Source organism: Pseudoliparis swirei, chromosome 5, assembly GCF_029220125.1.
Source record: "Pseudoliparis swirei isolate HS2019 ecotype Mariana Trench chromosome 5, NWPU_hadal_v1, whole genome shotgun sequence".
Taxonomy (NCBI): domain Eukaryota; kingdom Metazoa; phylum Chordata; class Actinopteri; order Perciformes; family Liparidae; genus Pseudoliparis; species Pseudoliparis swirei.
Window position 1 is genome coordinate 10783192 of NC_079392.1, and position 72089 is coordinate 10855280.

Genomic DNA, 72089 nt, shown 5'->3' on the forward strand with positions numbered 1-72089 from the left:
TGCCTGTGTGTGTGTGTACGTATGTGAGTGTCTTTGTGTTTCTGTTTGTGTGTGTGTGTGTGTGTGTGTGTTTGTATCTGCTTGCATGCATATCAGTGGAAGTTGAAGGGTAAATCATGTTTTATTAACAATTCCCAAATTATTTCCCCGATTTTTCCAGATACCTGCTCTTTTGTTTGATGAGAAGTAAACACGCCTGTAAATAACCCCATGAAGGGTTTATTGTTTTGAGTTGTTTGACTGTTCAGCATTTTCCTTATTGATTTTGATGTATGCCTTTTATATTGTATTGTTTGAATAAATATAGACGTTTTATACTACTTCCGCTTAACAGACAAATCGGACTTTTATTTTGAAAGGTAACAAGGAAGCGCACTTTTTTTTAGGTTAAAATGCGAACTTTATGGTATAGATTACGGACAGATAAGCATTTTATAACAAGTTTAATAGTTGATTTGACCCGTATGGGACTGACTCTGTTAAGGTGGTGATGATGTGGTGATAGTTTACGAGTTTTAATTAATGTATTGTCACCTAAAAAAAGAAAATAAAGGAGAGTCACCACCAGCAAGTCTTCACGCCAATTCATATGATCCGACAAAGCTTATTGCTGTCAGAATACGCAGGCGAAACAACATATATAACATAATAATAAATAAGACTAGAGGACGCTTTTTACAATTCATAACAGCATTGTAGAAAAGAGAGATAACAAACGGCAAAGATACGTTGATCAGAGACGTATTTGTTATTATAATACGTCAAATACAAACGTAATCTGGAGAGAAATACGTTTCAGTCAAACGTAATTTGGAGAGAAATACGTTTCAGTCAAACGTAACTGCAAATTGCATTTTAGGTCTGGGGGAACGTAATTTTTGTGATACAGGGTTGCTCCAAGTGCTTCCTGATCTTTGTTTCTTGCTTTAATTCGTCATGCTCTAACATCTCCTTCTGCTTTATTTGGTCATGTTCCACCTGCAACAGAAGCATCTCTTTCTGCTGCTCAAATGTTAAGCAATCGGTTGCCACGTAAGGCAAATCCCCCATATTTCACAGTGTCTTTTAGCCGTTTATCAGAAATCATAACTGCATTGTGATCCGCTATCTTTATTAGTTTTTTCTTTGTGCATTTATGTAAAAGCTCATCTGATGGAGTTTTAACAAAAGCATCTAGTTCAGCCATTATAAAATAAAATTAGCAAATCCAATTCTCCCTGTACCATGGGTCAAAACAACTGTCAGGCAGGTGCTTATAACGTCCCAACGAGAGCACATTTAATATCAGAAAATTACTGTGGTGTTTGGGGCATAACTAGGCTCAGCTGTGGAGGTGTGCATGTGGAGGGAGTGGTTCATTAAACAGGTGAAGGTGATCAGCTGATGAGTGTCTCTATACCAGATACGAGGTGGGATAGGGATGGAGCACCGAGAGAGGAGAGCAGAGGCACAGTCTGGAATCTAAATATAGGATATTACGAATATATCACTGAGTGTGCTTGTCCTTTGGCGCTGGGGGGGGGGGGGGGGGTTCCCGACAGCCAATAACCTGTTACACTGGAGCCCAACATGTGGCCCCATTAAAAAAAAATAAAGCACACATGCAGAGCATTGAAACGCACCCACATCTGCCGATCCAGCAAGTTGTTGCGCTGGGGAGGATGCTGGGTGGGATTGCAGCTATGCAGAGGGCCAAGGTAGACGCAAACCGGCAGATCCTGGGGGCGTCCTGGCCCAGGCAGAGATGTCGACTCACGCCCTCGACGAGTTTGCGGCCCGGGCAGCAGCGGCTCCGCCGAACCCTTCCCCCTTAGCGGGGTCGGCATTCCGTTTTTGGCCCAAGGATTGCCCCCGGCACAATTACGCAGACGTGTTTCAAGGCGGTCATGGATCGGCTGGGTCTGACATCAGAGGATTACCGGCTGAGGTTCAGGTAGACCACGCTGGGGCCAGACGACCGACCTTTCGCATACACGCAACGGCTGAGGGACGATAAGGTGGCTGCAGCCCGGGAGCACAGAAGAGTAATCTTGGAGCTGTTCATGCGGGGATTGCTGGCCGGAACGTCGACATGGGTCTGCTCTCACCACCGTACGTCGCTGGAGGCCACCATCACTCTGGCGGAGGACCACCTGGCAGTTTATCACTACGTTAAGGGGACAGCGGCGGCACGCTGGCTCCGACCTGGCCAACACCAGCCCCACGGAGGGGGCTCCGACCACAGCTCCTGGCGCGTCTGAATATGCATGTTCACGAATATGCATATGCTGCCGCCTACTCGGATGATGTGATCATACACAGCACCACCTGGGCAGAGCATGTGCAGCGGGTGGGCGCTGTGCTGGATTCCCTGAGGCAGGTGGGGCTCACGGCCAACCCAGGGAAGTGTGCAGTTAGACGGAGGGAGGTACGGTATCTGGGTTACCACTTGGGCGTCAGGTAGGCGTGCCCGTACATAGACAAAACCTGGGGGCCGTGTTTTGTCCCAGCAGGTGGAGGCGGTTGACCGTCCTGTGCTGTACATCAGCCGGAAGCTGTCGAAGAGAGAGGGCAGCTACAGCACGCTGGAGAAGGAGTGCTCTCACACAAACACTTTGGCTCCGATCGACACTCCCCTGGAACCACCATTTACATCGCACTCCCTTTCCGTGTGTCCCCTAATATTGCGCAGAGTACTGCAACCTTCACGGCTTACAATCATCACACAACACAAGAACGCATCTCCGCATCAAACTCAACGACGTCATCCTATTCATCATGTTCACGATTCCGTACGACGGTAACTTTTACTCTTACTAGATTCCAATGGAAGAGCCCCCACTTGTCACGGCCCGGCTCTCAGGTGGTGACACAAACGGGAGACACACAGGGTTTGGAACACGGAACAACAATTTATTAATTACACACAGCGCATCACAGTATAAACACAACGGGGTGCCAACAGAGGTCCAGTTCCTCTAGCGCTGGAGCGGACAAGCCTCAAATACCCTCCGGGGACTCTGGCCAAGTGATCCTAGTGATTAGCTCCGCCCTACAATACTTGCAAGACACACACACACACACACCAGTCCCTGCCTAAAGCCAGAGGGCCGTCACTGTTGATATCCCAGCTCCTTTGCGCTTTGTTTGACTCAGCAAATCAGGCCGCACCTTCATATTACTGCCCTGCTAATTTGGTTATGTAACAACTTCCGGGCCGTTACCCGTGGGTTTCCCCCACCAGCACCAAGGATACTCAGACCACAAAGACGTTCCGTTGGAAGACATGTTTAATTGTCGGCACACAACACTCAGCAGACCGCAAACCTGCGCCTCTGCTCACTCTTTCTACCTCCAGCTCTGCTGCCCTTTTTATATGAGCAGCATCGGCTGCTGACTGATTGCCAATCAGTCAGAGCAGCTGACTGATTGTCAACCAGCCAGCAGCCGAAGCCAGATTGGGGACAGCTGCCACAGGTTACATGTATGTTCTTTCTGTTATCAGTTCTGTCGTGAACTGATAACATGTGAAAGCCCCTCCTCCTGCAGTAAGACAATTACTCCCATCACACAGTAACAGCTGTGACATCAGGAATTATGTAATTATATTAAGTATAAGGTAACTTAATGGACATTTCATTTACATCAAACTGTTTTTAAAGCTGATTTTCACTTTAGTACAATTCTGGTCTTCCTACCTCCATTACCTTTATAAATTACAGGGTGAGCCAATTTAAATAATTGCATTTGAACAGAAATAGCATTATTAAGTCTAATGTTTGATGACCATCAATTAAGTGTTATTGTAATCGAGCGTCATAGCACTGCATGCCCTCAGTTATCCAGAGAAGAAATCGTGGTCATTTCAGGCTCTCTTGACACACAGACAGAGTCAGACATTGACTCTGGAGCAGCATATTTGTAAAAGTGTGACACAAATCCAAATAATTCATAAATGACCTTGTCTAACACTGTTGCCTCAGTCCTCTGATGACTACATGTCACAGCAAAGGATTGTCTCATAAGTGAATTGGAAAGCTTGGCCAGAGGATCCCTAAAGCAATTTTTTTGTAATTGATGTTGCAGCATAAAATGTCTCTCAGTGGGGCCAGGCTGATTAGGTGTTTTATTTGTGTTTCTTTCTCGCCACTTGCCTCTCACCAACAGTCATTTACCAGGTGGAATGACACTTTCTCATCCAATTATCCCATTAAGCCCGGCTGCATTCTTGCGTGTCTTGTTATTTGTCTTTCATCTCATCTCTAAATGTGTTTACAGAACAGAACAGTCTGTGTATTAATACCAAAGTCTGACTATTGACCATCACTGGCTTTGATGCACAGCCGTGCAAACAAACACAGACAAGCTGCTGGAGTGATTCCGGCGTATTGGATGCAATCAATATTTTCATCAGGATAAAAATAACAGAAAAACACTCCCTTTTACTCTCCCTCTACCTCTCCTTATTTTATTGTCTGCAGTCACAGCCATATGGACTCTCAGGACACGATGCACATGTCCTGGAGTTCCACTTACTCCTTGATCCAACGGGGTTCATCAAATCTAACCAGATATGAGCTCTGCTGATTCCCCTTCCTTGCTACAGATGCAGAGAAAACAACATAAATATATTGTTTTGTGTATGCAACCTCATCATTTCTCTTCAGTGCATGAGCTTTTCATGCATTTCAAGCCCAATAGTAGCGCTATGCAGTATTACACATCATGATAAATAACGCCCGCATCTCACCATTTTAAATACATTTGCCATGCAGCTTCCCATTACTGTTAAGCCCACTGACCCTTGCATGCGGCACTGCGTGTAGCATGTTAGGTGTTGTAATCATTAATGATAATGTCATAAAATAAGTACAACATGTGGGATGTTTGAAAGAATATTTCAAGAATGAAAGTGTAAGCAGAGTCTCGCCACTCTCTCATCCTCCATGTTGTTTCCTCCACCCTGTGTGCTTGACTTAAGAGGGCACTCTATTCTTGTGTTTAGAGTTCTTAACTTGTGAAAGGGTGCGTGATTGCTGTTCAACAATACTTGAATAATAATATATACGGTTTTTTCAAATTGGTTTTGGTCTGGTGGTTTGTGCTGATCCACCATGTTTCCTATATTCATATGCAAGTTTATATCGTAAAATAAGTTTAATTAGCTTCAACGCAACCAGCTGAAACACTGAAATACTGCAGTGATCCAAAACTATTTGATACTTAATACTAATAGTTTAAATGAGGATGTTTTTTGTGCTTTTTCTCTTAGAAGATATACAAATTAATACAGAAAAAAAACCATTATTATTTCAAACAATCTCTCTCTATCTCTCTCTCTCTCTCTCTCCCTCCCTCCCTATACCTCTCTAAATGGCTGCACATCCACAGTCGATGCAGCCGTACTTCCTAATGGAGGGCATTCATTGGCACCCTCAGTAATGTCATTTTCCAATGCATCGTAGTGGCTAATAAACTCAGGATTGATTTGTGCTTATACAAAAACACATCAGGCGGAAACCATCACATCAATAATAAATTGATGCTGATCTGATCGTGGGATCGGAGCAGCCAAATGCCAGGAAAATTATATTTACTTCCATTTTTTTGTGAGCAGTCTCCTCTGTGCTGCAATCAATCTTAGTGCACAGCCTTTTTTTTCTGAAGTAATAAAGCAGCCTATTGATTTATTGGCAGGCGACAGTTACATTTTGCCTCCTCGTCCTCCTCCTGTTCTCTGTCGGGTCCCCAGGGAAGAAAAGTTTGGTCTGTCTAGAAACTGCAGCCTTACACTTTGCTACCGTACTGACAGTGACATTCGAAAAATACAATGCAAAAGGTATATCTAGAAAAAGTAAAATGTTTTTTTTCTTCAATCAGTGTTACTTATATCCACATTCTTGGCTTCTGATTGTAAAATGACCAAACAGGCTTTGTCGTTATATTCACTCAGGGATTAATGATCTTTTGTAATTGTGAGCATCCGTAATTGTGCAAATGTGAGTAGGCGTGTCACCCACTGACAGTCCAACCTTTTGTTTTTACATACACTGTAATTATAAAGGGGAAGTTCACTGAAATTACAGCTCAGCTTCTTCATTTTTCTAAGATGCCATTCAGAATATTCCATCAAATTTCTGTATTCTGTGTCACCAAAGTAGTTAATTTCCCTGATTCAAATACACCATGAAGAATAACTGTGATGTTAAATGGAGCCCTGGAGTTTCAATGAAAGTGCATTGACCAAATAATCGATGGAATGTGCTTTAAATGTTGAGAATCAGCTTTATTGGCCATGTATGTGTGCACATGCATGTAATTTGACTTTGGTTACACGTACACACTCGTCGTACATGCATGTAATTTACAAATAGCAGGATAAATAGAAAAAAAGACATTGAAGACAACAGAGTAGCAACATGTTTGTACAATATAAAAACAACAACAAACAACAGTTGCAATGAATTGGGGATGTTAGTGCAGAAAGAAAGTGGTGATAAGTAGTGCAGATGGATGTGTCTGATTAAGTGTTCATCAGAGTGATCGCCAGTCGAAAGAAGCTGATCATGTGTCTGATGGTTTTGGTTTATACAGTTTCCAAGGACCCCTGACAATGTGTTGACCAACTCAATGCATGGATGTACTAACATGTCTTCAAGAAAATGTGTCTGTATGAAGTATTGAAACTATTTAAAGAAAATTAGCGGTACGGTATTTACATGTCATTTATACATAGAGACATGGCTGCCGAAAGATGAAACTTCAACACAATGTTCTTGCACGTAATAAAGACTTAATGACAAATGTGTTCAGAAATCATGCACTCTGTTGGCCCCTTCAAATCTCTTTATTTAGCAAGGTATTATGTGAAGGATCCTTTTGAAGATTTCTTTAGTGACAAATACAAAAATGTGAAATTGAGTATTCTTAAGTATACATACTTGATGTATTTCTATTGCTTTTTTTAAATTTGCGCTTCTAGCAACCGTGGCATGATAACATGTTATATGATTGTGTGAAGGCACTCCTATGACTTGGTAAAGGTGAAAGAAAGACATCAGGAATGGTTAAATGCTTCTGAGTAAATTTGCTCTTTGTTAAAATGAATGATGAATTTAATATACAGGACTGTCTCAGAAAATTAGAATATTGTGATAAAGTTCTTTATTTTCTGTAATGCAATTAAAAAAACAAAAATGTCATGCATTCTGGATTCATTACAAATCAACTGAAATATTGCAAGCCTTTTATTCTTTTAATATTGCTGATTAATGACAAATGACTTTACGTCTCATGGGGTCATCGGACCCTATGAGACGGTATAGATCCTATCTGCCTGATGGATCGTCTGGGTCGTGGAATTCCTGCTCATGACTACGCCACTGTCCTGTTGAGACTCCGCCCACTCCTCCTCCCCACCGCCATCTGCCTGATGGATCGTGGAGGTCTCCATCGTGGAATATGCCTACTATGAACTATTCATACACTCTGTCATATTCATTGAATGTATTTTAACTCTAAATCTGTCCTTCTGTACACATTACATCTATTGCATCTGTCCATCCTAGGAGAGGGATCCTCCTCTGTTGCTCTCCTGCAGGTTTCTTCCCTTTTTTTCCCCCCTGAATGGTTATTTGGGAGTTTTTCCTGGTCCGATGTGAGGTTTTGGGGCAGGGATGTCTATGTGTACAGATTGTAAAGCACTCCGAGACAAATTTGTAATTTGTGAAATTGGGCTATACAAATAAACTGAATTGAATTGAATTGATTATGGCTTACAGCTTAAGAAAACTCAAATATCCTATCTCTAAATATTAGAATATCATGAAAAAGTATACTAGTAGGGTATTAAACAAATCACTTGAATCGTCTAATTAACTCGAAACACCTGGAAACACATTTTCAAATGTTTGATTTTGTTTTGCTGTTATAAATCTTTTTTTTTACTTGGTCTGAGGAAATATTAAAATTTTATGAGATAGGATTTTAGAGTTTTCTTAAGCTGTAAGCCATAATCAGCAATATTAAAAGAATAAAAGGCTTGCAATATTTCAGTTGATTTGTAATGAATCCAGAATGCATGACATTTTTGTTTTTTTAATTGCATTACAGAAAATAAAGAACTTTATCACAATATTCTAATTTTCTGAGACAGTCCTGTATAACAAGATTAAGACAAGTTCATGCCCAAACAAGTCATTGAAAAGCTAATGCAATCCTTGGAGATTGGCTCTGGATTCCAGTCTGTCAAGGAATATATTTTTAATATTAATGTAGCTGTTTTTCAAATAACTAAACTACATCTCAGATCTTCTGCAGGAATATGAACTCAGCAGACCTCTGAGGTCAAAGGGCACTGGTCCCTCGGAGCTACAGTGCAAAACAGATCTTGGCCAGAAAATCCAGGTTGTTTAATTCTATCGCAATATATTTGCAATTGCTTCTGATTCTAGCTTATTTTCTTCACTTTTTATTTTAGCCAGTTGTATAAAATGTTCAACAATTCTGGCCTTGTCCATTTTTCATCTTTGTCCAATTATCAGTATACAGATTCTGCCTTACGGTTAACTTTTCCCTTCAGACTCACTCACTGAATGAAAAAACAGCAACAACCAAGTAACAGAAATCTAAAAAGAGATAATTAATCAAACAGAATTACAGTGATAGGGATGGGTTTTTGTTTCGCCTCTGATACCTTCGACTGATGGACTACTTAAGGTCAGAGTTTCTCTAATCAGAGCTCGCCTCTCGCAACCGTCACAAGGGAGGCTGCATTGAAACACAGGTGGAATGAAACAGTTAGCTATTTAACAGCTCACAGTAATGCATTATGGCGAGTCTGGTAATTGGTGAGCAGAGTGCTGTTAAACATTCTTATCATGAGTATGCTACCTTTGATTGATCGGATCATTTTGATTGTGCTGGAGGATGAACATGTAAGGGAAGACTTGTTTTTTCAGTCTTTCATTTTTTTTCTTTCTCTTTGAAGAACACCTTCAAATGCTAAGAATGCTTATTATTTCATGTGAAGATGAATAAAATATATTAGTGTTTCACCCCTGCAGTTTCCCGTTTTGTGATATGTTCTCCTTTTATGCACCACGTTTTTAAAGGTTTTGCTAGCCAGCCTTTAGAGACCGATTTTGTACATTGAGTGACCTCAAAGTTTAACCAAAGTCACCAAAGACTCACAAAAAACATGTTGCCTATTCTTTCTGACCTCCTCTCTTCATGCTTTAGTGACGCATTTATTTCTTCCCTTATAACTGACACGGCTGTAACCAGGAAAAGACGTGCTGACATGTGCTAAATACATTCCAGCTCTCACACATCTCATCAAACACTACTCATCCATGTACATCCTATCGTTGGCAGAGCTTTGGACAGGAGTTGGCATTGATGGGAGGGACAAACACATTGAGGTGATGACTGTTAACCTTCACAAATGTTTGATTTCTCTTTGGTCTGCAGTGTCAGGAAGACATGTGCATGATACCAGATCAGAGGTTTCATCGTATATCTGAAATTAAACATGCAGACATACTTTGACCTTCAGTACAGACACTCTCAGTATTTGATCAGTGACTGATCAAAATGAAATCCATGTCTGTATCTCTTTGACATCAATAACATATTAATAATCTGGGGACCTTAGAAACAGCATGGGCCTGTCCATGAGTGAAACTGAACCTACACGGCTGAGTTGGCCTGACTGTTAAACCGGTACCCAATTTACTGACACATTCTCACTCTCAGCTCATCCAACTAATGCACTCTGGGTACCTTCTCTGGCATTGGACGTGTCAGGGGCAGAGTGTCAGTTTCCACTTGTTCCATGCATAGTTCCATTTTATTATAAAGTGAGGTTCAGGCAACACAATGACTCATTAAGTTTTGAGAAAAGAGCATGGTTGACGTTAACTTGACTGCCCAACGATAAGTGAAATGAGTATGAGCCAAATGAAAAAACAACTGAAAAGATAAAAGGTCAACGTACACTTTTCGTAACTCACGGGACGCAAACACGTCGGCGCTTTGGATACAAGTGTTTACACTTTTTAAAGTTCATTGCCAACATTTAGTAGCAGGATGTCAGTACAATAGTTTTATTTTATCTTGTTTATTTAGTCATCCAAGCCTCCCAAAGGGATTCAAGGGTATAGCTTCCAACTGCACCATTTACAGACTTACGAAGCCATAAAACCAAACTGAAAGTCTGGGATAGCTTGTTATATTACATGTACACGACATTTAATTTGTAAAAAGGGCTCTTCTGATACCAATAGTGGTGTCTTTCCAAACACATCTTCATCTTCATCTTCACAGCAGTTCAGGAGTGTAACCATTGTGTCTCATCACTTAACACTGGTATTGTTTAACGCCATTCATTTTAATTTGACAGGAGTGAGTGATGACGTGTTAGTGCACCGAAATGAGGGTGATTTCAAGCTTATGATGCTTATTATCAACCTGTCATAGTGCACCTCCGCCACTGATTAATCCCAAAATATTGGTGCATGGCAACTAGACTAAAGTTATGATTACATTTTTACTTCCACTTCAGGCAAAGATTTTTTTCATGGCAAATAAACTGATATTCTGGAAGATAGTCAGTGTGTTATTGAGGGTATTGGGGAGCATATTGTGATCATGTTTAATTATTAGAAAAAAACACAAACTGTTGGTACAAAATGGCCTCTGATGTTAAAAGTAAGGCTCTTGCTGGCGTCTTAACAGAGTGCCTCACACAAACCGATACAACCACACACACTGTCTTACAGGGACAGTTGAACAACAGTGTATTGAGCTGCTCTGCACTTTGGTTGGATAGAAAATGCTGTGTGCTGCCCGGACTTAATTGGTATTTAGTCCCATTACTGTGTCTGTAGCAGCACGTCAACAGCACAATAGAACAGCGGCTGTTCTCTTTCAGTCTACTCTGGACCTGTTCAGCCCAACTACTGCTGTGCACTCAAGATAGGTTTGACAGAGCTCACAGCCCAATGCAAAATAATAAAAGGATATCTTATGAGTTGTAAAAAAGATTTGGGTTGCGGTTACATACTGTGAGACAAGCAGCAGCCGCACCAGGGCTAATGTACAACTCATATGCTTTTGCCCCGGACCCGCTTACAAGCTGCAGTTGTGCACCAGTGTAATGGATTTAGCAGACAAAGAACTTGATGGCTTTACAAAATCGGGATGTGAAACTTTAAACAACACACAACACCTTCTTACAACTCAAAGTGAGTGGATAGTTTGAACTGAACACTATTCTGCCTCATTGGATTTCACTTTTTGTTTTCTCTTCAAAAGAGAGAAATAGAAACCTTAGTGTCCATAGGAAGTGTCGTCTTAAAGTGCTCAATATAAAATTGAGACGAACACAGAGGGTGAGTTTCTTAATTATCTCCTCAGGTAGATATATCACCATTGTATCTTTACAATGCAAATAGTTTTTGTGCTATATTAAAGCTTTGAACCCTTATTTGTAGTTTATACTAATTTAAAACCATGTATTCATAGATGTTTGATGTTTGCTCTTGGAGCAGTTTTCCCTTGGTGAATTTCTGTTCAGCAAAGCGAAGAGAAAATGGATTGACACATTGAAGAAATTGCTGAAATAAATTATCCAAAGACGACTGCATTGACGTAACAATCATTTCATCCAATTAATTTACCCCGATTCCAATTTGTCTTAAGTGAATTTAAGAATGAGAAGAACGCTAGTGAAAAAAGTATCTTGAAAAAAAACATTCCAACAGCTGTAATCTGTTATAACATGATGTTTTAATATCAATTTATCTACGAAATGTTGACTTGACACCACTGTATTCTGGTCTTCATTGAAAGTGCACGGTCACTGAAGCAAAGGAACATATAAAAGTTACAAACAAACATACTTAACCATTTTTACCATAAAATGTCCATTGATTTGGCATTGGTACTTACAGTATAAATGAGCAGAGTCATATTGAAACAGGATGGTTCAACTTTAACGTATTTTAATTTGTACTGTAGGATTCTTCATCGAATAGTTTGTTCTTGTGAATCAGTTGTGCGTTTTCTCGCTGGTCCACCTCATTCTTTATGAACTAGCGCTGAAGTTAGTTGCCACAAAACAGAAACCAAAACAGCCAGATGAGTACATTCTTCAGCGGTCCACAGCTGGTTCTCTCCTGTTTTACCATACAATTTGGTAATCCAGAGAGACAGAGCACAGCTGTAAGCGTCTGCACCACAATGGGCACCATTCTGATGTGAGTTCAGTACAGGACAGTCCAGATCTCTCTTCAAGCAACTGTTAACTGCACAACTTGGTGGTCTCGTAATCCAACGAATTGGGCAGACGTGAGTTGAAGGCCTGTAAGGAGGTGTGAATGCGAACCACCTCGCTGGCAGTAAGTTTGAGACGGTGTCGCAGAAGACAAGCAAACAGATCCAACCTCTGTTGCCCCGCAGGGGACAGCCGGTTCACCCGGTCTCGTATTTCCAAGAGCTGAAGCATGGCAGTGTCCTGGGACCCTTGGGTGTACGGGTAGTCCAGCTGCAGAATCAAGTCGCGAATCGCCTCTGGGTCAAAGTGCATGCCGTAGCCAAACACCTGGATGCTGTTGATCTTCATGTAGCCCAGGTTCCGAGCCGGATCCATTACTTCTAAAGGCTCGTAATACATGCTGTCATTCACTCCCTGTTGAGTCTTTATCCTGCTCCGAAGGTAGATGTGGATGGTTTCAAAGAAGGTCTTCCACTTGTTGCCCAGCGTCAGAGTCCAGTTATAGCACTCGAAGGGCAGGTCCAGCTTGGTGGACTGCCACTCTGGAAACGTGTTCTCATTCACAGGGATAAGCCAGCTCTCTGAGTGGCTCCCTCCAAAGGGGTTGATGTAGAGAGTGAGGACAGGCTCCAGTGTGCTGTTCTTGGTATGGCAGATCTGGAGGGATACTCCCAGCAACATGTGGACCATGTTGGACTTGTACTTGTTGCTCTTCAGCGTCAGCAGCATCCTCTTTCTCCACGAGGGGTCAAACCAGCTGTTGAGTCGCATGTCATTGCTGATGAAGATTGCGTGGACCTATCGGACACAGAGATTAAAACAGTATAGATGGAGTACATACATGCAGTTCAAAAAAATACTGTATTAACCTAAAATGCAAGCTCACAATCAGTTGGTTTGAGTTATAATTATTGGTAAAGGAATAGATAACATGCTACTAAGATAACTTCCTCAAGTTGAAACAGTCCACATTGGAGTTATGAGGGACAGGATATATCTACGGATAAGTGTTGATGACTTTGGTGGTAGGGGGTAATTACTGCTGCTAGCTACTTTCATTGGAAACAATTTCGCAACACTATGGTTGTGTTTACTGCCGGACACTTGAGCACTTCGACTTGACTTTCACTTTCAGGTGGGCGCCACTGACAAAACCAGCAGAATTCAGTGCAAAAGTACCCGGATGGCGCATGGCAAACGCCAAAACATGCAGTGTAAAGCGATGGACACTCACTTAAACGCTTTCCCGCCCGCCATCTTAGAAAAAGAGGAGAAGGAGCCAGCCGCTTTTCATTTTATTTCTAAAACAATGGCGGACGAGATATGGCTGGTAGCACAAGCGGTGAACCACGGAGTCCTCCCGCGTGTGAAAATGTATCGCAGTTTCCACATGGGTGGAGAAATTTAAGTTTCGTGGGGTATCGCAGATTTGATGCATCACTCCTGGGCTTTAATTTTGGTGCCCGGAACAGATGAACAGTCCGTCACTTCCGCCAAGTGGTTAAGTGTTCCATTTGATACAGCACTTATCAGCGACGCAGTGCACACTATGTTTTTAGTTTGGATGAGTTTCAAAATGTAGCAAACTCTTGCTTCTTAATCCTATCTTCAAGGGAAACAAGTAAGGCTCGACTTATTTTTTCTGCATCCTCCTCATTACTAAACTTGATCAACACAGAATCCATCTCTGTTCTTTTTTTCAAAACATTCCAACACATCCAGTGGCCTTCCGGGTGGTTGTTCAGAGAAACTCCATCTAGTAAGTAGACGTCTTTTCCGAGGTCAAGGCAGACCCTTCCAGCTGCCCGACGTATGTTGCTTATGTTGAGGTAAAAATAGGTTGCATCTGTTTTAATTGTATGAAACAGTGCTGGACCGTGTGTTGTCAAACGATGCCTGTGTAATATTAAAATGAAAACAAATTTTAATGTTGACATTAGCTGCCTCCTCATATATCAATGCCTAAGGATCAAATCACCACTAAATCTGAATTGCTTTTGCTCATTGTAATCAATGTACCCCACGTTCTCTTGTATGAACACAACATCCAACACCTGTTTCAACAAATGCAAAGAAAAGGGTAGGGGAAATTATGAAGTTGCATCGTATCAAAAAGGGCAAGACTTTGTAATTCTGAATGTCTCAGTATCATCCCAAAGATACTGATTTGAATGACAGCTAAACACTCAGTCATACATTAAACACAAGATTAAAGGAGAAAAACATACCTCTAGCCGGCGGTCACTTCTCTGTAGTAGGTAGCCCAGCTCCAAATCCTGGAGGTCCATCTCGAATCCCAGGTAGTTCTCCGTAGTGTCCGCCACCATGGACCTGCAGGCCCCCTGCGTCAGGGCAAAGCCCGGGTTGCAGCTCCCGCAGCGGGTGTGGTTTTCTGGTGCACATGCCTCGCATGCAGAGCCCTCCCCAATGAAGCAGGGCGGCGGCAGCTGACAAGGGCTGTGGTCGTATCGGCAGCTGCAGCTGTGGAGCTCCTCGGAGAAAGCACCAAGCTGGTTGTTCTCCGAGCAATACAGGAGAGACTGCAAGTGACTCAGCCAGTAGGACTGAGGCCTGCACCACAGGGGGCAGAAAGGCAGAAAAGGGACGAGGATGAAAGAGAGGGAGAGAGAGAGAGAGGTTATTGCATGGCTTAAACTATGAGCAGGTTTAATATGGAGCTGCTTTATTAGGACTGGGACACCTGCTTGGGTGTGCATACAGCTTACTCGTTAAAAAATGAGTGGTGAGCAGGGGGGCCTTCAATCGGAGGACCGACGGTTCGATCCACGGCTCCGCTAGCCCATGTCGATGTTTCCTTGGGCAAGACACTTAACCCCAAAAGTGCTGCCGTAGCTGTGCCTACGGTGTGTGCATGTTAGTTAGTCCTAATGGGCAGGTGGAACCTGAGCTCTTCCCATCAGAGTATGAATGGGTGTGAATCGGTGAATGATGACATGTAGTGTTTAAGTGCTTTGAGTGGTCGGAAGACGGGAAAAGCTCTGTACAAGTGCAGGTCCATTTACCATTTACCATAATCAGCATGATATTAGGTGTGCAGACCGGCCTGAGAGGATTCAAGTAAGCATGGTTGAGGTGAGGTCACCCAGATTCTTTCCCAGATATCGAATTTACATAAAGCATTATTTCAGTAGCTTTTCAATTATTACATTCATTATTTTGCATTGAAAGATTTGCACTTCATTCTGATACCATCGATGTCAAGTAACAGTTTTCAATGAAAATACTTCACCTCTCCAATCCTTCTAGGATTCATGAGCATTAAAAAAGGTTTGAGAGTTTTATTCCATACACTATTGCTCGTCAAACAAACACGCAGTCTACACTTTTCCAGTTGGATATTGCCAGCAGGATAATGATCTCAAGATTTTACGGAAGTGTTTGCAGAATGATGTACATTTTTTGAGTCAGGCTGTGTACATTTCTTTTTGGGATCATAAAGTGCCCATTGGGTTTAGGTTTCATATACAAAGACACATTGGTGTTTTGAAAAGGAAGAGCCAGCCAGAGACAGTAGAGAGAGAAAGTTATCTTTGATCAGTTTGGGACATAAATATTAGAAGTGTGCTGCAGCCTTAAGGTAACTTGACTCTCAGACATACATATAATTCCCCCATGTGGACCCGAGTTTGATTCCCATCTGTAGCACTTTCTTGACTGTGATCCCTTTATGCCTCTCATCCTCTCTGCTCGTTTAAGAGAAGGGATGCACGCTACATACCGCCGGCTTTCCTTCCAGGAAAAAAAAGAAGCCTTTTTCTTTGATGGGGGAGTATTGTGGTAAACTTTATGCAAATCTGAAAATGTTTTACGGATTATTACATTCAGGGTTTACTTCCTCTGTATCCCAATCTCATTGTGTGTGTGTGTGTGTGTGTGCGTGTGTTTGGCAGTTGGAAGGAAGGCTCAGTTCATAAAATCCCAGATTTGAATATCAAAACCCCCTACTGGGAAAAAGCGCTCGTGCGAAGTGAGCTGAAAGGGCTCTTCCTTTCTATCAAGCGCTACCTGTGGGCGAGGCGTTTCATCTCCGACAGAGTAAAGCAGTCTCCACGACAACACTGCAGCTGTACGGTTAGTTCCCTGGTGTTATTAGGACTGGGACACCTGCTAACTTCTGCGCCGCTTTGAAAAAAACGCAGGCATACATTTGGCCATGTAAAGTATGAACAAGCCGGGCTGCATCTTAACTTACTGTTGTAAATAGTATATTGTAATTTACCTTTCTTTCTTTATCTTCTTTTATGAAATTGTTTTACATTCGTTTGCTTTTTCCTGGCATTCCTTCTGCCATTGTTATGTGTGTTGTGCATTAGATGGTGAAAATAACAATGAATGAATTGTATTAAAAAAAAAAATATGACTCCAATCAGCATCATCAACATCATCGTGTGATGCATTACACTGTTTGTACTACTCATCATTTTCTTGTCAGAGGTACTGTAACAGAAATGTGCCCAACCAGTACATTTGTAAATTAACACGTATCAATGTGGACAATGTAAATTAAGAAAAGGCCAATGTCATCATTTCGAATGCGTACTGGACATTTCTCCTCTCAGTGAATGCATGTATTGTAATTGAAACGGTCTGAGGCTGCACAGATTAAATTGGTCTGATCTACTGAATCCTGTAACAAGTTAATTAAAAATCTGTTCAACATTTCTCAACTCAAATCTTAATTGTACTCTCTTAGTAGTCAAACAAAAAGATGAGAGGACTTGCCATATAAAAAAAAAGCAAAAGGTTGAAGCTTATGGACAAGAAAGGATTTTTTTCTGCAGATTAAAGCAGAAGAACTGAAACAATCACTTGAATGACAATGTGCACCCTGATGCCTAATGGCAAAAGTTTGAGCAAGTGTGCTGTGCAATCTTATCATTACGCGCCTAATAAAAGCCAACCAGACTGCAGCTTTAACTGGCTTATTTGCTCATAATCGTCAGCGCAGAGAAAGAGTAGGCCCCAGGACGCAAAATCAATCACATATATCTCTCATCTATCTCAAGTGTCTCAAACAGGATGTTAAAGGCAGAATGAGCTTTTCATTTTTCGGCGCTTTCGTTTTCTCTCCTCGGCAAAACTGACACAGATCCCATTCTCAATCTCCGTCCACTGAGTGTGGAGATGTCTGTGAGGAGAGAAAAGAAAGGGAAGGCTTCATGGTTGATGCAGCGTTAATAACATAGATAAACACCGCCTGGATGAGGGACGATGACGCTCCCACTCCTTTTGCCGGCAATTGAGTGGGAATATCAGCTGCTCAGATCAGTGATAAATGTGTCTGTTGACAATGTTGTGGAGAGGACGACACAGATTAGTGCTGAGACAGAGAAGAGAAAGAAGATGAAAAGAAATGAAGCAAGCGAGAGAGAGCGAGAGGGAGAGAGACTGGACATTGAACAGGACAGAGTGCACTGTATAGATTAATCTGCCGGTTGATTCATGTGTTGTCCTCTCGGGCATCGCCGCCATTACTGTGGAAGCTCAGTCCATCTGAGAGCAGCGTGACTGACAGTAATGGTTGTATTCATCACCTTCGACGATCAGCCCCTCTGACGGAGGTTGCTGGCCCGAGTGGGTCTTAAAACACTGACTTGAAATTCGGAAACTGTCCTCGCCAGCATTGGTCAAACACTTACAATGACCTATGTATGTGTGTGTTTTTCACACCTCATGCTGGAGTGTGAGAAATGACTGTCCTCTCTCAGCAGCTAAGGCTGAGGAAAGAGGAATTTTATACTTTTGTGGCCATGAAACCAGAGCAGGTGTCTGAGGGAATTCACGGGTTTGAAGTCCAATGAAAGGAAGTGAAGATTTCATGATTTCCTGAAGATTTCATGAAGTCCCAATGCATAGTTGATGGAACAGAGACTTGTGGATTTTTAAAAGTTGAAGTTTTCTGTTAGAGTACCCGATGGAAGCAAAGTAAGACAGGTATAAGTGCTCTTATGTTGAGCTGCAAAAATAAAACAAATGTGCGCGTCTAAAAACTGGGTTATCTCTTGCAATATATGTCTGGCTTTATTCGTATTTCACTGCATTTTAGTACAATGTTATACAAACGAGAGGCATTGCATGTCATTGGATACATTTGTAGAGATAACTGCAGGCTGTGACTCCATGTTCAGTAGCTTTAGGCAATACAAACCACAGAACTTTATCGAGGTTTACATCAAACTCAAATGGAAGGCTGAAGAAATAACGTCATTACAAAAAGGCACATTTTTTAGGATGTTTTTCTTATTCGGCCTTAGGGTTACACAAGACTTAACATACACATGTACTCACCGTTCTCTCGGTAGTCGCACATGCGGCTGTCGATGACATCTTTTACTGAGACTGAAGAGCTTGAAGATGACTCTGTGGGCTCGGCTGGCGAGGACCCGCATGCTGTTCTCCAGCTGCTCATAGCGCCAGTGGAACGAGTTGTCCATTGACCACAAGTGTTGGATGCCGGACACATTCAGGAAATAGTTCTGGGGGAGACTCGCACGGAACGCCTTGAATTCATCTGAAACCACGGACAAGAGGCGGGAACTTCTTAACGTTTAATCATCAAAACAGCATTGCCATGTTTATTTCCAAGTGTATTGTTAGCATCTACTCCTGTTTATTTCAGGTTTTTTTCAAAGACTGGGTCCGGACAGACGGGTGGGTCGCGGGAGATTTCATTAGGTTTGCCAAATAAATGTGCAGAATTTCCTTCATAGTCTTTTGTGAAACATTTATGTCTGCAGTACAACTCTGCTTAACATAAAGGAGCCCGGATGTTGGTATTCTTCTGATGATTGTAAGATTGAATCTAATATGTAAATATAGCATAACTTCTGTTCGTTCAACTGATGAGTGGTCAGGGAGACCACCTGAGGGCAACTCAGACACTGAACTCTTTTAAGACTGGCCTAAAAACCTTTTTATTCAGGAAGGCATTTTTTACCTTGAGTTAATTTATTGTCAGCTATTACATTCTTATTTTTATTTTTTTTATGGGTTGCTTTAACTATGTTTTAATCGGTTTTATTTGTTTTCACTATATGTGTGGCACTCTGAGATTCTTTGAAGGAAGAGTGCGATAAAAATGAAATGCATTATTATTATTATTATTTTTAAAGTACTTAACATGACAATATGTTTTCACAAATGCATGTATACAACTATTTATAATCAAATGTAGAGATCTCTTCGAATGGGCTTATTCATGATATATAGTTATGGAGAAATGGCAATACACTGTCAGAAATATTCATAAATGAACAAATTAAGGCCGATTGAAAATTTGGTTAGACAGTGGTCTATACTGAATGCAACATTAAGTATGATCATGCCAAATGTTGCTACCTTGATGCCAGACAATACAGTATGAGGTATGACATGTTCGTTCTGTATATGGGCAACTGGCAAATGGTGGACCATGTTACCAGTAAATATATCTGCGTGGCCTTAATTAGATTTTTCTGTCCTATGTTTATAACATGACTTGGAACACATTTACAAGCCATGCTAAGCCTCAATTATGAATGTGTTTCATACTACATATGAAGCTAATGACATAAAAGCTCACACATTTTACAACAACTTGTTTCCTCCTGTTTGAGTCGGAAGATGGCTGCATTTTCCAGTGGCTTTGTAAGGTGCCTTTGAAATTGGACATACGTTGGCAGCTTGTTCTATTTGGGCCAAAAATACGGAGTTGGATAGAGCATCTGGCATGTGGTGCTTTGAAATTAAGCTCACACAAGCTTTTTAATCTTGTTCAGTAAAGCAAAAAATAACAAATCCAGACTGACACTAAAGATAATAAAATACACTGTAGGGCCACTTTGAAGCAGAGAGCAAGGTGTTTAATTGGATATTTGTTTTAATGATACAGAGTAAAATTTGCAAATGTATCATAATCAATTCAACGATAACATATTATTGCTTAACATGCTAAATACAACCTCCCTCCGCTGTATTACTACTGCAACAGTAGTAATACTGCTCGTAAAAGTATCACCATCGTAACCATTGCTATTTATCGCCTTTTACATTGCACCATTACGTTTTGTATTTTGTATCTGAGTCTGAAAACATTAAAATATGTTGATTGATGTGCTTTTGTCACATTGCTCATCTTCACGTCATCGTATTCTCCTAAATGACATAAAATAAGTGAATTAGTGTGAAATCCACATATTGTAACGGGTACCTATAGTAAGTCCTACCTAAACAAGAGATACTTTCTGATTCTGTCATGTTCTGTTTTGGCATCATTTGTTTGAAGGTCAACAATAGCATTGGTATTAGAGAGGAGACCTAATTTTATTTTATAGTTCCACCGTTTCCTGCCATCTCCCCGTAAAGATAAAGCAGCCCGTTAGAAATGTGTGATAGCCCTCGCTGAAGGACACATTTATGACACTTGCAGGTTTCTGTATTCAAGGCACGCTCCTGCCCATACTTCACACCCAGCTATTAAAACATAAACTTTAAAAGTAATTGCACTTAGAGATATTCCAGCCAAATCTGAGCAGTGGAGAAATAAAAAAAAATAAAACATCCATTTTGATTTCACCTCAGTTATAATTACCAAGACAGGGTGACCCAGCAACGAAATAATAAGCAAACATTATGCCAAGAGCTTTCGCTGAAATCTCTTTCCCCCAGTGATATGAGGAGGCTGGTCTGGCAATAAATGGCTTGCATAGCTGATTCATCTGCTCTAGACATTGTAAACTATCAAACTCTGATGATTAAAAAAAAAAAAACTGGTCTGGTTGCACTGTTAATTTTTTGTATGCAGATAGTGTTCCAGCAGAGGATTCACAACCAGCTATTATAGACCGCCTATAAATCATAGAATAGGGAGGGACATATATAAAGGAACCTCACTCAGATTTAACGGTGCAAATGAAGCCATGACATTGAATTCATCTCTCTCATGAATTAATGAATTTAATGATTAATATTCAAAAAGTTTGATTTCCCTGCATTTAGTACGAGACATGCTACATACCGGATTCCTCAAACTCTTTATAGAGCATCCCCCATGTCTCTGTGATCCTCTCCAAGCTCTTCTCCATGGCTTGGATGTCCATATAGGGGCAGTTGCACTCTGGGAACTTGGGGTCACAATGGCACCAGCAGTCGTTGTCCTTGCAGACAAATTCCCCCTCTCCATTGCAGGCGATGTAGCTCAGAGCAGCCTGCACAAAGCTTTCCCTCAAGTATTGTGGGAGGATCACCTGCAAGCCTGTTAACCCACAAGGAAAGTGTAGTAGTCATTTATTAGGAATATATACATCTGATGTTCATCCCATGAGCATATACCATTCGGTTAGATTTTAAACGTCATACAAATCACAAATACAAGTGGTACAAATGAGACAAACCTTGCAGTTGGACTTTATTTTCAGGGCTCTGAACCAGCACAGAGCTGACAGAGTCAAGGTTGTCATAGTTACTGCATCCAAGAGGACCTGTGCGGGTCTCTGTCACCTGGGCAACAACAAATGAAGAGATGATTTATATAATCTCGTTAGTTGGAGGGTGGCTAAAGTGTGCCTCGTGTAACATAATTGGTGTCCTCTGTTACGTTTAAATGAAGTACTTCATACAGAATGGTTTGAACTTGTGAATGAGACGGAAATGAAAAACAAAACTGGGGTAAGCTCATTTAGATTCCTCTAAATTGGTGTTGTAGTGCTTCCATGAACTCATTAATCTGCCAGAATGCCTCACGTTTCCTTTTTCATCACCACACTGATTGAAGACATTTGGGTTGACCTTTGCCACAACGCAGCTCCAACAAAGCATCCTCCTCCACTTCATTTGCAAGAGGAGATGCTCTCCCTTTTTTCTTCGCTGCGACACTCCGGCGAGCATCTAACCGATTCTCATTTTTCTCTCTTTGTGGTTCTGGGACACCATATTTTGTTCAGCGATTTGTCCTGGTCAGGCTTGTCAGGGGACAGTTGGTGCAAAGTGACAGATGGATGAGGCGAGACACTGAGGGCCAGTCGATCAGTAACACAATCAGAAGGCGGAAGGGCTTGGGAACTCATACGGTGCTGCAGGGAAGAGAAAACTCAGTATGGGTTTTTTTAATCAGAAGCCTAATCCAGAAGAAAGAATAAATATCCTCTCTGAATGAGAAAAGGAAAATAAAGATAATTTGAGTGCAATCCCTTGTTACGATCTCAGACACTTAGGAAGTAGGACCCAATTGCACGACCCGGGAGACAGAGATAAAGTATTTGTAAGTACTTTATTTTTCGGTTCTGCAGTGAACAAAATGAAAGCGCTCACGTAGTGAGGGATCAAAAACTTTTCAAGAGCCCAACATAACCCGACCTGATCATGGCAAAAGACCAGACGAACTGACAAGGAACACTGGGAGACAGGGGAATTTAAGCACATGGTAACAAGACACAGGTGGGACCAATCAGGGGCGGGGCTGACACTGATGAGCATAGGAGACAGGTGTGATGACAGGTGAAAACAATCAGGAAGCCTGGAATGAGAGAAAGCGAACATAAATGACCTGAACCTCTTTAGCATATCTGTCGGTGCACAACATCCCTTGACAATGATATTCATATCAAATTATAAATCCCTTGTTTCCCTTATGAGGGATTTTAATGCCGATATGAATGTGAGGAAATGAGACACAGCCCTGGGTTTCAGACCACGTGAATGGTGAATATTGTTGAGGAATTATTTCATATGCCACATGATATGAAATACGGCAAAACATTGACTGATGAGCAGAGCATTCAATTTCCGCTTTGCATAGCAGCTGCGATTCACTATACATTCTGGTATATCACTAATACGTAAAAGGACATTATTGGCCACCTATATCTTGGAACATGGCTGTGTAAGGGAATGAAGCAAAAGTCTGTTTTCATTCATATTTCATTATGTGGGCTTCTAGTCCGGGAGCTGCAGTTAAGAGTATGTCGATGATTCGTTCCAGCAGCAGAGTGGGAGCAAGAGAAGCAGAGGAAGAAGAACATTTTGATCATTGCCATGCACAGCAGATGAATCATTTTAAAGGCTGGAACATTCTGAATTACCATGAACCTTTACCACATCCTGAAAAACAACAACAAAAAACGTTCAGAGGGAGTTGAGTTGAGCTCCGACTTCATGCAGTCCATCAAATGGTGTAGTTCCACTAGAGGGCAGTCGACAGACATATATTCAACAAACTCAGGACTTTGAATAATAAGAAAATAGATAGATAGATAGATAGATAGATATATACTTTATTAATCCCCAAGGGGAAATTTGTCGAGTCAGTAGCAGCAACACAGCAACACAAAAACAAAAAAAAAAACACAAAATATAAGAAGGTTAGGGGTGGTGGATATGAAGTGTTGTAGAGCTAGCCTAGCGCTGTGCAGGAATGTCTCCTCTGTTCTCCTCTCTCCTTGTGAGGAGGCGGAGGGAGAAAGTACTCCTCTGTCCCCTGTGTAGGTGGTGGTGAGGGGGTTGTGTTCGGGTTGTCCAATACATCTTCAACTTCACCCTCTCTCCCACCTCTCCTCCCTGTTGCTCCAGCCAGCCGCCGATGATGGAGCCAGCCTTCCAGTTTAGTGTTAAAGTTGCTGGTGTCACGCTGGTGCTCCGGCTCGCTGCTGCTCCCCCAGCACAGTGGCACAAACAGCACACTGGCGACAACCAACCACTCCAATATCTCCGCTGCACATCACCTGCACGACAATCAGGAGGAAAAAGAGAAACTCAAAAATTCTTGTACACAGCGTTGATGTTGGCTGATCAGTTTCAGTTCGTTTCAGAAACTGTCGCAGGGTACTCCTCGCTCTCACCCACACTCCCACCAGTCCACTCACTCAGGTGTCAGAGGTAAGGAGTTCCCTGGCTGAAGTCCATGGTCTTCCACACTCTCTCTGGTCTTGGCCACGTTCCAGCCAGGTGGTTCTCATCGGCCCACTTCCTCACCACCCTCTGTACCCCCTCCCTCCCCCCCCCATCCATCCCGACCACTGCAGAATCTGCAGAGTACTTCTGCAGATTGCAGAGATCCGTGTTCTACTGTTGTGGTGTACAGGGTGAAGGAAGAGGAGAGAAGGAAGGGAGACAGAAAGTCATGACCACAACCACCGTTCACACAAACACACTCTGAACAAACACAACCATCTGCCTGTGTGGTATGGTGTCCAGAGGGAGTGGGTGATCCAGCGTCCACCGACGCTCATCCACCTCCACAGCAGGCAGTGGAGCATGTCACTGAGCGTGGAAGTGACTCACAGAAAAGTGAGAAGTCAGAGACATCGGTTCCATCCAGGTGCGACTGAGCTCGTTGCAGCTGGTAGATGATGGCAGCATCACCATGTAGAGCATGGTGTCAAACATGATTTCATGAGCGCATTAGGCCTGCGACCTACGGCCGTCACCCACCCAACACTCTCCAGACCTTCATTCTCAGCAGGGCTCGAGGAGGCCGGTCCAGGTTGAGGCCAGATGGTGCTGAGCTGCGGACTTCCACGGCATCTTCACAGACCAGCCCTACAGCACAGCTTCCAGCTCAGGGCTGCCCCAGAAGGCTGGGGGGGCTGCAGACACACAGTGGCGCTGGGTGCATGGGTCTTGGGGACCCTGGGGCTGACCTTCTCAGGACCGCTGGACCTTGGGCTCCAGCCTTCTTCTCTCTGCACTCTTCACAGGTCAGAGAGAGGGGAGGGTGGAGGGACCATTGAGAGCCTCGGTGGAGGGAGGAGGGAGGGGATTGGGGGAGAGGGAGGGTGTGGAGGAGCAGTGTGGGGAGGTGGAGGGGAGGGAGGACTGGTGTGTGAACCTATTGAAAAAAACTTCTCCAGGTTCCCTGGCCTTGAAGGAACCCTGTGCTCTCCCTCAGACCAGCCACCTCCCTGTTGTTCCAGAGCAGTTCACACAGTTTTTTTTGTTCAGCTGGACCACACCTCCCAGAGTGTTCCTGCCTTGCTTTTGCTCTCAGCTTCACCTCCTGTAAGAGCCTCCTGTCAGCTCCTTTCACCTCCCCATCTCTGCTTTTCTCAGCTCAGTCTTCATGTTATCCAGCTTTCAGCAGCTTCACAGATGCAAGGCTTGTTGGGAGATCTGAGGGATTGATGGCTGTGTGATGGTGATGCAGTCATTGATGATGTGTGTTCCTGAGGAGGTCATGTCACATTGATGTCCCCCCGTCGACAGTCAGTCATCCATAGTGTCGTCCCTCCTCTGGTCCACTCCTGCAGTCCTCCTCCGGTCTCCTCCTCCTTCCAGTCCTGTCGGTCAGCTCTAGCCTCAGGACCAGGTCTCACGGACCAGTGGAAAGGTCAAGCAGCGGACCAGAGATGTGACGTTATGCTATAGCATCACATGACGTTATGGCATAATGTCACATTGTATTATTTTAAGCCAGACCATTATGTTTTTATAGCCTACAAAGAAGTTAAGCTAACTGCCACTGTGGTAAATGTACTGTATAATGATAATTTGTGGTTTTTTTTACATTTAGCATTGAAGTCTCCCGGGTAATACAACAGGTGTGAAGTAGACAATTATTTTTGCTCCAAAATGTACCCAGAATCTTAAAGGACATGTAATTATTGCTCGCGGCCCACTGGTAGTTTTGGCTAACTTCGCATGTGGTCAAGAGTGTTTGTGTGGTGAACGAAAATGGAGCTCCGATAACACGATTCACGATGGCAACAGCTAAATAAAAGACACAGGCTCTATTTTAATTCAGTAAATCTAGAGAAATTAATGTATTTAAACTACGTATGGACTGAGCAGATTCATTAAAAAAAGAAAGTCTATAACGGAGCGGAGAAAAAGTTAACATGGTTTTATCCAGTGTTGTCCATTAATCAATCTTTTATCAGCTTTACATTTCCTAAATGTATGACGACATTACATTTCAAATGTATTGATTCAGCTTTAAATGTGTTGGGGAGCAAACACAGAGTCCGGCAACGGAAGATGAAACACATAGTTGAAGATTCATATAAATATGTTAGAGACAGCGACGTGATTGCAAGCTCACTGGTCCAGTAATATTGTTTTTGCTGATTTGCACCTAAACAGGTGTTGAGGTTACATACAGCAGATCTACTTGTATAATATATTAACATAATTTGGTGGTTTTATTTCATCTTGGTGGTTTTATTTCATCTTGTTTAACTAATGGATTTAATTTTACACTGTTAATCAAAACATGTTCAGATCATCATGCAGCCTATTAAAAACTACATTTGGCAGCTGCTTCACGATGCTGCTCACTCAGAAATATAAACCTAGAAACTCCAATAATATAGGACTTATTTTTCATCAGTGGCAGTGCACATCAAATGCTTGCACAGAGGGACAGCAATATTTATATATATATATATATATATGAAAAACTTCCACTCGCAGAAAAAGGACAGGCATTTTTATTTTAAGCTGAGGGGGACTTTAATATTTGAATGTGAGAGCAAAAATATGCTGTTCAAAGAAGTGACTAAAAACACATGAAGGCCTTAACTTTAAAGTAAGAAAACTAATATCCAAGCAGGATTTCTATTTTAAAATAGTGTAAACCTCCATTACTTTAATGCGCCTGGATACGTGTATCGCTGAGTCAGTCAACCTAAAGTTTGGTTTTAGTCTGATCTACTCATTGATAGTCCAGACATCAATTGATCGAGTCACTTCGAAGAAACTCAAGACTGTATTTCTCTACCATAATGAGAACACAATACAATCATCGCTGTGTGCAGACGGATAGGCAAATATGGCCAGCGTCTGGTGGGCACATCGCCATCGAATCAGTCGATGAAATTCTCAAATCGTATCAAAAATGATCCCTGACGCTCTCGGAAAACTGCAGTCATTACTCATTGTACAAACGAGCCGCCCTAATCACAGTTTGCTCTGGGCCGTTTGCTTCGTATAACAGCCCACGTTTCCGCAGCCAATCCTTAGCGCACCACAAGAGTAACAGGCTTTTTCTCCAAAATGAGCTTAAATTTCCCCCTTTTGCATGGAGACAGCAGGGGGGGTCTTTGCCTCGCCAGCCCTCTCTCATTCATTCCTCGACTTGTTTGATTTAGAATTCATGCAGAGGGACGCCGAGTTGTACCTGCTCCGAGACGCCGTGTGGGTCAACGCCCTGTGGAGGAATGTATCGCTCCTTTGATTCACTCGCTGGTGGTGATGGAGGTGAATCAGACTTCTTTCTACCTCCTACCCGTCAGTCACGCCGGATGACTGCCTTTAAAGCATGAAAGCACACCCTCTCTTCTTCTCTGTAGCTACAGAAACAAAACCATTAAAAAAAAACTTAATTCCCAAGAAATGAAACAAAGGCCTCTGCACCTATGATGCAGCCACCTTAGAGGCACAAGAAACACCTAACCCTCCCTGAACACAATGTCGGGAGAGCACAGAGCTTTGATATAAGTACAGGGAGTCTGATTCATGCTCTGCTACAGCAGGAAAAGCCACACTTCACAAGCCGACTGCCGCTGTGTTCGAAGGAATGAAAAAAAAAAATGAAAAAAAATGGCAGAAAGGAGGGTCATCCAGTGCTCCGTGGCCCTATTAACCCCATGCTGCCTGAAGGTGACAACCGGAGGCAGACACCTGTCACGAACAGTTTCTCAGGAGATCCATTTATCTTCAACCTCACCATATGCACTCATCACCCAGCTTCCTGCAGACTTGATGTGTTCACGGTGGCTGAAGATCATATCTCATCGGGAGCATGCTGATAAATACCATCATCCCTCCGTTTTATTGGCATTTTCATTGTATCAAAACAAGGGAATCATTCACATATTGCTTTCAGAGATGAAGTTGTCTGCTTTGCAAAAGACACCTGAAAGCAACAAACACATTTAATATAGAAATTGAAGTACATTTGTCTTACTTTTTTTCTAAAGAACAGTGTTAGTGTGTGCACAGTGCATAGAGATAAATCCCTCAGAGGGATTTCCGTCATTTAAAAATATACCTATTTGTATGATGGATTAGGAAAAGTGACTCGGTATCAGTTTCAAAATAAACTTCTGTCATAACAGAAAACAACTGCATTATGTTTAGGAGAAGATTGTAAAATACTTAATTAGTTTTAGGATAAGTTTGGCGTCCGGGTAAAAGTAATTAAGGAAGTGCCACGATTGGAAGTATGCAACTACGTGACAAGTAAATCAAGGTTGACTCCTCCTCTCCCACGGGGAGCGAACATCAGTCTACTGGGTGACACATTAGTATATAATTGGATTGCAATTTTTGTTATCAGAGTCTAAAACAGAAAGGATCTTTTCTTAGCAATTGTCATTTAGTGAATATTATTCCCGGTGGACTGCGTTGAAAAACTAAGCTTTGCTTTTAAAGATGGGTCTCTGGGCAGATTCCCATGTTAGCAACTCCAGTTGACAGTAAGAGGTACATCTTAAATCTTTAGACCCAGAAATCATGTACCATGATTTTATGCAGGCTCATGTTGACATTCATAGCCGGTCTGCGGCTTTATAATAAAGGATAAAAAAGAGACAGGAACACACAGGCTTGTGTTTGTGATACCCGGCTTCTTAGACTAGAGAGCTTGCTCTCTGCTGTTGAAGAAAAAATTAATCTATTCTCACCAACTCCAGAGTAATAAAACACCAATTATATTCTGTTTTGTTACACCCCAAAGCAGCCTAAATTAGCAACGTTGCTTATTTAAAGTGTATCTGAAGGCTACTTTGAAAGTGTGTTGGCAACACGTTATAATTTACTCGATTTTACGGAAAGCAATGGAAATAGCAACATCACATCATTTTCAAAATTAGTATGTTAACACACGGAAACAGTTTAGCAATGTTGTTCAGTACAAATATGAGAGACAGATACTTTTTAGAGAAGCAGAAGTAGGTGAGACCGCAATCTCCCAAGGCTACCTGCCTTCTAGATTTGATATTGACTAAAGTTTGGTCTGACGGAAGATTAAAGACGATTGAATCTCGTTAATGCATTAATCTGTGCGTGTGATTCAATAACTCAAAAATGGAGACAGGAAGGCATTACCTTGATGGCAGTGGAGGCGATCTGAATGTGGTGCAGCTTGCGCAAAGTGCTCTCTCTGTCGATGAAGTAAGAGGCGGCCAGCTGGTGCAGAGCTTCCAGAGTCACGGTGGAGGAGTTACTCGAGTAATCGCTCACCTCGGCCTTCTTACTCAATTTCCTCTTGTCCACAAATATCGTTAAGGCCTCTTCCCCTGCAAGTAAATGTAACATTGAAAGAAGGAAATCATTATTATTTTTTATTAAAAGATAGATAGATGCTGAGGTACACGTCTCCGGTAGAAAATAAAGAAGTTCGGTGTTCGTCTCGTCTTTGGTGCCGAGCGCTCATGGTTGACGTGGTTATGTGCTCCATCGTCCGCAAACCACTTGTCAATCAAAAAGTGTGCCAACTGTATTGGACTTCCTGTTAATGAGGTTTGAGGGTCACTTGGCAAATCATTTCGGTCAATTCCTCTGAGGGCTTTACAACATCCGCTGTCCCGGGACCTCACATCAGTTCAGGAAAACCTCCACCAAAAAAAACCTCTTTAACTGGGAGAAGAAACCTCGGGGAGAGCAACAGAGGAGGATCTGTAACACCCTGTTCTGTTTATCCTGTGTCTCCCGTATTCCGTGTCTCCTATGTCTCCTCTGTGTCTCCTCTGTCTTGATTGTTTCATTCCCTTCACCTGCCCTCAGCCACTCTTGTCTCGTTACTGTCTGATGTTGTACACCTGTTTCCCCCCCTATATATTGTGTCAGTCTTTCCCTTGTCTCCCGTTGGATTGTCGGCTCTAGTTCCGTGTCTTTTTCCCGTCGTCCTGGCTTTCGTGCGGTTTCCTGATCCTGCCTGCCTGCCTGCCTGCCTGCCTGCCTGCCTGCCTGCCTGCCTGCCTGCCTGCCTGCCCGCCCCTTTTTGGACCTCGTTGTTTTTTTGCAAACTTTTGCCTCATTGAAGAGCGCTTTTTATTATTCACGTTATTCCTGTTTCTCTGCGCCTGAGCCTCACCCCGTGACAAGAACCTGACAGGATCCCTCTCCCCGGATGGACAGAAGTGCAATATGTGTCATGTGTACAGAATGAACAGCGTAACTAAGTTTACAAAACATTCATTGCATACGACAGAAACGATTCATACAATGAGAGTAGTATTTATGACATCTCACGATTACTTTTTGTTAGGAATTCATTCCAATTATTCATTTTAATTGAATGTAAAAAACCTGCCACAAACTCTGCTCCAGGACACACACACACACACACTAGATACACTATGTCACCCTGCATAGCTACGGATCATTGCCATCAACTCTTCATAAGTCTGTAAGGGCCATGGTGCAGTGCACTCTTTCCTTGAGAGTCCCGGGACATTGTACATCATATTCCTCATCATAATGCACTGTTAATGTCTCAGGGCCATTTTTCTGCCCACTGCTTTTCTTGCTTAGCTGCTGAAGGGCATCCCCTTGATATCACAATCTATTTATTAATTTCATTAAGTCCATACGTTTCTGAACACAGAGGCAATCCATTCAGAACCACAGAGGCATATCTCTGGCTACTATCCAAGGCAAACTCCTCATTCGCCTCTCTTCATACCATTAAGTGCTGGCTGGGAGCCAGAGTTACGGGCTGCATCAGCTCAGGCAGCCGGTTGCGTTGCATTGAATGCAGCCACTCACAACGGTGACCTTTTCTAATCCCGGAATCAGGTGTAAAATAATTGACAAGTGTTGCTTTGTAAAGCAAATTGGTTTCGCAAGACTTGCAAGACCTCTCTGGCATCTTCAATGATTATTTTTTTTCTTTCTTGAGAGAACCAGTAATGCCTCATCACACTGCAGAAAACCAAAAGTGGCGTAACTGTGTGGCAGTGTTGTGTTTATAGTATTCAGGCTTTTACATGTATTCCTAAAGTACATCTTTGAAGAGCCATTTATTGGCTGCCAGTGGCATACTTTTTTGCAGAGATGTGCTATTCAGTTGCTTACTGTGACTGGGTTATTGTGCCATGTCCATCTTTCTTTCCATATGAAACACCTGGGGGAGCAACCTGAATGCTTTTTATCAACACAAATCCTGTACTAAAGCTGACACCTGAGATAGAAATACTTTTTCTCTATCAAATGGGAGAAAAGTTATTCCTAAAAACACATTTCCCCATACACTGAAATAGTCAGCTTAAATTGCTCAATAATAAAACACAATAAAAATATTTCTAAATAAAATGAGCCATCAACTAACTTTACTGAGATCCTATAACTTAATATTCAAGCTTATTTTTCCAGCAATGGTAACCAGTTTATCGCTCACTAACATTGAGAGTCTGTCGTAAATCACAAAACCATTGCTTCAATGATTTCTATGGTTTCAGAATGTGTCTCCTTTGTTATTGAAGTTGAGCTAGAATGCCATGTTTGAGGAAAAAAGAAATGGGGGAAGAAAAAAAAGCAGTTTTTTGTTCACCTCCTAGTGTAGCTGACAGCAGAAAGTGAGTCCCATACTTCCTGATCAGATTGTCAGTTATCATCTGGGTGGTGGGCCTGCGGCCCAGCATTCGGATGTTCCTGGTGAACTCAGGAGTCAGAGGTAACGAAGACTCTAAGAAATCTCTCCTTTCCACGGCCATGTTGTTCACCTTCCATCTCCCAAACTCCCTGGAAAAAGCAAAAGAAAACAACAATAAAAGTAGCTTTTGGTTAAACTAAAGAAGTAATTAAAAAAAGATAATTCTACAATGCATAAACTCAAGATTTTGATGATGAATCAAAAACTAACCAACAGATTTAATCAGAACGTAAATCATCATCCGTAGTGCCAAGGTACAGAAGAGTAGTCTACAGAGGTAACATTCACCTTCTGTGCCTTCTCTGCTTCTGATATAGCGACATAATATGGGTACATAATTTGCCTAAAGCTGTAAGCAGAATAAATCACTTGAACAGAGAGACAGAGAATAAAAGAGAGAGGGAGCAAATTCAATTAATTATGTTGCTCTGTGCTTTTTGCAATGTAAGCATGGTGACACCACCTAAACTGAAGTGAATTAAAAGTGAATTGATGGAGAAAGAAAGTGAGAATGAGAAAAAGAGATACATCGAGTGAGAAGACAGGAAAACAAGAAGAAAAAAAACATTCAGACTAAATCCCGGTATCATTTGAAACTATGATTGTCACCTGGGACAGGAGTGTACTCCAACTACACAACTGACAGATGTTTTCCCTAACAGCCCGTCATAGCAGAGATATACATCGAAGTGAATGAAGCACAAGGTGGTAAGCGCGAGAGAGAGAGACCAAGTGGGAGCTAAACTGTCATACAGATGAAAGCAGTGTGAACAAAAGACTTGTCAGCCCTTTGTTACCGTTTCAAGTTATTCTCGTTCCCTCTGACAACCACGTCTGACCTCAACCACCAATTTAACTTATAATACGTATACGAATAGACATGTTCGTGTCTCTATGCTTAAAACTATGACTCTCATTGGCACCCTCCTTCTGTCACTTTTTGTCATGTTAGTTTAATGTGTCTCTTTTCCATGCATTTTTGTTTTGCTGCAAACGTCCTAGCTGTGGGATTAATGAAAGACGGTCTCATCTTATTTCATAAGTCAGCATTGACTTGGTTTCATAGGGGACAAGGACAGCTGTCATTGGTGAGTCCTGTGTTGGTCTGACCCAACCAACCGCCACCCCCTCTGTAGCTCAGTTGTAAAGCGGGGTGTCGTCCTTCAATCAGAGGATCGGCGGTACGATCCCTTATTGCGCTAGCCTCTGTTTATTGGACTTGGTCAGAACCCTTAGCCCCAAATGTGTAACCCTGTACGAATGGGGATGCATATTTAGAAAGTCCTGATGGGTCGGTGGCACCTTGCACGGTAGCCCTCTGCCATCAATATATGAATAGGTGAATGATGACATGAAGTGCTTTGAGTGGTCGGAAGACTAGAAAAGCGTCAGGATGGACTGCTGTGGCTCCTTTAGCGATGTAAGTAGCTGAGACGGTGAATAATTGGAGTTTGTTGAAAGCCTGTTGCATCTAAACGGTTCTTTCAGACACAGAGGGACACGGACCAATTGTCAGTATTTTGACGAGTTGTGTGAAAGAAAAGTGGTTGATACAGCGGTGCACGTCCTGGCAGCAAGGAGGGAGCTGAATTTGAATAAAGCTTTGTCCTCTAGTAAAACAGAGCTTTCTTCCTGATTATCTTCCTCTGACAGCTTTTAAGCTACTTTAAATTCCCACTTCCAAGTACAAACCTAACATGTGTATTTTAAAATAAGGACACAAATGTGATATAGATGAGGCAGCAAAGGAAGCTGAATTGGAGCAAAAGTCAAAGAACCAAAGGATACGGATGTCCACTTATCAAAAGACCAGCCTGGCACCCTGCACACATTCTCTCTATTCTCTTTTTGTAGAACATGTTTTATTACAAAAAGGTTTTGAGTTTAACTGACTCCCCCCAAAAAACTATTTACTCTTCTATGTCTGCATAATATTATGTAATGTGTACTTTATTAAATTGTTTGTGAGCAAAGAAAGTGATTGAATTGAGTAATCTGAGTATCCTATTTAGAAGAATAGCAGACAATTAATGTATGTGTGGGTTGGTATTAATGGTAATTTATGAAGCAGTGGGAAAATTAGCGAACATATAAGAAAACCACTTAGAGAGAACTAACCTGTTTCAGCATATGTGTTAAGAACTAATTAAATATGTAACATAACCATCTTTAATGTTCAAAAAGAGCACAACTTTGATATTAGGCCATAGACTGCATTGATGCAACATTGTATTCATTTTCGCAAGCACTTTCCCGATATCACAAATCTGCGTAGCAATGAAAGTATCAATCGTTATGAAGCCACACACAGATATGACAGCTGTAATAAAAAAGGGGAGGGTGCCAATTTTTACTATCCGACTGGCACTACCCAAAAATAACTCACATAATCACGCTTATATGAGAAGGAAACACAAATTCTTCAAAGAGCCGTCTGTTTTCTCTTTAGAGAGCACTTTGTTTCGTTTTGAGGTGCTTCATCCTGATGCCTTAAAAAAAATAAAAATAACAAACACAAAGGAGCCAGACATGAACATGATTGATTGTCTTGAACGAGGGATTATTTTTGTTCAGATTACATTGTGAAGGAAGAAAATAAACAGTCCGTGAATTCACATCAGAGCATTATCAGTCAAATGTTGCACTTCTCTCTCTTCAAACTAAAAGCTTGACTGCTGTAATCAGAACGGGTTGAGCAACCTTGGCTGCTGCTGATGGATGGAGGGAGAGTGGCCTTTTGAAAGGGTATACATCACATTAAACCAGGAGTAATGAGGAAAGCTCAAACACCCAGATGTGTGGATGATACACAGTGTAAATCCCTGAGAATTCAAACTGCTGCCCACAGAGTTTTTTTTTGCCACGAACATCAATTCCAATGTATGTTATATAATCACAAAACAAGACACTGATGCACACAATATTAAGCAGAAAGTGTAGCAGAGTGTGGGAAGTAAACATAATGATGTTAAATGGATTTGTGGTGCGCGGTGACCTTTTTGCCGACACTGTAGTATTCAGACAAAGCTTTTGAAGAATCTTTTGCCCGGAAACATCGAGCGCAGCTATTAATCTTCACCTCATTTCATGCCATACAAATAAATGACCTCTTACAATGGGACACAGTGTCTCTTGAGTTCTGTTTCGCAGCTTGGGAGCACTAGTTCAAAGCCAGAGCACTTTCTCTGGAAAAGTAGGAATACTCAGGGAGAAAGAGGGGGATGGGGGTGCGGGGGTGCGCAGGTATAAAAAAGAGTATTCGCAAATCCCCGCTGTCGTTCGTTTCCTCAGTTATCGTTGGCTGCGATAAGCTAGCCTCGTCTTATCTGAAATCCCAGACGGGCCAAATAGTTCGTCCTGCAGGGAGAAGAAGAAATTAAATGGGTTTCACCACAGAGTCAACTTTAGGGGCCGCAATCCCCCTTACAAGCAGCTAAGTCATTACTATTATCAATTATGTTGCTCCTTTTACGCCGAGGTACATCACTTATCAGTTCAACGCTTTAGACACTATTAAAGCCACGCTGCTGTTGTTGTTGTTGTTGTCACCTCTCATCACCCTTTTTTCTTGACAGGTTCTTTATGTCTGCATCTTCAATTAAGTCGATTGACTTAAGTACTGTACTCCAAGTAGGAAAAGTACAAGGACACAATTTAACTTTACTACGTATGTATTTTCGGTTCACATTCCCAGTCCACTTCAACAGAGGAAAATATTCTACTTTTTTCCTCACTTTATTAATTTCACAGCAAGTAAATAAAATATGATAATATTATACAAGAGGCTACAATTAAACATTAAACCACTGGGTCGTCCTTTTGGCCCAGACCTCACCACAATCATTCACACAAGCTATTTTCTAAATATCTCCAAAAATTATGTTGCAAAATCATATCCACCCCTGTGATTGTCTGGCATATTCTAAAGCAGCTATTCCATCATGTACACTTCCCTTAATGATTACATATTTTTGTTTAGTTTGCCTACCCATCTTTAAACGTGTAAGTTATTATTGTAAAGGAGAATTAAGCTTCTTTTGTTTTTTAGCCCAAACAGTCTGTAAATAGTTATATTAATAATTAAAACCACACATATTCTTGAAATTTTTTGTTGTAATTAAGTCACCTTCACGATGGGATTGACAAGGCCAATTATGTTAATAATAAATTAATTCTCTAAGCCTGAGTTTGATGAGAATGACTCCTCTCTGATCAATCCATGCAATTCTGAAAATGTTTTATCATCAATAATGTTTTTCTAATATCTGTCAGACACTGAAAATAACAATCTGCTCTCCATCTCGGCAGAACACAACCTTTTGGCTGAGCGTGCACACAAACACACACACACACACACACACACACACACACACACTCATATAGAGCATGTGGGGATTATAATGATTTATACAGATAGGCATGTTTCTTGAACATTATCACCAGCCAACTGTCAAGTAAAGCAACCCATTTAATGGGCCGGTCGGCCTTAACAAAAAAAAAGAAAAAAAAGATTATGGCCACCCCTTGTAGCCGACCTACAGTATTTGGTTTATGACCCCTTAAAAAATAGTTTTTGTATCTGGGTGCATGCATTTTTGTGCATGCGAGTCTTTCAGTTGTGCATCCCTGGCTAGCAAATGGTAATGTTATGTTACTTTTAAATAAAGACGGTAATATTTAAATACGATTTTTCAATGTAGAACTCATGCTTGAATATTTTTAGATCGTTGTGTTGTTACTTTTAGTGAAGGATAAAAATGTTATGTCTTGTTATTTGTTGTACATGTATCCGCTGGCATGCTGCCTAATCGTTAATCACTTTTACAATATGTAATGATCATAGTGAATTTTCTCCAGTTAAATCCAATTTAAAAAATCATCACAGGCATTAACCAATGCAATATGTTCAGAGCGGGGCCAAAAACACATCGACATGCTGCCTTCACCCTGGTGAATATGGCTGCTCTCCCTTGGCAATGTTTCCTGTGGACAGGTGGCGAAGGCGGAAGGCCCACATCGTGTTTGCACTGAAGGCAATGGGTATGCTCCACGGTGAGTCGCCAAAACACACACAGAGACAAAAAACATCTTCCATTACAGACAAGGTGTTATTTATTTTTTCAAATTTAATCAGTAAGAGAGCCGGGGAATGAAGTAGGCAGGCTAACATGGTGTTTCAGTATTCCATCAATCCTGAGGGAGGTAGCTCACACTGTAACTCAAAGCATCAAATCTGGTGATCCATCTTCTCTTGTCATTGAGCATTTATTGGAATTAAGCTGAGCTATGGATAATACACAAGAGGAAAACAGGACCAGAATAGGACATTGTCACTCTTTTTTGCACCAAATGCCTCTCAACCAAAAATGGAGAGTCCAAAATGATCATAACAATAACCTCTAAAGTTCTGTCCACCTTACTTTTAGTTGAATCTGAGCGATGGTCACTGACACTTTTTATATTTCTGATAATCTAAGGAATTTACATCAGTATGTTGTATAGAAACCAGTTGTAGGGCTATATTTGTTGCATTTCTTCATAGGCTACCCTTGGTTTGTTCCATTGCTGTAGTTTATATAATGTGGGCCAGAAAAACTTTGTATTTTAGTTTTTTTGTTTTTTTCATCTAAATTTGCAGTCACATGACCATTCATACCAGTAGCATATCTAAACTCAATTTGTGGCATTAAGTCAGCAAGATGAAGTGTCAACAGCCATGCTAGCGGCTCTGTGAGGCTGTATGCTAAATGCTAACACAGTCACCTCATTTAAGAGTATACTTCAGACTTTCCTCTTTGATAGTGCTTATAGTTAGGGCTGAATCAGGTTCACCTGGCCCCAAGATATGCTGCTGTAGGCTTATAAACTGCTGGGCACCTCTCTCCTCTTCTCTCTCTCCTTATGGATGCATTTTCATCTCTCCATTGCACATTATTAACTCTGCTTCCTCCCCGGAGTCCTTGTGACTTCACGTCTCATAGGGTCCATTGGACCTGGCTGGGTCTGATGCCATGGCCCTGCTGATGTGCCCCCCCCCCCCCCCCCTTCTCTCTACCTACATCTGCCTGATGGATCATGGAGGTCTGGATCGTGGTCCATGCCTACTACCAACTATTCATACACTCTGTCATACTCATTGAATGTGTTGTTACTCTGTAATGATTCCTTCTGGTCACATGACATCTATTGTTCTGTCCATCCCGGGAGAGGGATCCTCCTCTGTTGCTCTCCTGAAGGTTTCTTCCCTTTTTTCCCAGTGAAAGTTTTTTCTCTCTTTATTGGGAGGTTTTCCTGACCCGATGTGAGGTCCTGGGACAGGGATGTCTATGTGTACAGATTGTAAAGCCCTTTGAGGCAAATTTGTAATTTGTGATATCGGGCAATGAAAAATTAACTGAATTGATTTGAAGATTGGCATGCTGTGATCACAAGGCTATGCTAACATGCTGATGTGGTCCATGCCTACTACCAACAATTCATATACTTTACATTCATATTCATTGAATGTGTTGTTACTGTGTTTTAATTTGTGTTCAATGATTCCTTATGTACACATGGCATCTATTGCACCTGTCCATCCTGGAGAGGGATCCTCCTCTGTTGCTCTCCTGAAGGTTTCTTCCCTTTTTTCCCCGTGAAGGGTTGTTTGGGATTTTTTCCTGATCCAATGTGAGGTTCTGGGACAGGGATGTCTTTGTGTACAGATTGTAAAGCACTCTGAGACAAATTTGTAATTTGTGAGAATGGGCTATACAAACCAACTAAATTGAAAATGTAAATGATGATGGTGGCTCTAGAGTAAGTTAAGGGCTGATCAAAGTGACATAGATATTTGAATGACATTTCATGGCAATCCATCTACTATAGTCTTTGTGGAAGCATTTCACTCAAAACCACAAATCACAACCTCATGGTGGTGCTAGGATTAAAGTCAGCAGGTTACTAAAGTCAGTAGGATTAACCCTGCGGGCACAATGAACGTCTGGACAAAACGTAATGGAAATCTATTCTATATTTGTTGAAATATTTCAGTCTGGACCAAAGTGAGAGAGCAACCTCACTGCCCTTAATCCATACCGCTAGTGTGTCCAAAAAACTGAAGCAAGGATGAAAAGGTGAACCGTAATGAGGCTTCCCTCTCCCTCATTTTACACTTTAACTCTCGTGATTTAATACAACGTTCGAAAGAGAAATTGCAACTAAAAGTTGAGCAATTAATGGGGCTAATTTAAGGGAAAGTGTCTAATGTTGTGCCTTATGAATCGTGAAGAGCTCACGAGTTTTTTCTCTCTGATTAAATAGCAGATGAGGAATTTTATATCGCTGTTCATTCACTAGGCTTTTTAGCACCAGAAAACACTTGGCAAAATCTCTGAGGAAGATGAGGATAAAAAGGGCAAAGAACATCAGTAAGAATGCAGCTGTGGGATGCTGAGAAGCAGCGCTGAGGGAGTGCTCTAAAACACTCACCTCAACCCCCTTCAGAGCACCTGCAGACTCCCCTGTGGTTTCGTAAATCTTCTGTATTTCATTATTAAGAGGCTCTTAAATCCAACAGGAAGCAGCTTTCTTTTGATCAAGTTAATCTCAACGGGTGGGTGTGTGTTACATGCTCTGGTTTGTGGAAGAAACTAATTGCAGATACTCATTAGAGCGTCCTTGTTTTAAATAATTATGTGTTGATGCACAGTCATGACTGTTGACACAATGACACTGTCTGTACTGTAATTTACTCATTTACTTCTAAACACCCCATGGGTATTTTCTGCAGTAGTTTTCTGAAGCAGCTTTGGGAACTCTTACCTCCTTTACACCTTGTCTCAAGACGCCTTTTGGGGAGTCGGATAGCAATCGGATTGTGCAATAAGTAAAATGTACCCAAAACATTGCCTTGTGGTGTAGATTTCCAATTAGCCGAAGCACCTTTGGAGGTTGTCAGGGATGTGACCACATTGAACACAAGTGTAAAGGCAGTTGCATGTATAATTAACATTCAACAGCTACATGGGTAGATGTATGTAATCATGTTAAACTCTTTCAAACCAGTGAGGAACGAGAGGATGGGGCTGTCCGTTGATTGAGTTGCACATAGCGGTCAGATCTTAATCAGATTTTAGTGGGGACACGGGTGTTAAATGTGATGTTAAATTTGATCTAAAATAGATACAATCTGTAAATGAGACACACGCAACCTTAATTAATTTGAAGTTTTCTTGCAGGAAAAAAGGTCCATAAAAACATCTCAAAGATACAATGATAAATCTATTAATTTAGTGAAGCTAGTTTAAATGCATTAATTTGCTCATGTTTTCCCATCAATGTGTCCACTTTCTGTACAGCACCGTGTACATTTAAATATCTTTAAAAAGCTAGAACATGTCTGTAATTTTATTGAATTATCAACAAATTCACATTAATTTTCTTATTAATATGTTTGTCTTCAAGGTAGAACTTAAATAATTGAAATGCACATTAATATGTTATCTGTCTGCAACATCAAGTCTCCAAAAATATCAAGCATTAAAAGGTTGGCATCACTTGTTTGGTAATTTGATGTCCCGTTTATGCATTCTAAATTAGTAGAGAGTACACAAGTAAAATAAAACAGCCTGAGCTGTGAGCAGTGCAACCAAAGACTGGTATTTCCCATTCAGACCCAGTTTCAACCTGTACTGAGCAGCGACACACATTCAGTCACCCTTCAAAAACACAGAGGTTGGGAATCACTGCCACAGAGATCAACGTCCTACTTTCTACGTTCACACATGTTATAAATTGATTTTGAAATGTGAGGACTTCGGTTACACAGCAGAAGCATTGCTATGAAGTGTGGGCCGCTTGGGATACTATTGCAGTGGGCCCACTTTCTTTAATAAAACAAGCCCACTACATTTTTGTGTGAGCCAGCTCCAGGTGTGAGCCCCCAAAACCATCACCATATTTCACCCCACCATGGCGGGCATTTTGAGAGAGCTATAATTCGTCGATACACAGGCTTTTACCCACAGCTGTATCACGGTTATCTTGAGATTTTTTTGTTTTGTTTAATCAAATGGGACTGAATCCAAGTGAATTTAATTTAGAAAGATTTACAAGCTATTTACATTTTAGGTTAGTTTTTCCTTTTAATATCACCACTATTAATCAATGCCATAATGTGGTAATCCAGAGAGCCTCAAACACAACCTTGCAGCTGACAGAAGCCTCTCAGGGGATTCTGTGATAATGCAGAGTAATAAGTACTAAGAGCTCACTAATCACTTGGCCACATGATAAGACTATTAATCTTGCCGCCCATGCAGCTCAGCTCCAACGAATGTCTGCCTTTTGCCAGAGGAGGAAATATTAAAAAGCTCCAAAGCTGCAAACGATCCCCAGAGCCATAAAGCATCCTTACACTGATCCATAGATGTCAGGAACCTTGTTCGTCTATTTCCAGAAGCCTGGACAACAGCCTCCTAAATGACGACGGATATGATTCACGACACAATCTCCACTAATTCGGTCGTACGCCGGTACCTCAGACTGTGTTGCTGTCATGACAAATCATCATTTTTTCCCGGTGCTAATCAACATATTTCAGGTGACCACCTGATCAGGTGACCCCCTGAGGGTTCTGATGACAGCCGTGATGTACAGCCAGCAGATAGAAACGTGCCCGCATTAAATACATCGTGAATGATTCCGTCCAGGCACGTGACAGATACCTCGTTGAAATCGGAACGGGAGAAATCTTTTCGGCCCGACAAGCAGGCCAGGTAGTATCTGCCTGGATAGCCATGAATTGAGTTTCATAAAGCATATTGTCCACTGTGTGAACACTACTGTCACACAACAATTGGGTTGAGATTACCTCATCACATATGCTGTTAGGATAGAATACCCTTGGAATGACCTTGTCCTCAACTTTAATCTGGTCCTTCACCAACATATTCCAGCAAATTTACATTTGCAATATAATTCAACCTAGACATATGGAGGTTCACTCCCTTCCTTGTCTCTATCATTTAACTCCACTTCAACTGATTTAACTGCAGTGCATTTCATTGCAATGACTATCATTTCTAGAAGAGTGCCTTAATAAAGCCGGGCCAGGTAAGGACGTGTCGGCTTGATGTTGCTGAAGTTCATGGTTCACATTAATTATAAAAGAGACCTCTCTTAATCTATATGTTCCTCTTAATTTATATCTCAAAATCTGTGACTATGTTTTTGCTGCTTACATGAAATATTCAGCGTTAATGAAAACAGCCAAGAATTATGCTGTTGGGTTGATATTGTAAAAAAATATATATATAAAAACAAACATGGGCATATAGTACACAATGATAACTATACTGGAGGTCCTCAGCATGTGGACAGCTGTGGTTGTTAATTACAACATGGCAACACAAACTACATTGAAAAGGAATAGAATGAACTTTTGGGAAATATGACACTTTCATGTCTGTATGCCAAATATAAAGGAGTGTAGTTCATACAAAAAAATGTCTAAATGTCTAGATTTTTTACGAGCTAGCTCAGGCTAGTAGGTATCCCCATTTTTTCTAAGTTAAATGGCTGGAGTCATATTTACCATACAGACACAACAGAGTTATCAACCTTCTTATTTTACTCTTGACAGGGAGGCTAATTAGCCTGGTGTTTGCTCAAATGTTAAACTATTCCTTGAATCACGTTTCCAATGTCAACGCGCTCGCACAAAGTAGGATCTGGTCAGCAACCATGACAGTCGTCTTCTGGCGTCTGAGTAGCGCGCTGACTTACAAAACTAGATTGACTAATCCAATTTTAGCACTGACTGCTGGCATCTTCATATGACCACTGACGTTGATGCCAATGCTTTGAAACAACAGTTTGTTCATGGTAAATGAGCCAAATCGTACAGCTCTAAGTGCTTTTGAGTAAAGGCTGCGGATTGGGACTTTGTGAGTTACACTAATCTTAATATGTAAGCAAATCAAATAATGATATTGTGTATACAGCCTTTATTTACACAGAGCTGATCCTTCAAAGGACAACCATGGGGTCCATTTGGTTTGGCTGCTGGGAGATTTTCCGTGCGTGTTATAGGAGTAGTGATGGCAGGAGTAAACAGCGTAAAGTACTTCTTCCTCCTGCTGCCCGGACTCACCTGTATATCTTGTATCTGGTGGAGAAGCCTTGCCGGTTTTTCTCCAGAAAGTCAATGTACTCTGGGGAGTGGTGGAAAGGCCCTTTGTCAGACAGGAGCCAGTCCAGAGGGCCCCCAGGCTTGTCATTGGGAAGGCTGGCAGTTGCTACAGCTGCTGCTGTTACCGCAGAATGTAAACACACCCAGCAGTGAAGGCTGAGGCTGACGACTCCCCATAGAGCCATCAGAGATGGAGGGATGAGGGTGGTGATGGTGGGAGGGAGTTTAGCAGCCGAAGCCACTCGTCGTTAGCTGGCTCCTCCACTGGGATGACCGGGGGACATGCATCACCTCAACGCCCCCCGAACACCTACAGAAACACACAGATGAGGATAAAAATAAACACCCATGTCCAACATCAAAGACGGAAGAGAGAAGCAGAAGCCTGAGCATATTTCAAACCGTAACAGCTCTTTGTGGCAGCTGGAGCCTTGACTTGAACATTGTGTCATTACACATGCGACTATCACCCGATAGTTGTCAGCAATGTGGAGGCTTCTTCCCTTTTTTCCCCGTTAAAGTTTTTTATTTTATTTCTTGGGAGTGTTTTCTGGGTTGATGTGAGGTCCTGGGACATGGATGTTGTATGTGTACAGATTGGCTAATTTGTAATTTGTGATATCGAGCTATACAAAATAAACTAAATTGAATTGAATTGAACCGCCACTCACGATCTGACTATATTAGTTTGAAAAAAATGATTATCTCAATAGATAATGTGTGGAAAGAACAGAACACATCAGGCAATGACATACATCAGACTTCTAGTAATGAAAAACCATCATTGTTTTTTGGTACCAATTATTACTGTTTGTTGACCATTAGAAATGCATTTGTATTACATTTAGCTAGTTACAATAACAAAAAAGTTGGGAAGGCAATACAAATATACCCCCTATAAATCCCTGAAAACCTCTTTTCACATGACAATAGTGCTTAGATAACCTCATCACACATGTTGTTAGGGTAAAACAACATAGGAATGTCGTCGTTAACATATTATAATAGATCTACATTCGCAACTTACTTCAACCAAGACTGATAGACAGGGAAGGAAAAAAATTCAACTGCACCGGATTTAACTGCAGTGCATTTCATTGCAAGCCCATTACCGTTCACTAGAGTGCTTTAATTTAATAAGGATCGGGTAGGAAGGGGACACATTTTGTGTTGCTGGAATGTAGGCCACCCCTCTAAATCTAAGCAGTTGGAATATTGTACAAAAGAACATGATGTGAAACACAGCAACAATACAAGAAATCAATGAGTTTGATGCCCCGGTGAATGCTGGTTGTTGGTTGACTCGAGTAACAAGTTCTCGCATTACAACGTTAAATGCATTGTGATGTCCGATGAATCCATTTTCCTTTGGGGAAGAAACAATTTAGCTCCATTTTTATTTATTTTTGTATTTCACTTTTTGTAATGAGTCATTGCTCTCTGTGATTTAAGATTTTCTTTTTACAATATAAGAACTTTGCTAGGGTAAAAAGAGGTACACGTTGTACTTGATTAGTAATGGAACACATTGCAGCCCCTCTATGCGGTATTCTGACATAAGAGTAACAACTGCTTCTAAATAGGCAGTTATGATTCTAATTGTGAATAGACCGTATAATTATAGTGCTGCTGTTTTCAAAATTGCCTCATCATACTCCAACAGTCACTTTGTCGTAACACGGCAACTATTAAGAGTTGTGCTCACATTCAAATAAAGGAAGTGCCCACATGTTTTTTCGCCTGTTATGTTTAAAAACCCTTCCTGCTGTTCAGACCGTTGACCAGGGCTCACATTAGTCTCCATCAACTTCTCGAGGCCCGCCAATCATCTCCCCCACAGCGACACACTCCTTTACTGTGTGTGTGTGTGTGTGTGTGTGTGTGTGTCTCGGGGTGCGTGGGGGTGTTTGAGTCCCATTACAGCATTCTGATGACAATCTGTCAAGCTAACTCAGTCATATGACCGTGTGTGTGTGTGGGTGTGTGCACATATGAGTGTTTTTTTTATTTTTTAAACATCACTCTCAGACAACACAACAGACAGCATGGGAAGAGCTCACAACAGCTGGAGGTGGATAGGAAGAGCAGAAACTGATTTTAAATGTATTATTGAATCGTATGTTCCTCCTGCATGCTTACACGCTCAATAATCAACCCACATCTCTTCCTGTGGATGATTTCAATGGAGCAGCTGTAATAAGACGAGATGAGCATGCTTTTTGGAAATGGATTTCAGCCTGATGTCGATGTCATTGTGCAGCAGACTTGGCATGCATGTCCCCGGTGTGTTTGAGAGGGAGATTGCACACATAAGTGGGTGTGTACATACACAATCCCCATGTCTTAGTGCGCCATCATGAAAATGCAATGCAAATATGTGCAGATTTTTTTTAACAGTTTTTTCTTTTTTGGCAAGTTTAGTTTTAACATCGTTGACAATTAAAACAAATGAATAATTACACATCTACATAGACGCAGAAGAGCCACAGATATATGTATCTAACATTGCACACTGAGCAACTTTGCTACAACAACCCAGTTGAAGATTCGGGTGTGGTATGCTAGTGGCAGCGAACGTAGCCTCGACCCCTCGCCTTTCGCTGATATAAGGAGTCGGCTACACACTAAAAACTAGAAAATGCCTCAAGTGATTTGCAGGCAGGTTATTAGATCGTACCTCCCTCTGGAGCCACAAAAGGCTTTTCACCACATATGCAGTCGTATTCCCCAAGACCTCTAAACAGACTGGTGGAGTTCACTTGGCCAATTGTCAGTCACAATGCAAGGTTTACAGTTCTGTAACAGAATTTGCACAAATCCCTTTCACAAAAAAACTAAAACTGAAGACGTGGTCCAAATAAAGTTTGAAATTCTCAACTGGGATTTTAGCCTGCATCGGCGTTAACTTTACTGAAGCAAACAAAACTCACATATCTTTCTCCAATAACACTTACACGCCGATGTTTTTGTTCTTGACAGGCAGAAAAAAAGACAACACAATGGACCACCGGTATACAAGGATTAGAGTCAGGATGCTGGGAACCCCCCAGGATCTCACGAACCTCCCTCAGTCCTGCAGCAAAACATAATTGGATGCACATCTAAGTAAGTGTTTGTTTCTGTGCTTTACCAGTAAAAATCTTCACAATAATTCATATCACCCCAGTAATTACCCATGCAGCATTTATTTTACCTTGGTCCTGTTTCCAGGCATTTTAAACAATGTTATTGAGAAGAACGAGCAGTGACTCGACCAGAAGGCCAAAGATGATCATAAAAAACCTGGATCACACACTGTCAACACCAACGGGTCCAGATTCTGATGGTCCAACATGTTTATGATGCCAAATTATCATCGATGCCATAGTCTTGCATAAAAAGAAAAACAAATCTGGCTCCACACATCATAAGCCAGTGGTTCTCAAAATTTTCTGTCGCGCCCACTTCGGAGGAAGATAGACGTTCACGCCCCTCTGCCCCAACAAAATTGTAACAAAATGGTCCATGCTGAATTTGTATTGAAATAACAATTTTGTATGACTCCTAATATTTTGCAATCACTTTCAATTAAACCAGATTTCTCCATGAGACAAAAAAGAATACGTTTTCAATCCCATTATTTGAATACAAATCTAGTTCTATCCGTGCAATGAACCTGTTTTGCACTGAATATCTTTTCAAGATCATAACAATTAAGTGCAACCTGTGAAAAACTAAGACAAAACAAGTTCCAATATTTGGCAATAGTTTTACATTGCATATCTTTTCAAAACACTAATGTGCAACCTTTGCAAAACAAAACAAAACGAGTGCAGATATGTGTGAGTCATCACGTTTTGTCATTATTAGACGCTGCAATGAGCTTTCCACTACACTTCTTTTTAAAACATGGTTGCAGGCTTGATACGGCCATTCTCAATGTATACTCGATGTTGAGCTCTTGTTTTGAAGGGCAACATCATGAACGCCAAACCCACGGAGATTATTGGCAAATCGGCAATACCACAGTTTGAGAACCACTGTTCTAAGCACACGATGCAGTGACGGGGCCTTGAAAAAAAGAGATTGCAGAAAGCACACAGAGAGCCCGCTGAACCATGACTCACCGGATGAAGACTGTGGTTGTAAGCCTGCCATTGGCGATCGGTAAAATAATCCCAATGTGTGTCCCTTTCTTAAGTCTGATTCAGGTCAAAGGTTCCAGGTTTAAGTCTTTCTTACACTCGCTATAATACGTGTAGCTCGGAGCGCAGGTACAGACCTGCGCAGCACCGCTACTAACAGCAAATAGAGGCAGCAATAAAGGAACTGGACACTGAAACTCAGCAAATTCTCCAACGCAGTTAAATTGTGAACAAATCCTTTCGCAAATAAACACACACACACACACCTTCCCTGTTTTTCTTTTATCTTCTGCCATGTTTCATTTTCAAAATGAAGCATTGCACTATTCTCTCTAATCCTACAGGGCCACACAGTGAGCTGAGGCACTTTTTGTGGGGATGGGGGGGGTTACAAAATCCTCCACTGAAGCTGTGTCTTGTTATCGTAAAGCATCAGGGTCGGGGATACGTCGCAGTATGATAATGTATGACGACGTATCTCCGCTGCAATGGAATTGGCCTCGAAACAGCTTCAAGCGCATCTTTTGTGAGCCGAATCCAGAAGAACCCTTTGCCTCCAATTTGACTCGACACTTTGTAGGTGAAGCACAGCCGTGCTTTACATGGTGCATGTTGTGTTTCGAGTGACCTCAGAGGGGCGTTGTATGGCGTGAAAAATAGGACACAGAGGTCATATTAAAAGGATTCTTTAATCCTATCATCCTACAGGCAGCTGTCCAAAAAGCTGATGCGGGAGAACAGACTCTGTTCCCTGTTGCTCTCTTTTCTTCCTCTCACTCGACAAGCCAAAAAACACTCCTTTTGTCTTTTTCCATTGTCTCTCCTCCTTCAAAAAACCCACTCTTGTCCTCCTCTGCATTCTCAAATACCTTGAAAATCTACTTTGGATTCACATTCACCATGTTATTTTGTTTTTTTGGGGAGGGGTGAAGGGGTGGGGGTTCAAACACTTACTTGGTATGACAAGTCCTGTCTAGAAACATTCATTGTTTCCAGACAGGACTGGGCCAGCCTTATAATCACATTATCACCAAAACAAAGCAATCCACAAAGCCTTTGTTATCAGCTGCCTGGAAGATATCAGATACATGCCATTTTTACTTACAAAGGCATTATGTCACATTTCCGACCCCATGCACACACTGCTTTTCATCAAACGATGTTAGAAAATGCTCCTCCTTGAGGCAGAAAGCCTTCGCCTAATCTAGAAACAACAAATCAAATGTTGGGGTGACACAACAAGGAATTTTCAATTCAAGCGGGAGGCAAGCAGCCATGCTGCAGCGGATCCACTCAAATATGATTTTGCACAACGTGGGCCACCAATAACCCGGGGCGGTTTGGAACCTCTGTATGAAATGAAAGCGTTGTTTGTTCCTGCAAGGTCCTCTCTGTGGAATTGTGAGCAGAGTGCAAATGATAGGGGAATAGATGTACCCACACATGAATGTAATGAGGAACTTCATTCCATGAACAGCCGAAAATGCCCAGAATAATATCGGTGAAAAAGGCATGACGTGGCATAATACAGCTAATACAGCACTTTAATTCTACTTGGCGCATTTAGTTATTGATTCACTCCGATTAGGAAAACATTTTCTCGCAACACCGAGGTAATGATAATTTGAAGTTAAATAAAGAGAAATAAATTGTATGCACTGTCAGGTGTATTTCGTCCTTCTTTTAAATAATCCGTTATGGGACCCAAAAGGTTAAGAAATGTATCTCTGCATTTCCCCCCGCCTGCACAATGGCCTCATGTGACGGACAATGTCTTGCATATATGTTTTTAAAGATGTCCCACACATTTGCTCAGGAAATATATGATCACCTTTGTATGAGTAGAAAGACAATGCAGATGTCCCTATTTCTCTTTTTAAATGACACTTCCAGGGTCCTGTTTATTTCAGCAGGGAAGAAATATCCATTTGAGTTCTGCCAGTTGGAAAGAGAAAGGCGGTTGTTAAACAAATGGCCATTTGAGTGAGGCACAACCAACAGTGGATCAAACTCTACAACATTTTCACGCCCACAGAATGTCATAATGACTGGCCATATTCAGTAAGCACCACAGAATATAAAATACTTCCGCGTCAAAAATACTTAACAAGTCGGCTGGGATGAATCCTGTCATCGGCAAAGGTTTAATGTCTCGTCATTACATGAATAAAAGGCGCAGCAGGAGAGTGGCAAAGAAAAGAGTCCCCGCTATTTCTGCTGTCTGAGTAAAACATATACACTACATTGATGCCATCCATTTAAAAATACACTTCTCTGTGAGGGGTTTTCAGACATTCTCTATAAACCAAAGACAAAGATAACTCCAAAATGTCTTCAAAGGAGATTTGCACAACTTTACACAATAAATTCCCCCGAGGAACCGGAGCGACGACAGATTGAAAAACAGTGTCGGAAGACCACCAGTCAAGCAAAGATGAAAACATGCTCACAATTTACTCATATCTCGGAATGTTCTTTCCTGAGGCGTCAGGAGATAGTGAGTCGAAGGCATTTTTCATTACAAGCACTAGTGGCGATTACATTAAGGTATGTCGTACACAGTGTGGGCTTGGCATGTCCTTCAGCTTTTCGTTAACGTCTGCGTGAAATTACAACTTTATTTAGATTTTCCTCTTAGAAATTAAAATCTTGTAAATTATTATCGGGAGGAAAAATAAATGAAATGTTTGCAAATATGCCAAGAGAAACTTTGATAGAAACCCTGATTGCTGTTATAATTTATATTATTAAGGAATGACGTGATTGATTCACAGACATTTTGAGCCAAACCAACTAAATTGCCAGTCTTGCCACTTTATTGATTTTGCGAAAGAAAAATTCAAAACAAGTGGAATTATTGGCCTTCCCTACCAATCTGTGGCATTTGTGATGAAGAAATTCATCTGTCTTCAGATGCGTTTTCGGAGCACGTCTTTGAGACAGTTCTGCAGAACTTCCTGTTAACTTCATGAGACTGCCACAACCATATGATCCCTCCAGAGTTATACTGGCTCCTCACTGCAGTGCTGGATCACGATGCTCGCCCTGTCTTTTAGAGGTCACAGTGAGCGTGATGAGATGTGGGAACTCCCAAGTCTAATCTTTTTTGAGCATTTTAAGCAGCTGATTTGTTGGAGACCGGGACAAAACTGAGCATTCATGCCCTAAACATCTGCTCGCTTATTGTTGGATGCCAGAGCTGTCACGGTCACCTACCTGAGCGTGTGTGTATGTGTATTTATATATGCATGTGTGGTTTCTTGCACTGTGTGTCCATATCCATGATTGGAACACTCACCACATCAGATCCTCTTTGTTGGCACTGCAAGTATGCAAATTGAAATTCATCTTTTTGGTGTGATATCTCACACTTTGTACACGTTTGAAGGAAAACAATGGTAGGAAAAGAGATGGAGGGCGGTGCCTGCATTACAGGGCTGGGGGGAGTCTGATTAAAACATTTCATTAGAATTAGGATCCACTTTGTAACTCGTCTGCGAGCCAACCCCAAAACCATCCTCAAAGTAGGGAAACAGGATCTGATAAACTTTACATCTTCCCCTCAGTGCTGACTAATGAGTTTTTTGGCCCTAATTAACCCAGTTATCTTCTCTTCTACAACTGTCAACAATACCTCTCATACTAGCGCCACGGGTAAAACACAGCCTTTGTTCATATGACAGCCAGTTGCAGTAATCCGGCTGTCATACAAACAAACACAAAGGGCTGAGCTCCCGCGGCGTCCTTTGAAGACGTCATCAAAGACAAAGAAAAAATAATCACGTTGTAACACTTACACGCACAATCATGAACACACAGACGTACAGATCTGCAAACAGGCGTGTATCAGCGTCAGACATAAAGACTCAAACCAAGAACACGAACAACACAAGGCTGCTGTTGGAATCAAAGGAAAGAGTGATCACAGTGTTGCTGTGCCAGGCTGTGTGGCTTTTTCTTCCTTTTTTTGTGCGCAAACTGTTGTGTAGGTGTTACATTTACTTGTCAGCCTCCTGGAGATGCAATGAATCTTATATAATGATTGGTTCTGATGGTTCTGAAAAGATATGGGGAAAAAAACGATTTATTAAGTATGGTCTTCAAGTCTAAATTGCGGAATAGTAAGTGGACACCATCATTTCATGCACATTAACTCAGCCTATTTCATAATTCCTCCTTTTATCACTCTAAATTCTGATTTAAACTTTGATGATTTAAATTACGGCTGCAATATTCTTTCGCTCTTGTATTCCTCTTTATATGTAAATTAGCCTCAGTGAAGCCACAGTAAATAAAAACCTATTTGCATTTCTTATTTGTAGCCTATTGTATGTGAATATACTGTACGTGTATAACATATTTTCAACAGAAAAGACAACACAAACTATAGCTTTCTTGACACCTCCTCTTGGGTTTGGGTCCCATCAACATCATCACATGGGAATGTGTATAAATAGCACTTCATGTACGCATGTCATTATTGGGCTTTTTTGGCTTGTCGAGTGTCATTTAAAGCCACGGCGTCACAGTGATAGTTAGTGATTAGTGTCAAAATAACTAGAGCTAAGCAAAGTGCGCGGGGAACGAAATGCAACTGGAAAAACAACTCTGGGAACATGAACATCGCTCTTGAACGTCAGTTTTCTGTTTGTAGGTCCTGTGTTTGTTTGACCTCGCCTCCCACAAACCAGTGTCTCCCACATTTTTTTCTACGTCACATGTTCAGAGCGTAGCACGTTCACACGGATACGTTTGCATGGCACTTAGTTAACACGAGTTCACACATGGCGTGCAAAAAGCAGGAAGGGCATTATTTCGCACACAAAATGAATTCCAAAGTGTCGTGTCATTCGTATGCCGCGGGTCTGTGCGTGCTTAAAATAATTATTTAATAATTGCTAATTTAACTACGTTTTCAGCTTTAAATATTTCTTTTAAATGACCTTAGAATACCCAGTAGTTAACAATTAATTGACAGGGTCATCATTTTCTCTGCCACAAGCTGGGCTTGCACTTTCTTAGAGAGACTGTCCTCCAAGACGAATAACGGCATCGTTTCATCAAGTGACCCAGCAAGACATGTGTTTATATTTAAGTAGCTAAAAGCCATTCTAGCAGCCGTAGTACTTAGGAAAGGAAGAAAGGAAGAAGTAAGGTGACATTGTTATAGTGTCAAAGTGTGCGTAGGGAGGTAGTCAACCTTAACTCTGAAGTACTTCCCCTAACCGCTAACCACTAACCATAGTGTTGTCACATCATAGCACAGATTATTTATTTTTTCACCAGTGATTCGTATTGATTTTAAAAAGCAGATGATGAAAGACGCATCTGAGAAGAAAAGAAGAAACACAGAAATTACCATAAAGTTGTTGCAGCCAATACGATCACAAATCATGTGTCTCGTGTTATATGATCTATTCATCAGTCGTTTGTGGGCCAAATGTCACCCACAAAACAAACTGCTATCCTATATAGTGACTTGTCTGATGTTAAAGGCCCCAGACAGCTCTAACTTCATATTACAACTCGTATGAACAAATTGTAAAAAAATAAAAAATATATAAAAGTGCGGATAAAAGAAATCCAAATGGACTAATTGGGAACTTGGGAGGGATAGTGCTGCATATAAAAGTACTGCCTACATCAATCACCGTTATAGAGCATATCAAAATCCATTGTGTTTTACAGCTGGAGTCTCGGAGACCCCAAAGACAAGTCATTTTATGTTGCTTGCTTTTGAAACATGTCATCAGTCATCCAGTCCAACATGATTTATTTTTCTCCATATGAGCAGCTGATCAAGAGGGCATTGGGATATCAGATAAACCAGCCAGTATTAGTGCCACAAATGTGCTGCGGGACTTGACAGTGGTACAGTTATTTAGGATGCCAGTCGTTCTAGTACGTAGGCGTAACTCGCATCAAAAACCTTGTCTTTGTAAAAATCCCATTTAATCTTTCTCAGGTTATTTACAAAATAAGACAGTAGCTTTTTAAGGCAAAAACATAGAGCATGACATCTTCGAGGCCAGTATGGAAACAGATCCGGCCGACAGATATCCTTCATCTGGCTGGAGGACGAAGCAATAAACTAATAAACAGTGCAAACCCTGCGTCTTTTTTTTTAATCCGGTGACAATTCATTTGAGAAGACGGGTAGCAATGAGCCCAGTCACCTCACACACTGTGTACACGTGTTGCTTTTAACAAGTTGAAATTAAGTGTGCAATTTGTAATCTGCAAGGCTGTTGTAGTAAATCATTTTAAGCTCTTGTACATAAAAATGAAAACACAAAGTTAAAAGTTAATAGGGTAAAAGTCACCTTAATAATTGCTCCCGAGACTGTAAACTTCTCACTTGCCCTTTTTTTGTACGGCAGCGTATCCCAGAGTGGGCAAGAACATACAGAGCGAGGCTTTTGTAAACACTCAAACGGACATCAACCTCGGCTGCTAATGGCCTCGTGCAAACATTGAGAAAGGTTGCTCTTCAATTAAAGGGGATGGTTTCCCGTCAAACTTTTCTCCCTGGCTTTTGACATCTTCATTTTTCTTGTGTCTACTACTTCTACTCTGGCTTCTTGCGTGCACACCGATCGAGCACATGAGGGATACCTTTGTTCTATTCTTATGTCACTTAGTTTTGCTCCAGAAGAGAGAGGTAGAAAGCATGACATGTATTCAAACTGTAGTGGTTGTCTCATCTTGTTTGAAGCTCAACTTTTGGCACTTTTTGTGGTTGGGCGGGGGAATTAAATTTTCATGTCGTAATATTCCACGATGACAATCAATTTGTGAAATTAACATCAGACGCAGCCCTCTCAGTATTCAAATGGTGGATATATTGGAAAATCTAGATGCGCCACCCCATTTGCGCAGCAGTGAGACGGCAAACACAAGTTGCATCATATGGAAATACAATATACGTATACTATATATCATAATTAACTTGCTGGTATAGTTAAGATTCTGTCCAAAGGAGAACAATCTTAAAACTGTAAATTGAGCAGACTTATTATTATAAAATATATAGTGTTAATCATCTATATTTATAACAAATCCTCCATATCGTCCATAATGAATAGGAAATACAAAATGATGCTTCTTCTACTGTTCTCAACACTTGAACAACTGGTGCCTGACTTGTATTGTTGAAAATACAACCACAGATGCTGATTTTGAATCCAGCTTTAACTATGATTTGTCGTGACAATAATTTGCTCCATATCAGGGATGAGTTATTTCAGGCATATTTACATAATGAGTCATTTTGACAAGTGTCGTATATGGTCTGGTCCCTGGTTGAATGCTTGACGCTTGCCTGCTTTTGTGAGTAGTCTGCACTTGGTTTGTAAAACACATTATTCAATGGAGTATTTATTTATGAGTATATTGTTGTGGCTTACTGCACATTTCCTGGAAGAGCAGTGTTGTGTCTGTCCATTAGCTTTTATGTGTGTGCTTTTACTAAAAATGCTTGGACACAACATTCAATTACCGGGTAATTCTGATAAAGACTTTGGCTTCATACCGCAGTTGTTCTTATTCTGAGAGATTCTATTTTTACACTCTTGTCACTTTCAAATCCCTCAATGAGACTTTTTTTTCCCCCCACTTTTTAAGATGTTACCCTCTTTTGATTAATTCGTATCGTCTCATCTCGATACTATTCTCTCCCACCAAACGGTCTTCTCCATAAATTTAGATTGAAGTCAAACTCGTCGTTTCGCTCATTATCATAAAATAATGGGCTGTGGATATTGAGGAGATCCTGGCAAAACTTGATCTCGAAATACCACCAAAATATGCATATAATTTTCCTCTTTTCATACTTATTCCTTCCTTCCCTCTTTTCTTTCAACCCCTTATCTTCACATACTTCAGACTTCATTTTCACCTGCCTCTTGCATCTCCCATTTCCGAGCACAAATACGGGATCATCAAATATACTGCTGGTATTTTACACAGCAAGGCCCCTCGCTCATTAAGTCCAACACTTGTTAGCTTTCCACTCACCCACTGCCCAAAGATAAGCAGTGGAGAACCATTTTGCATCAAACTGAAACTACGCAGTCTTTTTATGACCTTGTATTTACGGTGGCTGTGAGGAGGAGGAGGGGGGGGGGTATTTTCCTTACCTCTCTCCTCCCCCATTCTCTCCCCAGCTTTCACACCTACGTGTGATGCCTCATCCTGTCCTATCAGGCACCAACCACTAAACTGTATAATTCCTCCTGTTGGCATTAGTCTAAAAGCACATTGGTGGCTCTCTGCTCTGTCACAGTTGACATTTAAAAAAAAAAATGTCAAGCTCAATTTTTCCCTCCTCTCAAGTATTTGCCCATCACAGGCTGCTGGTCGTATCTTCAGCACCTTGACAAACAAGCAAACAAGCAGACACACACACCCACAGCCTGGCTGGACCACTTAACAATGAGGAAACGTGTTGTATTTGTTGAGCATGTTCACTTTTTTGTGGAGGAGGTGAGCAATACAAGGAGAGAAATCTCTCTTTTCATAAAAGGAGACAGTGTGCCTTTCAGGCCTAGACACGGTCGGGTTCACCAGTCTCCCTGGATAGATGAGGACACTGAACAGTGGCCCTGTTGTGGCCCTATAAAAAGTCACAGGCTTTGGCACTCCTCTCTAACACTGGCAAGTGGCAATGAGAATTACAGCAGTGATTCACTGTTGTTTTTGTCCCTTCTTTCCTCCATAAAGCTCAGCCACAAAACCTGCCACTGTAGTGGGATAGTCCCTCTACAATATTGGTTTAGAAGAGTTGAATTTAAAACACCTATGCAAGCCTGCCCTTGGACCGGTATGATTGCATTTAAAATGTTATGTGTTTTGTTCGAGGGCATTTGGCTCATTATCAGAGCCTCCACGCTGACGATCCCCAAGAGGCTGCCCTGACTCATGTGCCTTCTTTGAGGGTGATGCTGGAGGGTGAAATGTATCATTACGAAATCAGTAGGACTGTTCTTTCTTTTCTCTTTCTCATCCAGCCTGAAAGCGAGCTGGATTTTCTGCATTGCTGGTCCTCGGCAAAGCCTGCTCCGTGCACACACATCAGTGTTTAGAGATCTGATCCTCTACAGGAGACAATGCCAATACACTCGAAGGAATATAGATTAGAGATGTTTGCTGGAGAAGCAGATTAAGGGTGGCAGTGTATAGGGGGGTTAGGGGGGGGAGGGAGAGGCCTGATTGTACCCACCTATATAGTGACAAGGCATGAAAAGCAATATTGTGTTCCTGAAAGCGATTGGAGATTGTTTGTGTGAGAGTGTGTGTGTGCGTGTGTGTGCATGTGTGTGTGTGTGTGTGTCTGTGTTTGCATATATGTGCAGGTGTGAATCTGTAGTTATGAGTGTGTGGATATGTGTGTTTTTGTGACAGTTTGTGCTTGCATTGTGATCAGGCCTCAGAAAGCATTTCCAATAAATCACACACAGCATATTTAAGAGGACGATCCAGGTCAAATAAGCTGCTGGTATGTTGTTATTTTCCAGGAGAACAAACAAACAAAAATTCGCATAACATATCCACATGTAAGCTGTTTAGATGTCAATGAATTGGACTTTATTCAAATTCCACACGTGAAAAAAGCTAACTGAATGCGTAAATGATGTTAAGAACTCACCGCGGTTTGGAACAGCAGACAAAGTTGAACTCAGTATTTCCCATTCTCTTGCTGAATCTCGGTGGCTCTCAACTCCCGATATCGTAAACTCATGTCACAGTTTGTCAGCCGCTTGAGAAGCTCCGCGGAGAAAGATAAGAGGAACAAAAACAGCACTCCAAAAAACCCTCTAGTGCACACTCGGAGATCCGAAAAAGAGTGACGAGTGGCCGGCGGGGATGTTGCTCCGGACCAATCCGCGGCACCAGTGAGAAACTTTGACTTTCGCTCGGGGGTTAAAAGTCGGCTTATCCCAGTGTAATTCAGTTCCTAGAAGCAGAGCCTCTGACCTTTCTGTGGATAATGACTTAACAAAATGAAATCATCCGGCAGGAAATGTTGTCAAAGGGAGACACGAGTAGAGGAGGAGGAGGAGAGAGAGACTCAAGGAGCGCAAAGGGGCTGTCGATCAGGAGATTAAAAAGACGCGTTTGCGCATTCGATTCAGCCGGAAGCCGGCGGAGTCCAATGTCGGACAGACGCGACGGAATGCGGCTACCGGGAACGCGTAGCCTACAGCCGCCCGGACGATGAACGTTAAATATGTCCCGTTATGAATTCCACCCCCCGGTGGCGTTTTTCCTTTCCTCTCTCCCCTACTTGACCCTCCTACTCCGCAATCGCTGTGTGCAGGAGCGCAGGAGACGGATCCTGGAGAAACTGTAGCCTATGGTGGGCGCCCAGCGACAAAAAAAAGAAAAGCGGGCATGGGCGCTTGAGCTCTCCCCCGCGTGCCGCTCTCTCACTCAGTCACATGTTTAAGACACAAGTAACCCTCTGTAATAACTGCCAGCTGGACTAAGGTAGGCGACGTGGCGAGAATGATAACACGCGTTGGTGTGAACAGTCTCCCTCTCTCCTCCTCGTCACTTGAAATGAAAAAAGAACTGATGTGGAGTGGAGTGACATATCTTGTCAATAACTCCAAGTCCTAATATAGTTATTTTAATGTCTCAGTTATTTATGAGGAAATTAAGTGTTTGTATATCCCCATAATTGATTGGTCGGTCCACTCCGAAAGAAGAAGAAAGCGCCTCCAGAGAGAGGACGTCAACATTTAAGTCCTTATCTCTCTGAGCTGTCACATTAGTAATAGGAGAGCGAAGGTGTTGAGCATAATGCTTAATCCTCTTTGGTTTGTGGAGCATGCCTATGCATGAACCATGAGTCATTAAGTGACACTGCAGAGTCAGCTCTGCTAAATTCACCATGAAGGAGAGACTATGGCCACTGAGTGAAGGAATAGATGCTGGCATTTTCTTAATGACTATGACAGCACACATTATCGTAACAGGGATCAGCTGTTAAACTGCATGCAAAAGGTAGACCTGATTTCATTTCAGATTGCTGTGGTCAAAACCAGGGATTTTAACTGTTTTTTTCTGAATTATACAATTTAAATCCCACTTTAAGCCTGTGATATCTCAAAGTGAATAGCATTACATCGTAAATAGTGAAATGCAAAATGTTGCATTTGGTGATTGTAGGTGGCTGAAGGATATTGTGGATACTGATGAACACAAACATGCAACTATAGAGTGAAGGTGCTGCATCCTGCACATTTGCAATGTGGTTTGTGTCCATGGGTAATTTGTTAATTTATGATTCTGCTGGAGCTACAGAAGAGAAACTCATTCTGAACCCAGAAACAGCAGAAATGAATCTGTGAAAGCAATAAGGTCTTGGAATTCCACAGGCGCAGTAGCCTCAATGTGGTGCTAATTAACCCAGTTCCCCATGTATTTCAGTGTCCATTTAGTATGCTGCGATGTGCTGTAGCTGTCCGCACTTCTGAAGTTGATTTATATCGCGTCCCAGCAGAGATTTCTGCAGATTCGTTGTGTCACAGACTCTGTTTTATATTCCAACTGTCAATTCCGATTAGGATGCCGCAGCAAAAAGTGACAAAGTGAAAGAAAAGCGTCATTAATTTGGTCTTTTCCTTAAGTGTATTTACCCATCTTCGTGCTCCATCAGGAAATAAAACGACACTGTCGTTTCAGCCCCCATCCATTTGTCATATTAAACCTTTCCAGCTCTGAGGTTGTTTCAGATCAGACGTTGAATGGGTGCTGTCCATGGTGCTGAATCACCAGCCTCACAAAGTATGGAGCAACCTCAATCACTGAAGTTAAATTATCTAGATAAAAAACACTTGCATAACTGATTTAGACTATATATATAAGCAAATACAGACCCACTTGGTGATTGTTTTTTATTTGACAAAAAGATTTCAAAAGAATCAACATTTAACCAGAGAATATATATATACAGTATATTACATTTCTAAAAATGGCTCCATGTCAGTGTCCCTTTCTTCCTGGCCACTCACCGCTTAATACTGTTATTCCATTAATTTGGCTCTCAACCATTAATGACTACCATTAGTATATTAATGAGTGATGTTCATGAAATAGATCTCCATCATGTCTGGTGGAACTGGAGCAACCCAGTGGATTTGCCGCTCCAGTGTTTGTGATGAGAAAGGCTGTGTAACTAATTTACACCTTAAGCACAGTCTCATTAGAGGACCTGAGTGTGTCTGGAGAGCGTCACATTCATTTAAAGCTTCCTCACTGTCTAAACGGCTACAGAATGTGTTCCCCGTTTGGAAGAGAAGTGTCATGTCAAGGCAAGGCAAGGCAAGTTTATTTATATAGCACATTTCATACATGAATGCAATTCAAAGTGCTTTACAAAAAATAGATCAAGAATAAGAAAAAAAAAAAGAGGAATACAAAGTGCATCAAAGTAACAATTTAAAAAGGCATAAAAGCATAAAAGAAGATTAATAAAAGAAAAAAGAAAGATAAAAATCTAAGTGCAAAGAATCATTCCTTCTGTCGTTGTCTTATTATTTCAGGATTAATACAAGATTCAATTTAAGGCAATGTCAGTCTAATTCTTCTTCTTTTTTCATTTTCTAATGCAAGCATTCGGTTCAAAACGGAGTTCGCGTCCATGTTGGAGATGAGTCAGTCCTGAATCAGAGATATAACTCTTGTTTTGCGGTGGTAGTGGCGGTGGTTCATCAGCTCAACAAGCTTACATGCCTGTTTTGATTTACTTTTTCTTTTACAATGGCGACCGGACAACAGGATTAGTGTATTCTTCCCATTCCGTCCCTCATTTTAGTCGATCTTACTGTAGCAGAATGCCTGCAGTCAGGCTGCTGCAAACTCTAAAGGCAATTCCTCCACAGTCGCACATAAGCTGAACCCCCCTATAATTTGACCTTTGCCGTCTCCAATATCCCTCTGGCAACCATGGAGGACAGTTGATTCAGATAACTCCATTCCACAAGGCCTGTAAAATGAATTTAGGTCTGTTCAACTAAGGGCCCATTCATTTGGCCTCCATTTCACCGTCTATCATTTCCCCAGAATACCATCAGACCAGCAGTTATCTATTCTATATTTAAAACAGCGAGGATTATTTGTTGCAGGGGATGCATATACCTCATACTTCATACATATTACCCCAAGCTATCTTGTGTTACCTTCTATCTATTGCTGCACCACAGATTCAGCATTAGAATATAAGCCAGTGCCAGCAGTATCATACTCTGTTTATTATGGAGTATGCTTATCACAGCATAACCAGGACAAAAGGTTCACGAAAAGAGAAACTTTTAAACTGCTCGGAGGGGAATATTTAATTTGTGTCTCATCAAACAACAAATTCAGTCTCTTCCCCTCTTGACTTTTTAAGAAAACCAGAAGCAATCATCATTATTTACCCTTTGTTGAACACAGCAGAATCTTAAGAACAACCAATTGAAAAAGGCGTAATGGTTCTCAGGGTTTTCATCTACTGAACATTTCATAATATCATATACAGTTCCCAAATGCATGCTACTGTCGTAGTTATTATACCATAAACGACACTTTGTGTAATGGCCAATATGAAGCTTAATGATGACCGCGATGAGAAGAGGAATTGCGGTGATACTAGAGGCAGTGTTAGGAAAAGGTGAGATAACCTTTTTCTTCGGCTAAAAGGACAACAGTAACACTGCGATAGTAATCAGTGTTTATATTCATGATATTTATCATGATATGACAGCTTCAGTGCTTAACAGTGTGGCTGCTAATTCAGAGGGATTGCAGGACTGATAAAAACAACTGCGGAGGGGAATGAGGTAAGCTGCTTTGTCTACTTTTCAGTAAACACGGATCACATTCATGATCTCATACAGCCATTCTTCCTCTCCATATAATGCTAAAGAACTGCAGTGTGTTACTACAGTTTGAGTCATAACTGCAAACTGAATTTGTAGTTGCAGCTAAAGAAGTAAACTCATGACCAAGAGAAGAAAAAAAATGTTGGCACAAATCCCTGGACAAGCTAAAAAAAATGTAAGGAAGTTGAACATTAACTACAGTGAACATGCCCTAAGGTTAGACACCACACTTACAACCATCCCTGCTAAGCTGTTCATTGGCCAAGAAAACTGAGCTCTAATACACATTCGACAAAGAATTCCCAAAGCAACCACTCTCTTGGTGCTGCTGTAATGGATTATTTTAACATTTGTGTACATCTTTTGTATAAATGTTCAAAAGAATAAAAAAAACAGAGAAAGCTAAATTATAATAATGTTTCGGCTGCCTAGCGTTCATTGCCTTCTTTGTCGTTACACATTTCAGCAGTGCAGACATTATAAGTCAGATTTCTGACTGGTAAAAAATAAATTGGGATTTGAGAAGCCATATATGGATAAAACATATTTAATACCGTGAGTGCTTTTTTACCTAGAATATGCTGCCGTGGGGGAAGCCTATGATTGAAACTCAATAAACAGATAGCTTTGAGATTCGAATGGATACAGCGTTGTGGATGAGGAGGCTACGGCTTCTCCGTTACCCATCACTGATGATGTATTACAGATAAACCACGAGGCAGAAACAGGCTCTTGCGGAGAGGCTGACCTCGTTGATGGAAGCAAAAACTCCCCCATGGCCATCCCAGCATACGCAGCCTCCTCTTTTCAAAACAACATTCAGAACTTGTCTCAGTACAAGCGAACTCATATCGCCACTAGAACTTGTTGAGAGTGGTGTGTGGGGGTTCAGTGCACTGACAGAAGAACAAACCCACAATTTGAGACATGACATGATGTGTCTTCACTAGCCTGTACCTCCAACACTTTCCAATCGCACGTGTTAGCCCGGCTCGCTGCTGCACTGAACACGTGATTACAAAAGCACATGTCGTTAGATTCAGTAAAAATATCATGCTCGGGCTTAAAGGTGCAGTGTGTAGAATTCTGCATCATCTAGCGGCGAGGTTGCAGATTGAAACCAACTGAAAGGTCTCCAGTATGCCATGTGCAGTAGAACTACGGTGGCTAAAGATGACAAAAAAGTGCGACGTAAAAATGCAAGTGGGCCTATCAGGAGCCTGTTGTTGTAAGAGTAGCATTCATTCGGAGAATAGCAGAAACAGTGTGTGTGTATGAATAAACGAGTTGGCAGCAGGGCAAAAGAGATACTTTAGAGGTGAGTATTTCAAATGGCAAACAGTTATGACATGAGGTCACACAACCATTCAGAGTCAGGAAAAACAACAATGTTGGGCTTAAAATAACTACGCAATATAAACGACATTGAAAGTCCTGTATTTGTTTGACTTAGCCATCTCGCCTGCTTCCCATTTAGTGTGATTTTTTTTCTTCTTTTTTTTACCAAGTCATCACACTCCTGGAGCATTTTTTGCCTGCAGGTAATAATCACAACAAGGTTACATTGTAGTCACTTGAAAACGCAATGTGTGTCTTTCAGATGCTGAAGGACGTCTTGTGCATATATCAGACGCCGAGGGGCGGGACAAAGCATCGGTGTTTGGCAGTAATGAGAAAGAAAGGGCTGGTTTCCTGTTCCTGATTGTTCTTCTGCATTGCCTAATATATAGACTGCACCTGAGCAGTTTGATGACCACGAATAGAAGTAAACATATAACAATCTAATTGCCCCACGTCAGGTGACTTAACTTTCAAAAAGTTAAGAAAAAGAAGATGACTTTCAGCACCAATATATTAGCAAAAGCTGTCCCCTGTAAGTAGCAATGTCCCAAATATATATATTTTTTCAGTCCAGATTTAAGTCGTTTAAATATTGTGTTTACCTCCATCACAACAGTAGATATGCAATATGACATTTTCTTTTTTACTATTGCAAAGTACATGCATTGCAATGTAAAAATCCTTTACGTTTTAATTGTTGCAGGATTAAATATCATGTCACATGTTGTGTAACTATGTTGTGCTTATGTTGGCAATAACACTTTTGTTTTTGCTGATGCAGCACCTCGAGGAAACAGCTGCGAGTTACCCGGCATACAAACGGTTTCCTGCCTCGACGTGCTAATCTATGTTTAAAGTACTGAGCACTCCGCAGATGTAACATCATAAAAGCAGGAAGTAAACTATATAACCTCTGGTGTACCTTTTACCTCCCTTATACTCACTATCTGTTCATGTTTGTGTGCTACCCGGACCCCTGGAAGGAAGGGCACACAACTCAGCCTGAAACCAATGTGCATTTGTACTTTTCTGATGAAGGTTCATCTCTCAGCATATTTGCTCCTTCTTGTGCGGGAATACATACCCAGAAGCTTCAAGATAGTTTGTGGAATCTCTATGAACTAAATAGTGAAGTTCAAAGTTTGAGCAAACAACGTTTTTATAAGCTCTAAAGTTTATCAAATTAAAATAAATCTCCAAAATACTACTACGATGATAACAATAATAACAAGGATAATATTAGTATCACAACCCTGTCTCTATCTAGAAATACACCCAATTTAAAACAGCAAATATAAGTTCTCTATAGCTATATTAAATACACTTGTGAAATGCAATACACTGCCAGTAAATATTTGTTTTCTTACACTAAGCTGGTATCAACAACATTATTATTTCACTTTTTAATTGTATTTTTAATGAGCTCAAGGAGCTCCACCATTAGTAATGCAGACATTTATTCATTACTCCTATTGGAAGTATCCTTTGTGCAATTTACATGCGCTGACCTATCATTCGGAGTCATTTTTTATAACAAAAATGACCAGATCAATCACTCGCTTCCCACTCTTGAAGACTGATGATTATTATTATTGGCACCCATGACCAAGCTGCTTAGTCATCAATATGTGGCTCAAACTGATTTTTTGCTTTTGTTTTGTTGTAAAGACAGAACACCAGGCCGATGGAAATTGAATAATATGACCAACAATGTGGTGGTGGCATGTAATTATGCTTAGGTCCCCAACTCAAGCCTTTGGCCAGCCTTAGGAATGATGGATTTGTCATTTTCTGGGTAGAGTGTTTCTCCCAGTGACCTTATTTTAAAAATAACTATATGGTCTCTAATGACACCATCACATCATAATTTAGGCTAGGGAGTTGTATTTTTACGTTTTACAAATGTTATTACAGTATTGCAACTGACGAGTGTTGGAAAAAATGACTGGTTTTCTTCCCTGAGTAGTGTTCTTATATAACTCCTCAGCCAGAAGAGAATAAATGTATGACACAAAGCTGAGTGGAAGTTGTGCAGATAAATTCTCAGCTTGTGGTTTGCAGAGGATTGAGCGTTAGAAGAAGGGACACGTTTAAGGCATGTGAAGTGACCCCGTCCACATTACCCCCGTCACTATCTGTATTTTCCCAGCTCGGCCTGACAGATCCATGGGCCCTCTGCTGACAGAGATAATAGAAGTTAGCGGGAAAGACTGTTTTGTGAGAGGAGTCGGGAAAAGCCGAGAAGAGGGGAAAGTGCACGACTCAGCGTAAGGTGGCGCACCATTAAAATTACATTTACAGCTGGTTTCAGACCAAATCTGTAAGCTCTGTAGCAGTATAGGCAGCGGTGGTTGGACATTTGGAGGACGTTACAAATTGACACCCTACTTCTCGCGACTACTGAATCATTTATTACATCTACCTATACTTAAGCTGTCCAAGCAGTGATGGGTTTGGCACTGTGTTGTCCGCAGTTAATTTATCAGGGATGAGGTGGCTGGTCCACTGTCGGCCGTTGAATCTTCCCCTGTCATTAAAGTTCCCAGCCTTTATTTTACCAGCAAAGCTTGTTAAAGTATGTTCATGAAGACATTTATGTGGGTACCGATTTGAATAATCGATATCATAATGTGCCGGAGCCACTGCTGCTTTGTTACTTATGGTTTCTCGGTAAGGTTGTAACAGCGTCAACAGTTACGGTTACGGTGGGGTGTAAATTGTCAAACAGTGAGGCAGATACCAGATTACTTTTCTCTGGAAGAGCCTGAGTGAGTCTGTGCCGGACACTATGCATATATGGGTATAAGTTTGATTCCACTGGAGCATCAACAAAGTTGGAATGAGGAGCATTTGTTTTTCTAGAAAAGGGAATTTTTAAGTCTCCAAAAGTAGCATTGCACAAAACCATGACCTGAACTGATGAATTTCTTCTGTGAACTATGAGCCCCGATTAGACACACATTAAAAGCATATCTAAAACCTGGCTTTCCCCATTGAAGTATTACTAAAACCAGCACTTTTAATATTATGCGGAGAGAATGATTTCTCTTTTTAGACATTACCATAATACCCTAATATCTGTGTGCCCAAATTAATTACTTCAATTACAGTGGAGCTTAACACAAGGGATTTGTATTTTTTGGCCACAGAGCAAAAGCCAGTCACTCTTATTTTGACGATGCTTCAGTCATGGATACCAGATGAAAAATAAACTAATTTGGCTTTACTGTGCTTCCAGTCTTATTTTTAATCTTTTTATCTCATTAAATGTCTTGTAATTTGTAAAATGAAATTGTGTATTCAGGTCTTGTTTTAAACTACAGCTCTTGTCAACCCCTGCTTTTACTTACTTTCCTTGTCATGCAATGATGTTTGCACTGCAGCTTCACATAACAGTTAAGTAATTGAGCTCATAAATATCATATCATCTTTCACACATTTCTTGCTGCACTGTTTTCTCTCGCCAAATAAATACACTGTAAATAAATACAATTATGGCAGATTATTACCTTCCAACATCAATGTGGAACTAAGTGCGTGAATGAACGAATTTTCTTCTCTTACTTTCCTTTCCTTTTCATTGAAATGTATATCATTATTATTCGGTAAGTATGAATGTGTTAGAAAACGCTTTAAAAGGATTTTTGCCGTTTAGTCTCTTATGTGCTGCTGTTGTTGCCAGTTAAGTTGATGATTGTCACAATAAGTGTTTGGGGGACATGAACTGGTCGTGGAGTGAAATGAGGTGAAAGCAACAGAAGGTCAAAAGTTACGTACGGTCCATGCATGTCAGTGTTATGCAAATTGCATCATAATTGTTTTCTAAATATTTATTTAAAGTTAATACTGCATGACTTTTCAGAGGGTTCATTTAGCGACCCCTGTCACACTGTTTTCACATTGCCTGCAGCTGCGGAAAGACTTGGTAACCTTCACATGCGTAAAGTTTAATGAACTGACTATCAGTGAAATCCTAAGGGTACATATAACTTGAAATACAATATTTAAAAAATGCATGATGAAAAACCTGAAAATAACTAAAGGTTACTGCTTGAAGCATCTTTCTTTTTTTTGCACCAATGAACTGTTAAGTCCAAAGATCAAAAGTTATTTTTCTAACTGCTTGCCCGGGATGTTTCTATTCCGCATGTAGGAGATATGTGATTTTACTGAGACACTGAAACATTGCCATGTGTGCTTTAAAAAAAAAATTGTTTTACCATCAACCAGTCTTTCGATTTTGAATGTTAGACATCTGCTTTTTCAGGATTTTGGAGAACGTTTACTGAGAAACAGAGCTGTCGCCAATGTCTGGCGTTGTCCTTTTATCCCTACTTCAGACAAGGGATTTAGGGGCCCTTTAGTAACAGTGATTGACAGCCGTGTTAAATTACACACAGCTTCCAGAAGAGGCTTCTTCCCTTATGGTTTGACAGTCTGTAATTTCCCCTGAATCTGGTGCAGGGATTCCCATGTTCCCAAACCCTAATTTACCAGCCCTACACCCGAGTGCAGTCGGCGCTGAACTAAACCAAATGTTGACTGCCAAGTTAATTAATAGAACCCCAGCTGCCGGTGCCTCATAATAGCATACAATGCCAAGGAGAAAATATTCTGCTCTGAATATGTCTATTGTGACAACAATGCATTGGTGTCAAGGGCAGATGCCCTTATTGGTCCTCTCATCTGCTTTGTTAATTTTGTTTACGGAGCCATTGCTTTCCAAAAAAATGCTGTGATTAATTTCAGTATCAAGGCTCCTGGGCCTTCCATGCGCCGTCAGAAAATAAGTTTGTGCTTCCACACAAGTGGATAGTTTTCACTCAACGTACTGACTTAAAAATGATCTAATGGAATTCAATTTGTTTTTCTTTTGGACAGGAATTTTGAGTTTTTGGATTGATTACCAGCTGTTTGTGATAAGCTCCCTCTTCGAATAATAATTTCATGATCTGATCTCACAGTATCTAAAGTTATATAGTTTATTTAAAACAGTCTTTAACAACACAAACTACGTTGGGCCTCAATTTTCAACTTCTAAACTGTTTTACATTTTAAAGTAACTTCTGAATTACTGGATGGTGAAAACAACAACGATTTGTTTGTTTTTCTTAAAATGTTTCATGAAACATTTAGATAGGAAAAAGAAAATAATTAGAAAATGTAGAAAGAAAAAAAATGTGAACATGTATCTTTGACTCACATTAACATTTAGAAGAAAGAAAACAATACATTAGTGACAATAAATGAATGCCACCATTGAGATAATCACTGCATTTAAAATGAAGGGACTTCTAAACCCTCCTTCCCCCTTTTCAACTGTAGTCCGCCCTCCCCTTCTTCAAGGGACCGGGGTAATTGAAAAGATAGATTACCACACATTTCCATTGGGTGCAAAGCGTTATCTAATCCAGATTTGAGGGAAGATAATTAAAAGGTCAAATGACTGAACAAGGTAGTGGCTCCATTTGTGATGTTGTCCCCCCTGATAAAACACCGTGTCATTCAGTCATTTTATTGACTTTGCTTTACAGCTCAGAAATGGATAGCGATATACGACCGTGGGAGGCAAGGTCATAAATCATCTAGCCTGCCTGTAAACACTATCAACTAACTATTTAAACTATTTATTTTTAAAATGGATTGTAGAGATTAGCGAACGGTGTAAACAAATCTCCTTTGACCCCAGAAACCGAGCGACTGCCCTCCCACTCGGCACCTTTTCCTGAACTTGTGGTTCGCAGAGGCAGGTCAAATTGCTCTAAGTATTGTAAGTGTGGTAAGTTAATGCCCCTCAAATATATGGGCATTTTCTCCCCGTCAGACACATGCACACTATTGATTCCTTTAGGGCTCCATCAATCATGGCGATAACTTCAACGTCACATAAGTTACTGAAAGCCATCGCTCAGGCCCGAGGCTGAGGGAAGGGACAGAAATCTATGGGCCCTTTATCTTCTCCCGGTTGTTAAATTCTTGCAGGTGCGTGTTGTTGCCAGCAGTCAGTGTATGATGTCATTAGAGAAAATTAATAGGCTGACATAAACACTTTCCTTCTAATTGTGCAAATTGAACTGTCTCCTGCTTATCGGTTATCGTAACCTCACAGGTCTTTGGGATGCATATGATTATGTGAAGCACCCATATGTTCTATTTGTCCTTCTTTGGAAAGTAGGGAGCACTGTGGTGGAAGCACACAACCAGACAAATGACAGATACGCCTCTTTTAATTTGCTCAAAGCTTCACTAATCAATATTGTCTATATTGCTTTTTTTTACTTGTGATTAATATGCTTATTTAATTCCGGCAAACATTCTTCTCCGAGAACAATAGAACAGATTTAAAGGGCTAAGCAAATTTGTAGCCTCAAATACAATCAAGACTTAATTAACAATTAATCAAACGGCCATGTGTAATGTGAAAGTTGTTGCTCATGCTGCAAATGAATTGTTCAGCTATATTTTCTATTTGCTAGTTGTTTCTGTTAATGTGTAACATTGATTGTTTATTTTAGAAGAAAGGGAGGCGAGGATGCACACCCCTGTCTATACTAGTGGAGCAAATTAGCAGCTTTGAGTTACTGGGAGACAGCATCACAAACATCTTCACACATTAGTCATGTTTCCTTTTTGGTTGTTGTTGGTTTTCCTTCAGATATAGCAAATTTGGACTATAATCAACATGTCTTTGTGCGACCCTGTGGTACAATGACAAATAAGAAGCTTGTAACCATGTAATCTTAAAATTTAAAAAAAGTAATCAATAAATTAAGACATACATGAGATGCTCACAACCAGCGTATCATGTGTTGGTGTCATGTAATGTTTCAAATGATGTGCCTCCACCACAAAAACAATGTAACACTTTGGGACACAAACACAGGTCTCCAACACTGTTCTCCTGGTTGAAAGCTCCGGTTTAATATCAGCAGTCCATTATTTACACGTCACTAGCTCTGAGCATATTCTCATGGATGCATTTGATTTGTGTGTCCACCATTATTAAAATAGGATCATAATTGACTTTCCATTGGCATTGTTTCCATAGCACCGACACATAACTTTAACACATTACTTGTCACCGCCATTTAATGTGCCGGTAAGAGGTCTTGGTCGTTACACGCATTTCTGGGAGAACAAACTCACAACTAGCTGGTGAAGAGAGTGAAGGATGTAACCAGAGAGAGCTAGATCTTTTAATTCAGGCGTTGTTTAGGCCACATCAGATCTGATAAGAGAACTAGAATGGGCACTCGGTAGAGCACATACCTTCGCATATCACAAGATTGGGCATTGAATTATGAACATTTTGGCATTAGTTGGATGCCAATTGGATAAAAATTGACCGTGCTATGGTAAAAAGAAGATGTTGACCTTTTCATGACATTGACCTTTGACCTTTGACCCGATTGATCCCAAAATCTAATCAAATGGTTCCCGGATAATAACCAATCATCCCACCAAATTTCATGCGATTCAAGAAGATGTTGTCCTTTTCATGACCTTGACCCGATCGATCCCAAAATCAAATGGTCCCCGGATAATGAACAATCATCCCACCAAATTTCATGCGATTCGGTTTAATACTTTTCGTGTTATGCGAGTAACACGCATACAAATAAATGAATAAATACACGGCGATCAAAACATAACCTTCCGCATTTTCAATGCGAAGGTAATAAATATGCTTTGCTCGCATCAGGTCGACAGAAATGGAACATCAAATGTATGTTAATTGTGTACTGTGTCTTTAATATGTATGAATTATTAACTATTTTGCAAACACAGTTACCATAATATGGAAATAATGTGTCAGGACTATGCGACAGTTGTTGAGTAGTCTTGCTTACAAGCGAACGAAAACTGAAATTCACATCAATTGGAATATTTTCAAACCGGCTTGTATATTTCAGAGTAGAGTACGGACAAGTATATACATTTCTTCTTGGATGGTCAATACCTTTGGATTAACTCTTTTTCGGCATACATCCAACTTTTTATTGTCTTAGCTTTTTCATTGCAATTTGCACGGCATATTTATGTCATCATGTGCGTTTGTCCTCCGAGTGATTCCCTGCAGTAAAGAATCACTGAATCATCAGTCTGAGTTTCCTTGGGGGATCTTTGAGTCTTTCAATAACTTAAACATGAATGTGTCACAACTATTGATATCCACCTGGACCAAACAACAATTCTAGGAAAACATTGATTACACAATGCTGATAGTAAGACATATTGAACATCAGCAGAGATTTTTGCAAATGAAAAGCCTCAGTCTTAAAGTATCCAAATCAATATCTAGTCATCCAAGTCCCAATGTTCTGTTTGTTTTTAAGTGCCATAATGGTTTCCCATCGATCAATGCAATTGCTTTTTCTGACAGTAACAGTTTTGTATTTCTGTTGATTTTGCTGAAACAGTCTTAATTCTTCTGGTGCAATAAATCCCTGCTATCATCTACTGCACACCGATTAAAACAGAGATGGATCAGCAAGTCTTTGACCCACCCTTACTCGCGAGCCTGTTCAAGTGATAATCACACTCGCTGCACGTTTCAGCAAAGACAGTGGCAAAGGCAGGGTATACAAAAGGGTCTGTTATTTCTCTTCTTGCAGCCAGCTGGGAGTAAACAAGTGTCTGATTGCTTTGCTGATGTCAAAACTTTACCATGGGAATGATGTCAAAATATGTGAAAAGGCATGTTTTGAAATGCCATAGCAGAGGAGTTGCAACACTACAGGCCAATATCAAAACTAGAGAAGGTTGTGGCTGGCCGACTAACTGCTGCACTCGAGATGTTCTAGTCAGGGTTTCGCAAACAGCACTGAACTGAAAACGCTCTCCTGAGGGTTTCAAATTACTTGTTAATGTCATCTGACAAAGGTGACTGTTCTGTTTTCGTGCTCCTTGACCTCAGTTCGGCATTTGACACCGTAGACCATAACATCATGATTAAGAGGCTACGTGATAGGGTAGGCATATCAGGCACAGCGTTGGTACCTCGCAAACAGAAGTGTTACTGTCTCGTTGGGAGAAGTGTGTGGGGTACCGCAGAGCTCGGTCCTGGGTAGGGTTGGGTACCGAAACCCGGTGCCAATATGGTACCGGTTCCAATACAATCGGTATTACCCGGACCGAAACGCAACGCACATTTTGGGGGGGGGGGGGGGGGGTAGTGACTTTTTCTTTGCTCCGTCCCGATGCGCGCAGACCAGCGTCGGAATTCTGCGGCGATCGACATATTGAGCACACCTGCATTAAAACATTATAGAGCCGAGAGTTTTTTTCAGCGTGAGAAATACGATGTGTGGCGGGAGTGCGTGAGTTAAGACCGAAATGCGTGAGTCTCACGCTCAATGCGCAAGACTTGAGAGCCCTGCGTAACGTTGATTGCAAGTATTGCATTCATAAAAGTGGGCCAAGAAATAATAAATGAGCAATTATAACCATACTTAAGCTAGCTCGTAGCTAGCGCTAGCTACGAGCTACGAGCGTGACAGTCTGCTAGCAGATGTGTTGATGTACAGCGATCCCGGCTGTATACCCGGTGTTACCGGGAATATAATGACGGAGGAATAAAGACCGTGGGGCATCACTTTGTTTCAGTGTAACTCTCGCTGTCAGAAGCAAAACTTTATTTGTCACGTGTCATCTTCAGTACCTCTGATTGGTTGTTCTCTTTGCCCATCAAAACAGTGACAGGATTAACCCTATAAAGTCTGCACATGACAATACATAT

The 72089-nt window shown here is 41.2% G+C and overlaps 1 protein-coding gene across 1 annotated transcript; it reads right to left on the minus strand.

Moving 5' to 3' along the window:
* Nucleotides 1-11774: 11774 nt before the first annotated feature.
* LOC130193983 (BMP/retinoic acid-inducible neural-specific protein 3-like) lies at nucleotides 11775-43241 on the minus strand. The gene is made up of 8 exons (XM_056414839.1): nucleotides 42979-43241; nucleotides 31743-31933; nucleotides 29297-29487; nucleotides 21649-21754; nucleotides 21273-21509; nucleotides 18566-18788; nucleotides 14485-14827; nucleotides 11775-13054 (listed from the first exon to the last, which is right to left on the minus strand). Exons 1-8 carry the CDS (start codon nucleotides 43200-43202, stop codon nucleotides 12284-12286), a joined length of 2286 nt encoding a protein of 761 aa, XP_056270814.1. The 5' UTR covers nucleotides 43203-43241; the 3' UTR covers nucleotides 11775-12283.
* Between the last annotated feature and the right edge of the window lie 28848 nt (nucleotides 43242-72089).

What these genes read in the sequence shown, in the direction of transcription:
- LOC130193983 (XM_056414839.1), bottom strand. Translation starts at nt 43,202, where the DNA reads ATGGCTCTATGGGGAGTCGTCAGCCTCAGCCTTCACTGCTGGGTGTGT. An exon ending in GCTGTCAGCTACACTAGGAG is followed by an intron (nt 29,488 to 31,742) that starts GTGAACAAAAAA and finishes ATTTACTTGCAG; the next exon opens with GGGAAGAGGCCTTAACGATA. An exon ending in TCGCCTCCACTGCCATCAAG is followed by an intron (nt 21,755 to 29,296) that starts GTAATGCCTTCC and finishes GTTGTTGCCCAG; the next exon opens with GTGACAGAGACCCGCACAGG.